Consider the following 72,089-nt stretch of genomic DNA (forward strand, 5'->3'; position numbering starts at 1 on the left):
ACTATTCTCAAGTCTTTAATCTTTTTTGTCATATGCTACATATGCTGTTGCAAGGTATGGCTATTAATTTTGACCTTATCACGTCGACAAGTTTATATTAATCCAAAATATTAAAAAGAAATTGGGTTACAACTTCAAATAACTCTTCTCTTTTCATACATTAAAAAAAATATTTCAAACGTGGCAAAGCTGCTTTTTCAGCAGTCATTACTCCAGTCTTCAGTTTCACATGATCCTTCAGAAATCATTCTAATATGCTGATCTGGTGTTGAAGAAACATTTCTTATTATAAATGTTGAAAACGCTAGTTACGAATGTAACTGTGGTTCTATGACTAAGTGGAAGACCGCCAGAGGCAGTGCTAAAGCACTAGTGGAATACTCCTCGCGCTCGCGCTTGACCGAGAACCGAATAATAAAGTTGTCACCTCGTGACCAGTGACGTGCCTTGAACTATAATAACCCCTTAGCACGTCACCTCGGTCTCTTAGATCATTCTCGCAATACCGAGTGACCAGAGACTCTGGCGGTCTTCCACTTAGTCATAGAACCACAGTTACATTCGTAACTAGCGTTCTATTTCCTTTCGCTCCAGACCGCCAGAGGCAGTGCTAAAGCACTAGTGGAAGACGAATACCTACGCAGTCACGAGGGATCCCCCTGCGAAGCATCTGGGCAGGCAGAAAGCACTGCAGCACACACTGCCGGCAAGGGAGTCACATTCAATCTGTAAAAACGTGAAAATGTACATGATGAAGCCCAGGTTGCTGCTGCACAAATTTCAGAGAGCGACACCCCTTTAAACGCTGCCCAAGATGTTGCCAAGGCACGTGTAGAGTGACAATGAATAGATGAGGGAGCAGACTTTCCTGCAGACTCGTACGCATGAAAAATAACCTGAGTCACCCAGTGTGCCAGTCTCTGTTTAGAAAGTGCAGCGCCTTTGCGCATATCACTAAAGCAAACAAACAATTGGTCTGTCTTACGCCAGGCTGCTGTCCTATCAATATAAGCCCTCAAGGACCTAACTGGACATAGTTCCAACCGTACGTCATCTTGGTCTGATGGTAGTGCAGCCAACACGATAGGTGTGTTCCTAAAATGTGGAGACAAAACCTTGGGCAAAAACGCCGGATTAGGCCACAATGAGACACTACTAAATTCAGCATTCCAGCGCAAACAATGAACACTCACAGACAATGCATGGAGTTCACTTACACGCTTTGCAGTTGTAATTGCCAAAAGAAATGCAGTCTTGAACGACAGCCACTTAATATCAGATTCCAAAATCGGCTCAAATGGGGGCTGGCACAAGGAACCAAGCACCATACTTAAATCCCATGTCGGACTACGGACTGCCCGTGGAGGACAAAGACGGTTAGCTCCTTTCAAGAAAGCAACAATCAGCTGATCAGATTCAAGTGAAGAAGCACCGTACTCAGAGCGATGAGCTGATAAGGCCGCCACATACACCTTAAGTGTAGATGCAGAACGTCCAAGCTCCAAAAGATGTTGCAAGAAATCCAAAATGCATCCCACTGAACACTGTAATGGATCAATATTACGGTTAGAACACCAATCACCGAATACCTTCCATTTACATGAATACAGCTTGCGTGTAGATGCAGCACGCGCATTCAAAACAGTGTCCCTGGCCCTCTGTGAACACTCCAAGAAAGGCCTGGTGGGCCCAGAGGCCACACCCACAGTTTCAGCCGATCCGGATGTGGGTGCCAAACTCTCCCTTCCAACTGACTCAATAGATCCGGTCTGTTCGGCAGACGACAAGGAGGCCCTATTAACACTGAAAGAAGGGTCTGAAACCACGGCCTCGCAGGCCAATGAGGAGCCACTAACAGCAGATGGTGCCTGCCTTCGCGCACCCGACACAGAGTCTTCCAAATCAGTGGTAATGGGGGAAAAGCATATAGAATCACGTCCGGCCAGTCGTGGGCCAATGCATCCAGGCCCAGAGAGCCTGGTTCGTCCCTCAGGGAAAACCAACGGGGACAGTGGGACGTGCGACTGTCTGCAAACACATCCACCGCAGCGGTCCCATATGTTCTCCATATCATCTGCACAACGTCTGAATGTAGACTCCAATCTCCCTGTGACACCCTGCCACGAGAGAGAGCATCTGCAGCATGATTGAGTCGTCCTGGTAGATATGCTGCCCGGATGGAAAGCAGATTGATCTGCGCCCAAACAAGTAGATTGTGAGCTACACGAAGCACACTCCGTGACCTCGTTCCTCCCTGATGATTGATATAAAAAATGGCCACTCTGTTGTCCGTGCGGACCAAGACATGTTTTCCCCTGAGAAAAGTCTGAAAATGCAAAAGGGTAAGGAATACCGCTGTCAGTTCCAAAACATTTATGTGCGCTGTGCGCAGAGCCCCTGTCCAGGTGCCGTTCACTCCCCTCTTGCGCCAGACACCTCCCCAGCCGAGAAGACTGGCATCTGTCCTTACAACTTCCCAGCGTGCAGGTGGAGGTCCCAATGGAACCCCTTTGAGGAGAAACTGCTACTGTGACCAAGGTGTTAGGGCTTGCATGCAGCGACGTGTGACTCTGATCTTTGTGTGTTTGTCTCGTATCGGACACAAGCGTTTTTGGATGAGCCAGCACTGGAATGGCCCGAGCCACAACAACCCGAGTGGCACTACTGTTGTTGCTGCTGTGAGCTTCCCCAAGAGTCTCAAGAGAGTCACATAGCGCTGAGTGTGACCCACCCGAAGCCTTCTTATAGCTCTTAGAATTGACCCTATTCTCTCTGAAGTCGGGCAAGCCAACATTGTGACAGAGTTTAGGGCAAGGCCTATGTAACCGGTTGACTGCGTCGGAACAAGCTTGCATTTGTCCCAGTTCACAGTGATCCCCAAAGCTGTGATGTGTTCCAGCAGGTGACGAGCTTGATCCATTACTTGCTGGGGTGATGCCGCACAAACAAGCCAGTCATCCAGGTACGGTAACACCCTCATGCCAGTCCTCTGGAGTGGCTCCAATGCTGCCTGGACGAACTTCGAAAAAACTCTTGGCGCCAAAGCCAGGCCAAACGGAAGAACCCTGAACTGAAATATTTGACCCCCTATGGCAAATCGAAGGAACCGCCTGTGCTCTGGTGCAATCGGAATATGAAAATAGGCGTCCTTTAAGTCTATTGTCACGAACCAATCTTGTGGCATGATGGCCTGTAGCACATCTGTTGTGCGTAACATTCTGAATGGTAGAAACTTGAGAAAACGATTTAAGTTTCTTAAATCCAAGATAGGGCGAAACCCGCCGTCTTTCTTTGTGACCAGAAAGTAAATGGAAAAAAATCCCCCGGGATGAACTTGGGGATTGACTTGTTCTATGGCACCTTTGCGCAACAACACCTGAACTTCGTGTGCAAGTGCCCGTGCCTGACGTGGATCGTGAACTATTGTCGGTCTCACGCCGGTATGAACAGGGGTCGACAGCGAAACTGTATACGGTACCCTCTTGAAAGGGTAGCCAAGAGCCACTGATTTGCTGTTATTGATCTCCAATGATTCAATTGACTTTCCGTGAAACAGCCCGCTGTCGACCTGTGTGCGTCAACGCTCACGCAAATGCTTTTCTGTAGAGGTGGGGGGACGACGTTGGGGACCTGGGGGTCGAACGTGAGACTGACGTCCACGTGGTTGAAACCCACCACGTCTGGGAGGTGGAGGAGGTGGTGGAGTATTCTGAGAGTTCCGATGATGGAAATGTTGAGAAGATCTATAACTCTGTCTTACACCAGCACTGTGAAAACGGGCACCAGAGGCAGCTAGAGGAGGCCTGGGGCCTGAGGCTGTCCCCACATGACGGGAGCGAGTTTCAGACACTGACACACGCCGGTCCAAGGCTTCCTGTGCAGCTGGTCCAAAAATACGACCAGGTACCAATGGTAATCTCCGTAAATTGTTCTTACACACCTCTGGCAAAGAGGACTGGGCCAACCAAACTTGTCGTCGAGCTTGTACAAGAGTACCCAAGGCTGTTCCACAGTGATTGGCAATAACACCCATAGTCTGCAATGTGAGCTCAGTTAAGTCTGTCACCAATGGGTCAGATGAAGTTTCTCTCAGAGAGGAGTGTAGAGCCACAAGCATGTGTGCCAAAGAATTAGAAACACGGCCAAGGCTCGCTGTGGCATTGTATGCACGAGACAGTAATTCATCAGTGCGCCTACACTCTACATTGGGGCAACGGACATTCTCACGAAGTGCCTCATCAGGAGATACAATAAGCGCTGCCACACTAGATTCTATAGGTGGCATGCTACTAAGCCCTACTGTCTCTGGGTCTTGCATTACAGCCAGTATGCGGGCTAACTGATCGGGACGTGTAGCCTTCGTTGAATTTTGTAATGCAGACACCAATACAGATGTAAAATCATTGCACTGAGGCATCGTAAATGACGTTCTCTGTGCACGACGCAGAAACATATTATCAGAACCCACTGCTGGTTGAGGGGGGTCTAGATTGATGCGGGCAAGCATAGCTTTTAATGTTCCTTCCAGGGATGCAACAACTGAAGATGACCCACCTGACTTCTCAGATATGGTCTCACTGTCAGAATGCTGCAATGGATCTGCAGGCAGATTCTCCTCAGCACCTGCAGTAACATCTGGAATGTTTTCAAAAAGTGAGTCAGTGGCAGCCACGGACATCACCTCCAAATCCTGTCCTGTATGCATTGTTGGTGGCGATGTCATACATAACTCAGTCTGAACCTCCTCTCGTGCGTCCGTTTTAGGCTGAGTTTTAGCCAGAAGCGGCAATAACAACTCAACTGCAGAAGACAGCTGATCAACTTTGCGTGCTAAATCAGAAGATCTGGTTTTCTTAGCCTTCTTTTCAATTTGAGATGTTTGCTTACGCTTACGATCAGCGGTGGTGATATTGGATAAAAGAAACAAATTATCCGATGCCGATTCCAGACCCGCCAGACGAGCGTGACGCACAGCGAGCGGCATAATGGAGCATTCCGGGCACGGGTCAGTCAGTGCCTCTCTAAGATGATCCATACCGAGACAAACAGGACATTGGCGATGTCCATCCATAATATCCATTACATTTGGGCACGTAGAACATTGAAGTGTATCCATGTTAAATCAATACTCACCCTAAAGTCGATAAATACGGTACACGTTAGTGATTAACGTCGCGATCAGGTGCGTATACGCTCTCAGCCAAGGCAGCCAGGGCTTCCGAGTGTATATCGTCACAGAGGCATTCAAACTTGCCGGCAACCAGCAGATTGAAGCCTCTTGCGTGATGTAACCCGTCTCTCACGATCGCTGTGCGCCGTGAGATGCGTGTAAGTCCAACAATTGTATACTGAAGTGATGTAATCAAGACGAAACAGCTCGCGATATATCCTGAAGATCTCTTCAGCAGCAAGCTGCACAAATTATCGTCACGTTCGATTCAAACAAGCGAGAATGAGAAAGAGACCGAGGTGACGTGCTAAGGGGTTATTATAGTTCAAGGCACGTCACTCGTCACGAGGTGACAACTTTATTATTCGGTTCTCGGTCAAGCGCGAGCGCGAGGAGTATTCCACTAGTGCTTTAGCACTGCCTCTGGCGGTCTGGAGCGAAAGGAAATAGAACAGTTGTGCTGCTTAATATTTTTTGAGGAAACCATGATACTTTTTCAGGATTATTTGATGAATATAAAATTAAATTGAACAGTTGTGTAAAAAAAAGAAAAAAAAAAAAAAACATGCAAGGAGACACATAACAACACTGTATTAAAATACAACCTTTAATATAAACAAGAGTTTCTAAAATGAGCAAACTTTGGGGATAAAGGCAACACAACTTAAAATTATATTTCTAATGTATAGTTGAGATGGAAAGGAACCCACACAGAGATTGAACAAATGATATAAGGCACATTTAGCTCTTTATGTCATAATGTGGGTTCCCACTTTGCATTTTTCCTGGTCCTTATTTTAAGGTGTGTATTTAGCATTTTTCACAGAACATAAACAGTACTGACTGCAGCATGTAAAGACTTGTAAAGACTACTATGGCCCAACCTAACCAAACTAATTCACTTAAAAAATGATGCTGCATATATTTAGGAACAATTACTTTATGCAAAAAGGCAGATTTCAATGGTCTATCTACCTATCTATATGTAAATCAGAGACTGATACTGTAAAACATTATAGTGCACTGGCTCACAATGGCTTTGGTCGGGGACGAATGTAGAATATGTAAAAAATGTATTAATTCAATATAAAGGTACAGTTATATATCAGTGTAAACATGATTAGGTTGGGCCCCAACCTCAATGCAAGATACCATCATGGCTCTTCTTCCAGAGTTCATATTTAAAAAACTTTGGTTACTGAACAAAACATTTTGTCCCATCATGGAGGGTGTTTTCAAAGAGAGGTGGTTCAAATTTGTGCGTGTAAAATCATGCAAGACATCTATCATTTCGAGATGCCTAATCCAGACCTCATGTACTCATACACCACATAGCTGATGCTCACAGCTGGGATCACTTTCATGAAGTTGGGCAGGATCCCACGGTAAAGGCCGAAAAAGCCCTCATTCTTCATGATCTTCTTCACTAACTTGGACATGGACACCTGCTCTGATCCCTCCATTGATGCTGGGGAGAATTAAAAAGGGAAATGTTAGGGAAATCACAGTGTGACATGGAAATATCCTGTGCGTATTCTGGCCTGAATATTTACCCTGGGCCTGCATGCGTGTGCGGACCAGGGCGAGAGGGTAACTGGCCAGCTGGCCACATGTGCTGGAAATAGTCCCACAGCCAAGGAGAACCAGCACTCCTGGGTTAGCAGTGTCTTTAGCATAGCGAGACAACCAGGCGTTCTTTAGGGTCTGTAGAGAGAGGAAGAGTAAAAGTTATTTATTCATGTTTTACATTAAAATGCATGTGACTCAATAGGAAGTCAGCACACGGCACGTTGACCCCATACTGCATAATAAGTTTTTAAGAAGGGCTTGCAAGGTAATAGAATGGTAGTTTTAACATTTTAAAACCGAATTTAACTAGTTTCTTGTTAAAGTGTTATTTCAGTATTGTTTACAGTTGAGGTCAAAAGTTTCAGAATCTGCGAAATGTTACCAAAATAAGAGATATCCTGAGTTTGTCCTGAGCAGTTTAACTTCCTGCTGTTCTTCAGAAAAAAAACATCAGGTCCCACAATTTCTTTGGTTTTCCAGCATTTCTGTGTAATTGAACTCTTTCCAACAATAACTGTATGATTTGGAGATCGATCTTTTCACACTGAGTACAACCGAGGAACTCATATGCAACTATTACAGAAGGGGGGTGAAAACTTTTTGAATTTGAACATCAGGGTAAATGTAACTTATTTTGTCTTCTGGGAAACATGTAAGTGTCTTCTGAAGGGCGGTACTAAATGAAAAAATATGATATTTAGGCAAAATAAGAAAAATGTACACATCTTCATTCTGTTCAAATGTCTACACCCCTGGCTCTTAATGCATTGTGTTTCCTTCTGAAGCATCAGTGAGTGTTTTAACCTTCTGTAATAGTTGCATATGAGTCCCTCAGTTGTCCTCAGTGGGAAAAGATGGATCTCAAAATCAGACAGTCATTGTTGGAAAGGGTTCAAATACACAAAAATGCTGGAAAACCAAAGAATTTGTGGGACCTAAAGGATTTTTCTGAAGAACAGCAGGCAGTTGAACTGTTCAGGACAAACAAGGGACACATGAACAACTACAAATTTAAAGTCATTTATCACCAACTCTACTCATGATATTTAAGTGCACAAACATGCAAACATCTTTTGCATTAAGTAGGTCACAAACCTGAAAGTAGGTGAAACACCTAGTCTGAAAATATGAAGCTGATATGATATCCAGAAATTGGGTATGTAGTCTAACAATATAATCTTGAGTTTGTACTCACCTCATACACTGCTAAATCTATTCCAGCATATGGAATAATTCCCAGGATATTGGGCACATAGCCTTTATAAAAGGCTTTCACTCCCTCCTTCTTCAAAATCTTCTTGGCACAGTCAAACATCCCAGAATACTGGCCAGTTTTCCTCAGAGTAAGTCTGGTCTTCATTACCTACAATTATATATATATATATGTTACTATCATAATCATTTACCTTAATTTGTGCACCATGTGTCACTATTGCCACTGAGGGCTACAGTTCCTTTTAAATCTGCAATGTTGGAGCCATAATATATCAACTGATGTAGACATCGGACAGCAGATATCATTTCTGATATTTTTTTACTTGTGGGTGCAGGACACAGTAGTTCATTGATGTAGGTGAGGATAGCAAAATAAAGTAAACTGCGACATATTATAACCAAAGATTCTTTATACAGTGGACTACCAGTACATTTTTTTTAAATTTGGGACCAAAAATGTGATTTTACACTTTGAACTGACCATGTTTTGTTGTTACATACCTTTCTATCAAAGTTATCTGACATTATCAAGACAAATTTGTTCTGACACAGTTTACTATTGAGTTCCTGTCATATTGTATTATCATTTTCTAAACTACAGCAAATGTGATAATGTGAGACATTTTGAAGGTGTCTAAATAAATTTTAGTTTGACTAATTAATTTGTGATTATCAAGATAAATGTGTTCTGACACAGTTTAACTTGAGTTTGTGTCATATTTTAGTACCATTTTCTAAACTATAGCGAATAAACGGTGGTAATGTGAGAAATGTTGAAGGTGTCTAAATACATTTTGGTTTGGCTGTATATATTATCCATTTTCATTTCTCACCTCCATAGGGTAAATGGCTGTTTGAGCGGTCGCACCGGCTAGAGAGCCAGCCATGAACCTCTCATGTGACTGGATTTTCCCACCGTCTTTGGCCAGCAGCTTCTTATACTGTTAACACACAACACAAAACACATTATGCAAGACTGATTTAACATGTAAAAGCTTAGCCAAACAAAACTGTAATGGGTTAACCACAATCTGTTTTCTTTTCATTAGGTAAAGGAAATGCGATCTTCTCCACTGCAATTATCCTCTGTCCTCCACGCCGGATTACCAGTCCAAGGTTTTGTGAATGACTGCTGTTAAAATAGCTCTTACTGACACGCTGCTTGTGTAAGATACTTAAGCAATGTCACATGAGCATTTGGCCATCTTAATCACAGCTGTGTTGATAGTAAAATAATTCTATAATCTACAAGTTAATATTGAGTAACAGACATTTCACCCAATGTGATCAGCTATTCTGCTTATATTTGCTTCACCAGGAAAAAAATAGCTCAAACTAAAATAGAAGGAAAGACATTGGCAAAGAAAAATACAAAAGCGGAAGTGGTTTTCAGTGTTTGTGGGTTTCTTGGTAACGTGGGTTTTGCCCATAGACAGTAAAAAAAGATGGACGACATGTCTTTACTTCCTTCCACTATACTATAGGAAAGTGAAGCCAAAACATCTCAGTATGGCCGCTGTCATCTTGCGTTTTTTGAAGCCAGAGTCTGCGCAGTGGAGATTCGTTTGGAGCCCAAGTCTGCGGAGTAGTCACCGTGAGGTGGAGCCGTAGTATCAAAGCCCCGCCCAAACTCCCGCAGACCCAATCGCAAGCACACAATCATGACACCACGCCCCGTTTTTATAGCATCAACTAAAAGCAAACTAATTAGAAAAACAAACACTTGAACATACATTAACATGATAAGAGCTGCCTAAAATGACGGAAACCATCTTTGGAAAAAAATATTTTGAAGTGCAATTTAATTGTTTAGGTTGTTGGGGGCAATTGATACATTTTGACTTGACTTTTCAGGCCATATTGGACTGGATATATAAGATCAAAGGTAGAAATATTCTCTATTTTCTCACCTGCTCATATGCCATGAACTTGATTGCAGTTTCTGGGGCGATTTTTATGACGTTGACTCCATTACCCCGCCACAGAGAGGCCACACCCCCTTCTTTAATCATCTGCTTGAACCCGTCCAGCAGACTGATTTTGTTGGTTTTTGAGGAATGAACCTATGAAAAGTACAGATTGACAGACTCATTATGCCATTAAATATATCATAAAATTCATCAACACATCAAATAATTTTGTCGTTTTCATTAAATATACATAAAAAAAATCCTAAGACAAGACACTTTTAAGTAAACAAAAAAAAAAGGGCTTTACTGTACCTGCATGAAGACTTTCATTCTGTCCAGGGGGGCGGTGCCTGTTCGAGAGACTGCCCCTGCCATGGCCCCAGCAACCAGCTGCCTCCACCAGATGCCAGTGGTCTTTTCCTCCTCGGTGAACTCATCTGGAATAGTCAGACTGTCACCTATATCCAACACCTATCACACAATAGAGGTAAAGTTAGTTACTAACCAACTATACTGCAGAGTAACTTACTAAACCTCACTAATCCATACCTAATGTCAAATATATTACATAATTGTATGGTTCAAACCAATATTTGAATTCCGAGAAAAAAAAGGTTCTTTCAGGGTTCGTACAGATACTGTAAAATAAAATTACAGGACTTTCAAGAACTTTTCAAGCACTACTTTTTGATTTTCAAGGACTTCAATCAGAGATCTTACTTATGGTTTGATGTTTTCTATTGTTTAAGAAAAAAAGGAAAAAAAGAAAAAAGGTTTTGTGAAACTGCTCCAAAGTCACGATTCACGCATCTAGGTTTCAAACCCGCTTCGAAGTTCCAATCTAAATCAATTGATTCACAATATGCAAAGTTCTGATCTAAGTCAAATGATTTACAAAATGATTTTTTCTAGGACTTTTCAAGCACTACTTTTTGGATTTACAAGACTTCAATCAGAGATCTCACTTATGGTTTGATGTTTTCTACTGTTTAAGAAAAAAAATCGGAAAAAAAGATTTGCGAAACCGTTCCGAAGTCCTGATCTGAATCAATACACGACTTAAGGTTCTAAACTAAATCAATTGATTTGCAGTATGCAAAGTTCTGATCTAAGTCAATAGATTTGCATCTTTGAAGGATATTTCAAACAGTACTTTTTGGATTTTCAAGAGTTTAATCAGAGATCGCATTTATGGATTGATTGTTTTCTACTGTCTTAAAAAGAACCCTCTCTGAATCAAATCATTTGTGAGACGCAAACATCCGATCTAAAGCAAATAATTTGTGATACACAACTTGAGGTTCTAATCTAAATTAATTGATTTGCAATATGCAAAGTTCCACTCTAAGTCAAAAGATTTGCAAATTTCAAAGACTTTTCAAGCACTACTTTTTGGATTTTTAAGACTTCAATCAGAGATCTCACTTTTAGTTTGATGTTTTCTACCATTTAAACAACAACAAAAAAAAAGATCTGCAAACCGCTCCGAAGTCCTGATCTAAATCAAATGATTCGCAATCTGCGCTCCTAGGTTTTGATCTAAAGCAAAAGATTTGCGAACCCACTCCGAAATGCCAATCCAAATCAAATGATTTGCGACCTACGCTCTGAAGTCCTGGTTTGAATAATGATTCGCAAACCATCAATTCAGATCAGGACTTGGAGTGTGGATCACGAATCATTCAATTTGCGGAATGATTCAAGAACCCGCTCTGAAGTTCCGTTCTAAATAAAATGATTTGCGATATATGCCCGAAGAGCAGATCTGAATCAAATGATTTGTGATACGTGAAGTTCTGATCTAAATTAAATGACTCGAGATACACGACTTGAGGTTCCAATTTAAATCAGTTGATTCACAATACACAAATTCTGATCAAAGTCAATTGATACGTGAAACCTCTCAGAAGTCCTGATCTAAATCAAATGATTTGTGATACTTGATTTGAAGGCGCAATCTGAATCCAATCATTAGCGATACGCGATCCGATTGGAGCGCTTTGAAACGGGTTTTTGCTAGTGAATTGCTTAAATTTCAAGTCAAGTCAAATTCAAGTACTTCAGCCCTTTAGGCACCTTTACAAACCTTGTTCTTTGTCTTGGATTGAGATATGAAAATTATACCCTGTTACTGTTTTGTGACTATCCATATATTATGCAAAGAATATGATAATAGGCAAATAAAACAGTTTCTGTGTAAAAGCTACAGTGGTAAGTAGAATGGACATTGGTCTTATTGCTGGTTCAACTGTGAACTTTTCACACTGCACAGCTACCGACTCCCCTAAGATTTAACATTCGCAACTAACAATTAATCACAACCTTGCTCCTAATCCAATTTGGTGTAATCTAATGTCATCATCGCCATCATCTTATGTAACATCAGTACTGCATCACAGACTTACAAAGGTGACATTAATTTTATTAAAGGGACAGTCACAGTCCACCCCTCATTTTGTTTCAAACCTGTATGACTTTCTTTTTTTCACAAAAGATGATATTTTGAGGAATGCTGGTAACCATACAGTTGTGGTTCCCATTGACTCCACATAATGGAACTCAATGGGAACTAAAACTGTTTAGTTATCAACAATCTTCAAAACATATTCTTCTATGTTCCACAGAAGAAATGAAGTCATACAGTTTTGGAACAACAACACAATGAACTATTACTTCACGTACACTCTGTACAAACTTTTTATTAACTATGCCATTTTAAATAGAAAATATAGCTGTTTGGATATAAAATATACTTCAGTTTCTACCACCAAACTATTTCATATTTTCACTTCATATCATAAAACGGCGGCTATAGCTCAGTGGGCCAAAATTGCTTTGGCCTCTGTGAAATCATTCGGATCAAAGGACCTACCATATCTATATCCATCACATATACGGCCTCTTCGTCCTCAAAATCAATGATCAGCCATTCTCCCCTGTGCTCCTGCAGCAAAGCCATGCTGACACTCTGCTGCCAGCTCGTCTGACACCAGCCGTGGACACTAAAAACTTTAACGAAGACCTATTGCTTCACCTGCTCCCCTCACAATGTTACAGTCTGATTCACTTCTTCATCTCTGCCCGGCCTCGCTGCGCTTCCATCAGCGCAGCAGTCAGATGACGAGCGCATCCAGGGCTAATCCCAGTACAGGACAGTCTTAAATTAGCTTCGCTGCAATTGGCTGAGATGACTCGAGCTGAACCTGCACTACTCAAAAATCTATGATTTTTGGCCTAGGCTTATTTTAAGAAACTTTAAATCAACCCATAACCAGAATCACTGTATTATTTTTAATCTAAATATGAAAACAGGTGGTTTATGCTGTAGATAATCCGTAGTATATATTTAATGAGCTTTATTTAAAACAATGTAAGTCTAAAGTGTTTTCTTATTCATATATCTATGTAAACATGTACGTACTAAGCTGTCTTGCACACTGAACAAATATTTGTGTCACTTTCGTTAACTTTTGACACTTAATCAGTTATGAGACTTATTATCCTTCCTGGTCTCATCAGTTTTCCCATGATTCCCCAATCCTCCCCACTGACAGAGGGATATAAATGGCTGGCCAAGCTGATTACAGGGCCACTGAACTGTGTGCCTGACTAGAGTCACTAGACAACTGAATGGGCGTCTGACCGGGCCAATGACATGTGACCGTTTGACTACACTGAGCAAGACCGTCATCATAGCATCTAGTAATCATCGTAACTGATACCTGATTCAAATCAGATGGTAATGTATGTAAAATGTGAAATAATGCTTTTGTGGAACTTACAGTGGAGTGCTTCCAAAAGCGTATGATTTCCTGAAGGTTATCTGCTGGGTTGAAGAGGAAATGCTCCCTCCATTCATTCCAATCCACAGTCATAGTTCCATCTGCATCAATACTGGAGGACAAAGGGTCAAATTAGAGAACACATGTCCCAAAAGAGCAATAAGCCCAAGAGTCCTAGGTGATAAAGTCACCTATGCTTAATGTGCGAATCTGAATATATATATATAATTGAATTGATGTTATGATAACCATAGAATTCCTGAAAAAAACCCTGCCCTCTGCAATACTTTATCAGCAAACTAATTAGATAAAGCATGAGTATTTCACAAGCAAAGACTTCACACAAGCATATTGTGTACTTCACTAATCACTGACAACACAAACATGCTCCAGAGATATATACAAATGTTCAAAGGCCTTAACACTAGGGCTGGGTAAAAAATATTGATTTCTTGATTTTAATTGATTCTCATTTTTAGGAAACAACACCAATTCTTAAATCCCAAGAATCAATTAGACTAGCCTGTTTTCAGTTAATGAACAGAACATTGTAGCACACCTCCCATCTAAAAAATCGCAACAAGCTTTGTGCTTTGTTACTTTTGATATGCAATAAAGTCTCAAATTTCAAATTCTGTCTATTTTATTACAATATTCAAACAATAAATGCCGTTTGGGCGCTGTTTAATGTGGAGATTGCGAAACACACATACACTGATAGTCTCCTCAGGTTTAATGCTAGTAACAGCACAAAATAAACATGAATGAAAGTCCAAAGGTATGTTAAAAGAAAGAGCACAACTTAATGAAATTGTATCCTGTTTCATGTAATCACTCAATTATTGTTTCAACCCACAAAGATCTCAGTATTACAGCTTGTAAAGTAAACAATGTCACGTAACGTCATATTTATTACCTCAGAAAAAAACATATTCGGTGAGCATAAACTCATTAAGCAGCTAGAAAAATGACCTCTAAAGAGTGTACCATATATTAATTATAATTTTTACTCTTTATCAGCATCATGTAATTATGACAGCCACCATTTAATGTTTATATTTTTTTTTTAAATGGAGAATTGGTTAAAATATAATTATGTAATTGTAACTTTATTATTATAAAAACTTCATTGAGTGTAATTTAAGTGTTTGTATACAAATCAGTTAAATTTAACCTTAAATATTATAGTATATTAACTGACTCTCACGTATATTTTAGAACATTAGTTGAGAGATTCTTTTTTCCCTAAGAAAATTTGGTGTGTACTCTACCTGATATATATCCAAAATATTCTAATAGAATCAGAAATCAAATCGAATCGCCAGCTTGTGAATCAGAATCTGTAAGTAATATACACTATTACTTTATTATTACATTAAAGCAAGTGAAACTTGTATCAGATGTATGATATTTTCCAAAGTGAGTGTAATCTTTATTATCGTGAGTATATAGTGAGTTATGTCCTACCTGTGGAGGATCTTCTCTGCATCTTTATCTGTCAAGCTTATGCCTATTTCTTTAAGTGACTGCTGGATCTCTTTGGCATCAATGCGACCTGCAATATGCAATTAATGTTGTTAATAAATGTTAAAAGCATAAGATGCGATGACAAGTTTTTCAGTTTGACTCTAAATTAGCGTGATTAGTGGATGTAAGAATTTGGGTGAAAATTATTTATATAGCACCTTTTACAATATATATGTGACCCTGGACCACAAAACCAGCACGGGTATATTTTTAACAATAGCCAAAAATACATTGTATTGTTTAAAATTATTTAAAAAAAAAAAATATGCCAAAAATCATTAGGATATTAAGTAAAGATCATGTTACATTAAGGTATTTTGTAAATTTTCTACCGTAAATATCAAAACATATATCAAAACTTTTTTTTTAAATTTTTATTTAGTGATATGCATTGCTAAGAACTTAATTCGGACAACTTTAAAGGTGATTTTCCCAATATTTTGATTTTTTTGCACCCTCAGATTTCTGATTTTCAAATAGTTGTATCTCGGCCAAATATTGCCCTATCCTAACAAACCATACATCAAAGGAAAGGTTAAATTAAAAAAATATATACTCTAATGGTTTTGTGGTCCAGGGTCACATATCATTTCACACCAGCTTTACAGAAAGTCATTGCTGTTAGCGATTAGTGGATTAGTCCTAAATGAAGGAGAGCAAAAAACCATACAGTATACTTTAATCTTACCATCCTGATTTTTGTCCAGACTCTTAAAGGTCAGTCTGAGTTTTTTCTCATGTTCTTTCAGATACTTTGAAAACTCCTCAAAGTCCAGCCCTTCATCCTTATCAGTGTCTCCAGAGGAGAAAATTTTCTGTCAGAGAAAAACATAACAGTCCATGAGGTTCCTGGAAAATGGGCATCACTGAGTACTAGAACCTAAGTATACTACTTTTCTACATCGTACTGATTCTCTGGAAAAAATGACTTCTCAACCTTATACTATATTTTTTTAAAAGCCCTTGGGCCCTCATTTTAATATTCAAACAGACAAACCCAGCTCTGTTTTGTTTGACATCAATGCACTCTTTAAAAACACTGCCAACCAGTGTTGTCATTTAAATGCAATTATAGACTACTTCACACGTCAGTATAAAGCAGAAATGCAGGTAATAGAAACCAAATGAACAATCCGATAAGCAAACTTCTCTCTTAAACCAGTATAATGTATCTGTGTGACCTCGTGAGTTTGCTGGCACACTCTTTGTCTTTGAACTTTGATACAATGGGACTCATTTGCTTAGGCGAGGTGGGGTTATATTCATCTGTGTCAGGAGTAAGGAATGGCAACAGATAATGGAATGTAGGTTTTATACGAGCATGAGCAGAAGTGTCTTTAACCACCCTTTTGCTTTAAGTGCACTTCCTTGCAAAAGACAGGAAATGGCCTACCTATGTAATTGGAAAACCCTGAAAGGACAGCTAAGCGCAAATAAGCTATTATCTGTTATTTCCTGTAGTCAAAGTTCGGTGACTATTTCTATGTGCATTAAACGTAAAAAGCATAGGCCTAAACGTAAATAGCATTAATTATTATTAGAGAAGGAAGAGGAGGAGGTTGTGAGTTGGCACTAAATGCATCATTTCCCATCATATCTTTGAACTAATACTACTACTATAGTATTTACTGTTAATGTTTTAGAATAAAAATATGTATGATTATCTGCAATATTACATCAAACAAAATGGTGGATTTTTCTTAGCAGTGAATTTTTCTTGCATGCGAATTATCTAGGAGCCGAACAGCCTGTCGTGGTTTATTGGTTTATGCGGTTTATACTGCATCCAATACCCAACTCTATAACAAAAGTGAGTCAACAACAGAAACGCAGAGAGTGTCAGTGAACTGACTGGAATTACCTGCGCTTCTCCTTTCCCCATAGAGAAGCCCATAGCAGCCAGGCCCGTCTTGAGCTCAGAAACATCCACTTTCCCATCTTTATTAACATCCAACTTCTCAAACAAGTCCGCGAAAGTTTTCGAGCTGTCCTCCTCCAAACAATGCGATTCGGTGAACACGAATTTCCTTATAAGCTGATACATGATGAAGTACGACGTACAGTGTATTTATATATATATATAGATTTTTTTTTACCGCACGGGATCCAAAGACTGCAGAGAAACTGCGGAAGAACGGAAGATGTTGCCTGGCACTGGAGAAGAAAACAAACCCTCCCTTAACGTCTTGCCCCGCTGTATTAGACTATTGTAGTCATACTTTTATTGCCACTATCGCTTGAAACGCAACACTGTATTAGGTTTAATGTGCAGACTTTCGTCCGAGTTGAGCTGAGAAGGAGGGACTAACAATACTAGGGTTTTTGCATGCGGTCCCTCCTCGTTAGACGGACACACCCAAAAGTATACAAGCTGAAGAGATGTTTTCTATTTGAGTCACTGGCAAGAATTACTTAACAGAGGCTGCATTCAGTAATTCATGCTCAGCTTCCTATTTTTTCATGGCACAGTGGACTATATTGCGACCTATATACTTTCAATAGCCTAGATTAATTACTCACAACCCTTGAATAGATAGATAGATAGATAGATAGATAGATAGATAGATACATAGATACATAGATACATAGATACATAGATAGATACATAGTCATATATAATAGCATCTTTTAATGTTTTAGTATTATTATTATTGCTTCCACGCTAAAATGTGCAATGCATAATACAACTGTGGTCTTGAAACAATTATAATTTTCAGTTTAGTGTTGGACAGCTGTAGAAACAAATCCCTAACATCCTAAATATAGCGAGTTACTACTGTAGTCAGACATGAATGCTATAAATATAGCTTCAAAAGACTCCATAGCAATTATTATAATTGCAGTAGGGTACATGTTAGAGAATCAGTTATCAGTCTAAACACACAATAGCCTGATGGCCGGAGGCTACTTTAAGACATTAACGATATTTTATTTTGTGGTTACTCTATTACAATAACCCTTTATCGTGCTCGTAACAGTCTCTAATGCTATTTTTCTTGCACTATAATTTTATAACACTTAGTATGTGAACTTTATATTATACACTAGCCCTGAGACAAAATGTATCTGCTTGAGATTGTTTGAACACTAGAGGTCCTCCAGTGTGTACTTCAGATCTGCTGTAGCAAAGTGCGTGACAACTTTACGACTGCTGTACTAACATGTGTTACTTTACGACACACGGAATCGCTTTACGGAAGAGTAGCATGTTCACTGATGTTGACATTTTTATCCGTTGCTTGATGATATAACTAAATATAAGTTTGAGTGTTTGTCGTATACGAGTTGTGGATTATTTGTAGCTTGTTTCCAAGATGGGAAAGCCGAAAAAGAAAAGTAAGTATTCTGCTAATTTAAAGCCGAACGTTTATGTTAGCCGTTGAAAGCATGTTGTAATGTCTACTCTACTAAGGTATTGTATGTTTAGCATTATATATATGGCAATTTTGTATTTTATTTTTATTTAACCGAAGCAGTTTCGTAAATGTTCGTCACTTGTTTAAATGACAATGTAACAGAAAGTTAACAAAGTCATGTAAATGAATACTTGGTAACACTTTACAATAAGATGTCATTTGTGAACACCATTTAATGTATTAACTAACATTGAACAGTACATTTATCAAACTATTTATTAATCTTTGATAATGTTAGTTAATAACACAGTCGTTCTTTGTTCATGTTAGCTCACAGTGCATTAACTAATATTAAAAAACACAACTTGTGATTTTAACAATGCGTTAGTAAATGCTGAAATTCACATTCATTAATCTTAATAAATGCTGTAGAAGTATAGTACATTCTTAGTTCATGTTAAATAATTTAGCCAACTAATAAACCTTATTGAAAAAGTGTTACCAAATACTTTTTTCAAAATGTTTTGTTAAGAAAGCGTTCTTTTGGAAGGTAGCTACTAATTTTTCTGATTGCTTCAAAAGTTCAACACAAGTATCTGTCAGGATATAACAATATTTTTGGAAAACATTTTGGGTTAGACAAAGTTTATGGTAAAAGTTCTAGTTCAAGGTAGTTCTGTCTTTTAACTAGTCCTTGGCAGTAGTGACAGATGTCTGGAACCTGCATAGATTGGAGTTTTTCTAACATCTGTCTGCTTAACTTTCTGTGTCCACATCAGGTGACTTAAGCCGTGCCGAACTGATGATGATGACAATTGCAGATGTCATCAAGCAGTTGGTTGAGGCCCACGAACAGGGAAAAGATATTAACCTTAACAAGTCAGTGCATTTTTAAGAACTTTAAGAACTTGGAAAATGGTAAACTAAGATGGCTAACTGATGTTTTTTTTATAGAGTCAAGACGAAGACATCAGCCAAGTACGGTCTCTCTGCACAGCCACGGTTGGTGGACATTATTGCTGCAGTGCCGCCTCACTACAGAAGAGCCTTGGTGCCCAAACTGAAAGCTAAACCCATTCGTACTGCCAGTGGGGTAAGGATGGATTGCTGGCTCTTTGCTGTTTGTAAATGGGTGTTGTGAAGATATCATAATGTAGAAATGAAACCGCTGGACAGACTTTGATTTAATATTTCTTTGTAGATTGCAGTTGTCGCAGTGATGTGCAAGCCTCATCGCTGCCCACACATCAGTTTCACAGGAAACATCTGTGTGTGAGTATTACTATTTCTTTTTTTAAAAATATTTTATTTATTTACACTGCTGTTCAAAAATTTGGGTAAGTTTCTGTAAGATTTTTAATGCTTTTAAAGAATTCTCTTATGTTAATCAAGGCTGCATTTACTTGATCAAAAATACAGAAGAACTGTAATATTGTGAAATGTTGTTACAGTTTAAAATAAGGGTTTTCTTTTTTTTAAATATATTTTTATATATAATTTATTCCTGTGATGAAAAGCTTAATTTTAACCAGTCAGTACTCCAGTCTTCAGTGTCACATGATCCTTCAGAAATCATTCTAATATGCTAAATTATTACTTTTATTATCAATGCTGGAAATAGTTGTGCTACTTAATTTTTTGGGGGGGACCTGTGATTTGTTTTATTTTTTTTAAGATTCTTTGATGAATAAAGAGTAAAAAAAATAAAAAATAATACAAATTATTTCTTACAATGTAAGTCTTTGCTATCACTGTTTATCATTTTAACACATCCTTGGTGAATAAAAGTATTGATTTGTTTAAAAAAAGAGAGTATAAAAATTTATTGACCACAAACTTTTAAATGATAGTTTATATTGTTACAAAAGATTTCTATTTTAAATAAATGCTGTTCTATTTAACTTTTTATTTATTAAATAATCCTGAAAAAAAAAAGTATCACAGGTTCCAACATAATATTAAGCAGCGCAACTGTTTTCAACATAATAAATCAGCACATTAGAATGATTTCTGAAGGATCGGGTGACACTAAAGACTGGAGTAATTATGCTGAAAATTCAGCTTTGCATTGCCGGAATATATTACATTTTAAAATATATTCAGATATTTTACAATGTAAAATAATATTTCAATATTACAGTTTTTTTTTCTAGATTTTGGATCAAATAAATGCAGCCTTGATGACCATAAGAAACTTATTAAAAAAAAACAAACATACAAAACCTTACTGATCCCAAACTTTTAAAAGGCAGTGTATTAACTTAATTTTATTTTTTGAAAAGAAATTAATACTTTTATTAAGCAAGAATAGATTTAATGGATCAAACGTGACAGTAAGGCATACTTTCATTTCTTTGTAAATAAATGATTTTCTTTGTAACTTATTTTTTAACTTCTTAACTTTTAACTATTCATTAAAAAAGTTTTTTTTTTTCTTCAAATCAAAGTTTCCATTAATCAGCACAACTGTTTTCAACACTGATAATATTAAATATTTCTTAAGCACCAAATCAGCAGATTAGAATGATTTCTCAAGGAGCTTTGCTATCGTAAATAAATTACATTTTTGTTGAAATGTACTGTGAATGGAAATGTTAAAACATTTTAAATTGTAATAATATTTCACAATATTACTGTTTTACTGTATGTTTAATCAAACAAAAGCTTTTTTTAATGAAAATAACAGGCATTAAATATTCTGACCGACCCAAAGCGTTTAAAAAGTAGTGTACGTTTAGTTATTCAGCTCATGCTTTTATATAAATTATCAATTCTGCAAACCCAGCTATTCATCCTATAGAACTGCACCATGAACCTTTTACTGTACACATTCCATGTGGACCTGCATCTGTTTCAGGCTGTTTGCATTATGTATCAGTTGGTGGGAAAACTTTAATGAGCAAAATATAGTGATAAAACGGGTCTCAGTTTTTGATGGAGTGTGTTTTTATTTTTCAAACAGCTACTGCCCAGGGGGTCCGGACTCAGATTTTGAATATTCCACACAGTCTTACACAGGATATGAGGTAATTATCCGTCTGTGTCCCATACCAATGCTATCACACATTTTTATGAGTTTTGCACTGATGTTATGCTATATGCGTCATTTTAATTGTCTATTCACACCTCTTACCCAGCCCACGTCAATGCGAGCCATCCGTGCACGATATGATCCTTACCTCCAGACTAGGCACCGAGTAGAACAGGTGAGTCATCTTCACTGTTCATACACATAAGCAGCATTTTCTGCTTTGTACAGTTAAAATCCTAAGGGATCATAAGCTACTTAATGGTTTTGATTTTACGGTGTACATCTGCAAGGTTGATGAGCCTCTAAGCTTTTCCAGTCATTAGATGGTGTTAATGCCATTACGCTGCTGTGTTTGCACATCTAGCTCAAGCAGCTGGGTCACAGTGTGGATAAAGTGGAGTTCATTGTTATGGGAGGCACATTCATGGCTCTGCCGGAGGAGTACAGGGACTATTTCATCCGTAACCTCCACGACGCGCTGTCAGGACACACGTCCAACAATGTCACTGAAGCTGTCAGGTACCAGCACCCCATGATAAACTTGTCTATGACTGATAGAATCAGGCCACCCTTAATTAAGAGTTTCGGGGCACAAACTTCTGAGCACCAGGAGAAAGCAAGGAACAGTCCATCACCAGTCGGTGACAACATTCTCTGTGGCATAATGTGGTTGCCTATGTAGGAATTAGTTAGGCTACTTCTGTTATCCATCATCAAATGTTGCTTTAAATTAAGTTTAACATGAAAATTGTATATACATGGTTATAAATGACTGATATTGACATTCTGTGTTATTGTGTTTAAAACATTCATTCATTCATTCATTTAGGCATGACTCAGTTTTTACTGGTCACACACAACCATATGTAGTACAACATGCAGTGAAATTCTTTATATAACTCTGTCAACATAATAAAAATTAAGTGAAAAACATAAAAAATACAAAACATACACTGCCGTTCAAATGTTTTTTGATCATTAAGACTGCTAATGTTTTTAAAGAAGTTTTTTGTGCTCATCAAGGCTGCATTCATTTGATAAAAAATACAGAAACAAATAGTAATATTTCAAAAAGTTATTACAATATAAAATAATGGTTTCTATTTTAATATACTTTAAAATATAATTAATTCCTGTGATGCAAAATTTTTTATCACCCATTACTCCAGTCTTAAGTGTCACATGACCCTTCAGAAATCATTCTAATATGCTCATTAATTATTAGAATGATCAGTGTTGGAAACAGTTGTGCTGCCAAATATTTATTTGGAACCTGTGTTTTTCCGGATTCTGGAATTAATAAAAAGTTAAAACAAACAGCCTTTATTCAAAATATAAATCTTTTCTATTGATATAAGTCTTTGCTATCACTTTTGATCAATTTAACACATCCTTGCTGAATAAAAGTATTAATTTCTTTCAAAAAAAGAAAGAATAAAAATGTACTGACCCCAAATATTTGAACAGTATAGTGTATATTGTTAGGAAAGATTTCCATTTTTTAAAACATGCTGTTCTGTTTAACTTTTATTCTTCAAAGAATTGTGAAAAAAATATTAACACTGATAATAAATCAGCATATTAGAATTATTTCTGAAGGATCATGTGACACTGAATACTGGAGTAACGATGCTGAAAATTCAGCTTTGATCACAGGAATAAGTTTGATTTTATATTTATATTAAAATAGAAAAATATTATTTTACATCATAATAATATTTTACAAAATTATCTTAATTTCTTTCTGTATTTTTGATGAAATAAATGCAGATGAGCATAAGAAACTTCTTTAAAAAATTTAAATCTTACTGATCCCAAGCACAAAAAAATTGAAAATCAGAAAAAACAACAAATAAGAAATAGAATATTTGGGTGCTCTGGGACATAAAAATGGCAAAGTGGCATAATGTTGCTTGTCTTTGTAATTAATTGGACTAATTTCTGTCTTCTATCTTCAAATGTTGCTTAGAATTATTTATCAGTACAAAATGCAGTGAAATTCTTTTTATAACTGTGTACATAAAAGAAAAAAAAACATAAAAATCAGAAATAAAATATTTCTTGTTTACAGATGGGTGCATTTGACAGTGTTAAAAAATTAATAGTGAGCATTTAATGATGACAAGAGTAGACTCTTAATGTAAAAATAAGGTAATAAATATCCAATTTCAGCTGATAAATATACAATATCAACCAATATAGATAAATTGAAATAGATTTACCAAAATATTGACCACTGACCAGTATTTCATGAACGCCTAATCACGTTTTCTTCAGAAGTAATTATACAGTCAGGTCCATATATATTTGGACACTGACACACTTTCCATAATTTCAGCTCTGTATGCCACTAGAATAGTTTTAAAATGATACAATCAAGATGAAATTGAAGTGCAGACTTTAAGCTTTAATTCAAGGGGTTGAACAAAAATATAACATAAAATGGAACATAAAAGGAATTACATCCATTTATATACACAGACCTCCCCATTTTCAGGGGCTCAAAAGTAATTGGACAAATAAATATAATCATAAATAAAATGTTCATTTTTAATATTTTGTTGAGAATCCTTTGTAGGCGATGTCTGCCTTAAGTCTGGAACTCATGGACATCACCATAGACTGGGTTTCCTAATTTATGGTGCTTTTCTTTACTGCAGCTGACTTCAGTTGTCGTTGGTTTGTGGGTCTTTCTGCCTTTAGTTTTGTCCTCAGCAAGTGAAATGCATGCTCAATCAATTTAAAATCAGAAGATTGACTTGGCAATTGCAGAATATTCCACTTTTTTACCTTTAAAAACTCGTGTCCATTTGTACTATGAAGAGCCGCCCAAACAACTTTGCTCCATTTAACTGAATCTGGGCAGACAGTATATCCCTATACACTTCAGAATTCTTCCGGCTGCTTCTGTCTTCTGTCACATCATCACTAAACACTGGTAACCCAATGCCACTGGAAGCCATGCATACTCGTGCCATTACACTGCTCCACCATGTTCAAAGATGATGATGTTGTAGGCTTAGGATCATGAGCTGTTCCAAGCCTTCTCCATACTTTTTTCTTCCTGTCATTCTGGTACACATTGATTTTAATTTCAGCAGTCCAAAAAATGCTTTTCCAGAAGTGGTCTGGCTTTTTTAAATGTTTTTTGACAAAGTCTAATCTGGCCTTGTTTGCACCTTGTGGTAAACCCTCTCTATTTTGCTCTTGTGAAGTCTTCTCTTTATTGTAGACTTTGACAGTGACACGCCTACCTCCTGGAGAGTATTCTTCACTTGGCTGGATGTTGTAAAATGTTTTATTACCATGGAGAGGATCATCCCATCATCCACCATACTGTCATGTTTTGTGAACATCCAGGCCTTTTTATGTTTCTGAGCTCACCAGTGTGTTCTTTTTCTTCTCAGAATTCACCAAACTGTTGATTTGGCCACTGCTAATGTTCCTGCTATCTCTCTGATGCATTTCTTTTGTTTTTGAAGCCTAACAATTGTCTGTTTTACTTGCATGCAGAGCTCCTTTGACTGCATGATGGGTTCAGAGCAACAGCTTCCAAATACAAATGGCACACTTAGAATCAACTCCAACCTTTTACCTGGTTAATTGATGTAGAAAAAATGAAGGAATAGCCCACAACTGTCCATGAAACAGCTTTGAGTCAACTGTCCAATTACTTATGGTCCCTTGAAGAAGGGGGGAGGTACATATTAAAGAGCTGCAATTCCTTAACCTTTCTACCAATTTGATGAGACTGCCCTAAAATTAAAGCTCAGAGTGTGTACTTTAAGCCCATATTCATTATATAACTGTAACTTGAATATGTTTTGGTCAACAGCTAAAATAATAAAAATTATGTCAGTGTCCAAATATATATGGACCTGACTGTATATAAATGTACTTGTCTTCAACCTGTTACACAACTGGTCCAAGATCAGTCGATAAGTGCAAGAATTAAAGTTCAAGGGTTAAATAAATGCAGAGGGGATGGAGCAGCTGTGTTGTCTTATGTGTGTCTGGGGAAAATCACTAGGTAATAAGCTCTGACCTGGGACCAGTGTTTCTGTTGTTGGATAATATAAGTCAGTATACGCAAAATGAACAAATGCAGGCCTTGAATCAGTTAAAACACAGTGCCAAAAACCTCCCGGTGAGCAAATTTGGTAGGATGGCAGTATTGGGAGGCTTTTGGACCAATCTTGCATCAGAGCAGCTGCATTGGCTCTGCTTTCTGCCTAGACAAGGACAATAAGACAGAATGTGGCATTCGGGCTCTTTGCTTAAATGATGATGACAAGATAAAGTGTGTTATTAGTCACATCTGCTGATATGTAATTTAACAGTTTATCCAGCATTAACTTGCACATTTATATCTAACCAAGCAAATAAAAGCCGCCTTTTCACTTCAACCTTTAGTCAAAGTCTGTTTAAATATATAAAGGGTGACTTATGTGATTTATTTGCGACTAACCTCACCAAACAAAACTTTTATATATATTTTTTTTAAATCTGATAAGATTTGATATCTTTTCAAAAAGGCTCTTTGCGTCAGTTTTGAACAAATGGTGACTCAGATGCTGCTGGCCACTCTGGTGGCATCAGCTCTTTGAGGAAAGCAAACGTTTTGAAGTTTGAATGAAAGGCAAAGAGGATGATTGCAAGATGTGGATAGACTGCCACTGCAGGGCGCTGTTAGTTTGTTACTGTGTTTTTTGTGTTATTTATTTTCCTGATAGAGAGAGAGAGAGTGTGCATGTGTTTGTGTTTGTGTGCGCGCACACGTAGGCAGAGGTCCACAGGATTGTCAGCACACCACAGCTTATCAGTGGGTTTGTTAAGATGACACGATTGCCATAATTGTTCCGGCGGCTAATCAGCCAGAGATGGGCGAGACAACAGTTCGATTTCAGGCACATTGCTTATCTCAGTAGAGGATGTGTGTGTGTGTGTGAGGGAGAGAAATAAAGAGAATAAGTACAAATGAGAAACGCTCTGTTGGTTTCATAACTACATTGTCTGAAATCCGCAGAATGAAACAAGAGCTAAATGGACAGGAAGAGTTTTTGGGCTATTAAATGTCCATTAAAACTTTAGAACAATGTCAGGCGTGACAGCAAGCCAAAAACCGTGCATTTCAGAATTATTATTAAATTGATGCAAGCCAATACAGTTGGCCAATTGAAACCAGGTCAGTCGTAAAATAGCTTTCATATTATCATCAGAAACTAGGGATATAGGTAGGTTTTTTCACCTTATTCAGACGTTTTTTGTTTGTTTTGTAGTTAAATTGAACATTATAGACATATACATACACACACATACAGTTGAAGTCAAACATTTACATACAACTTGCAGAATCTGCTAAATGTTAGGTATTTTACCAAATTAAGAGGGATCATACAAAATGAATGTTATTTTTTTAGTATGTATTAGTACCTGAATAACATATTTTTACAGAAAATATATTTACATATAGTTCACATATGAAAGTAATAGTTGAATTTATAAAAATGACCCTGTTCAAAATGTACCTACACTTGAGTCTTAATACTGTGTTGTTACCTGAATGATCCACAGCTGTCCCTTGTTTGTCCTGAACAGTTGTTCTTCAGAAAAGTCCTTCAGGTCCCACAGGTTTTTTCAGCATCTTTGTGTATTTGAACCCTTTCCAACAATGAATATAAGATGTTGAAATCCATCTTTTCATACTGAGGACAACTGAGGGACTCATATGCAACTATTACAGAAGGTTCAAGTGCTCACTCATGCTTCAGAAGGAAAAACGATGCATTAAGCGCCAGGGGTGTAAACTTGTAAACAAAATGAGGATGTGTAAATTTTTCTTATTTTGCCTATATCATATTTTTTAATTTAGTACTGCCTTTCAAAAGATACTTTCATGTTCCCCAGAAGACAAAATAAGTCAAATTTACCCTGATCTTTAAATTCAAACTATTTTCACCTCTGGCTCTTAATGGATCATGTTTCCTTCTGAAGCATCAGTGAACGTTTTACAGTCTGTCACGTTTGATCAATTTAATGTGTCCCTGTTAATTTCTTAAAAAATATATATATATATATATATATATATATATATATATATATTTAAATAGATAGATGTCTATATAAAATACTATCAGAATTTCTAAATTGTTATTTTTCCCCAGATACTCTGAACGCAGTAACACCAAATGTGTCGGCATCACGATTGAGACCAGACCGGACTACTGCCTGAAGAGACACCTGAGTGACATGCTGGCTTATGGTTGCACCAGACTAGAGATCGGCGTACAGAGTGTTTATGAGGATGTGGCTCGTGATACCAACAGGTCAGAGTTTGTTGCTTTTTTTAATACAAGTTAAGAGCCACAGAGTAAAAGATGAGTGTTTGGTATTTGGATAAACTTGATCCTAGGATGTTAATTAGAATAACATCAGTGTTAAGACTGTTTTGGCTCATGTTGGTAATTGCAGTTACTCGGATGATTATGTGTCATTTAGGAATTACTTCAAGGGAAGGGATTAGCAGACAACTATGCTAATTACTCTGTACTTATAGTCAGTAGTTGTAAGTGCTGTGCTAAAGGACATTTAAGTGGCCATAAATAATTAGAAAATTTATATTTTACCCAGCCATATGACCATTAAAAGTTTGTTTTTGGTGATTTATGTTTTGGTATTTCGCTTAAAAGATGTTTACATATAGTCAACAAGAGAAAATAACAGTTTAATTCATAAAAATGACCCTGTTCAAAAGTTTACATACACTTCTTTTCTTTTCAATTCTTAATATTGTGTTGTTACCTCAATGATCCACAACTGTGTTTTTGTTTTTTAGTGATAGTTGTTCATTAGTCCCTTGTTTGTCCTGAACAGTTAAACTGCCCGCTGTTCTTCAGAAAAATTCTTCAGGTCATACAAATTCTTTGGTTTTTCAGCGTTTTTGTATATTTGAACCCTTTCCAACAATGACTGTAAGATTTTGAGATCCATCTTTTCACATTGCGGACAACTGAGGGATTTGGACGCAACTATTACAGAAGGTTCAAATGCTCACTAATGCTTAAGAAGAAAACAATGCATTAAGAGCAGGGGTAAAAACTAAATGTAACTTATTTTGTCTTTTGGGAAACGTAAGTATTTTGTATAGCTTCTGAAGGGCAGGACTAAATGAAAAAAAAATGATAGACTGCATCTTCATTCTGGTCAAAAGTTTAAAAAGGCTCTTAATGCCCTGTTTCTTATGCTCTTGTGCATGTTTATATGTTGACTTTACGTTCTTTTTCTAGGGGACATACCGTTCGGGCTGTGTGTGAATCTTTTCACCTTGCTAAGGATGCTGGTTTTAAAGTCGTAGCCCACATGATGCCAGACTTACCCAATGTTGGTATGGAAAGAGATGTGGAGCAGTTTATAGTGAGTACTTAATGAATCGGTATAATGCTGTTTCACTCATCTCTAAAATCTGCCACCAAACACAGTGTGAAAATGACAACACGATAAAGCATGAATGCAATTATGGAATCATTTTATATAAATATATATATACTTACCTTTTCACTGGACAAAATTGCTTGGTGTAGATGAATAATGGTGCAAAGATGAGATTTTCAATTAGTAACTTTTTTTTTGTCTGTTCCTCACACAAAGCTATTTAAGAAGCCATTAGAAGATTTGTAATATAGTGAAAAAGTAGTATGGAATACCTTTATGACACATTTTTGGTGATTTTTGAAGAGGCAGTGTTTAATATTCTGCCAAATGTTTCCTTTGGTGTTTGCTTGAATAAAGTAAGTCATGCAGGTATGGAAATAATGACACAATTTTCATTCTGAAACATTTTCAAAAGTGCTACTTCAATAATCATGTTAGGATTACTTAAGGCTCAAATGTAAGCTTCAAGAGGATTATAGGAAGTAGTGCTTTGTAATTTAAGGTCCTCATACTTACAACTGTTTATTCTGTAAGCTGTTTTAATGTAAATGAACTGAGAAGCGGAGGGAGAGGCAACTGCAAAGGGTTATTTAAATGCACAGGTTTATCACTGTATACCTCACAGGTTACGCAGGTGGTTTACAAAATGTCATTTTCATCAACTAAAGGACTTCAGCTAATCAACTTTTTTCTGAAATGGCTGTTGGGATATCCAAAAATTTCCATATCACTTTCAGGTGCTCTAATAACTGGCACTCAAAGTATCAAGAACTACTAAGCCGTACTCGTCATCAATCAGGCTTCTCAGAGGTATCAGGACAAGAAATGAGAAATTAAATGTCTCACCTTTAGAAAAGTTTGAATAAAAAAATAAATAGCAAAATGAAATAGTTTTTATATCACACAGCCCTAGAAGAGGCAAACAGAGGTTATACACAAAATGTACAGTACAGGAACACCGTAACATGACTACCCCGAGGAGCAATCCACTTTTATCGGATGCAGTAGCTAATTGTTACATAGCAGGAATGATGGGTGAATGTAAATGAAGTGGGGAGTGATGTGCCATGGCAGGCTGCTCTTTTATGTCCTCTGTCAGTGTCCAGCTGTGACGCATTGGTTCGCATTATCAGGGGCTTCATTATGTGAAGTGAATAGAGCATTCATTATGGTGGGTTTCATTACTGAAGCATGGAGATCCAATCAGTGACTGCTCTCTGGAACCCATTCAAAGTGCTTCTCTCTGAAAGACTGTATTAAACACCAACCGGGAGCAATCCAGGTGCCAACAGGTTTCTATGATGTCTTAAGCGAACGCTGTCAGTGCACGATCTCGGGAGTTTAGCGATTTTAAAGCGGGTGATTATTTCCCATTAGGAGAACAGAAGAGCCTAGAATGAAGTGAATGACGTTAATGTTGCATAAGAAACATCATGATTAACTGAGTGCAATTATATAAATACTATTTTGCATTAACAGTCACATAAATGCCACTTAACTGGAGAAGAGAACCATTAACTTTTTACGGCAATCATCTAGTCTCTAGAGTCTCGGAAGGCATGTGTCTCTAAAGCTAAAAAGTCTTCGCTTAGATTTTTACATTGTTGTACCAAGCCCACATTACACCTACCTCATTTCCCCCTGGGAGGCTCTTACTCGCCTCCACACTGCTGCAATCATCTGACAGCTCCAAAATATTTGGACAGCAATAGCTTTTTGCTCTTTTTTTTTTTTTTTTTTTTTTTTTTTTTACAATTTGTAATTGTAATATTGCAATTAGAGGCTAAAGGTGCAAACAGTCTATTTTTAAATATTCCCTTTTTGACTTTTTTTGTCTCCTTTTAATGTTAGTCAATGTTTCTTGTACCAAAAAACAGCATTTGGAGCCATGAATTCTGATTAAATAAAATGTAACCAGTGTGATTCTTTTACAAGAACCCACGATAGTGAAATGAACTTATCACAGGTCAGGAGAGTTGCCAATAAAGGGTTCATAATTGTGCTCAACAATTATTTGTGCACAATTTTTGCCATGACATTATTTATACTGTGGCTACAGGTTAGGGATATATTGATAATAAAGTTCTTGCTGATACCAATAAGACAATTAATTTAATACATTATTAATTATTAGCTGATTATTATTGGCCATTACCAATAAAATGGTTAATTACCGATATTGAAATTCTGGCTGATACTGTTAAGACGTTTAATTATTTTTATGTTATGGCCAATAACCAATTAGTTGTTGATAATTAAATTCTGGCTGATGCTAATAAGACGGTTAGTTATTTTTATGTTATGGCCAATAACCAACAAGTTACCTACATTAAATTCTGTCTGATACGGATAACACAGTTATTTTTGTGGTATGGCCAATAACTGATAAGTTACCAATATTAAATTCTGGCTAATACTGATAAGACAGTTATTTTTGTGTCATTGCCACTAACCGATAAGGTAACAATATTAAATTCTGTCTGATACGGATAAGACTGTTATTTCTGTGATATGGCCAATAACCGATAAGTTACCGATATTAAATTCCGGCTGATGCTGATAAGCGGTTATTTTTTGTTATGACCAATAACTGATAAGTTACCAATATTAAATTCTAGCTGATATTAATAAGACAGTTATTTTTGTGTTATGGCCAATAACCGATAAGTTGCCGATATTAAACTTCTGGCTGATCCTGATAAGGCAGTTAAGTATTTTCATGTTATGGCCAATAACCGATACGTTACCGTTATTAAAATTCTGGCTGATGCTGACAGTTAGTTTTGTGTTATGGCTGATAACCGATAAGTTACAGATATTTAAATTCTGGCTGATACTACTAAAGACAGTTATTTTCGTGTTATGGATATTGATAAGATGGTTAATAATTTTTTGCTATGCCAGATAACTGAAAAATAGGTGATATTAAAAGTCTGGCTAACACTAATAAGATGATAAACTGTCATGTTGTGGACATTAAGCATTAAATTACCCAAATTATTAAAATTCTGGCTAACACTGATAAGATGATTAATTATTATCAATGTTATGGCGGTTAAACAAGAAATGACCTATATTTTTAAATTTTACAGTCATTAGCCAATAAATCAGCAATATTAAAGTACTATACTAGTTTGTCTAAATAAATTAAAAATAAAACACTAAAAACCAATCATTTAGGCATCACATTTTAATGTTAAGTAAAAAAAAATATTTTCATGATGATATTTGCAAAAGGTTATATTTAACGATGCTATTAGTGTTATTTACATTTTGTACCATCTGCCGTTAAGCACAAGGCAGCTCTTCTTTTCTATCTGTTGATTTGAGTGGGCATGACCACATCCAACAAACTCACTTGTAAATGTATGTTCAGTGTGTTTGTCAGCACAGAGTGCCTGCCATTTTGTTTTCCACTTCATATTCCTGACTGTGTTGTTGTTCATTACACTGAAAAGCACCCACTCAAAGCACGGCACTTTGTGCACTTCTGCTGATAATCGGCTCATTGTTTTACCATTCGGCCTATTAATTCCCTCAGCGTTTTATTGACATCCGTTTCACGCAGAAGTTTGAGTGTATATTAAATCGTCTCACACACCTGTTGTGATATCTCTGTGATAGAGAGCCATTAGGAGGCAGTGTGTCAGAGCGGGAGAGAGGGAGATTAATGGCTGTGGAAGGTGGTCTCTGACCCCACCGCTATCAGCTCTCCTCCTCCGCCACTGTGTGCCCACACAGCCTCACCTGTGTCACCCACCGGCAGCGCTCGGCCGGTTTATCTCACCTAACCTGCTTTCTCCGATGCTCGTGCTCTCCTCCTCCCCTCCCACTTCCGTATTTGCTCGCACGCTCTCCGTCACGCCTCCCCCCACCTTTCGAGACGGGGACCTGTCGGCGCTATCTCAGGACGAGTGTGCGGTGGAAAGGAGCGTGGCTTAGTGATAATGGAATCCCATTACTGACTCGTCCGACTCTCACTTCTCACTTATCAGGCTGTTTGCAGGCTTCCCTCCCTACGTAACAAATAACACTCAGCGTAAATATATCACACAAAGACTCATTTCATTTGACTCTTAGAGTAAGGAGAACCTCAAAGCGCATGGCTAGTCGTGACTCAAATAAACTGTCATTTCAATTTGTCTGTTAAAGGCAACTATTTTTGTTTGTTTGTGCTATTTAGAGCCCCTGTTTAGTTTGGACTTGTGCAGTCTTTCTTTAAATGCACCAGTGTCCAGTTGGATGATTCGCTAGTGTGTCAGGAAGCTGGACAGTACTAATTATATGACCACTGGCATTGTCTTTTTGATTGTAATGGTTCCATTTCTGAGTGCGCTGCGTGACCTCTGAGTTTTTCAAAGTGACAAGGGTAAAACAGATTCCCTCACGATTATGCGTAAGCAAGATCAGTGATGAGGTCGTGAGACTTTATTTAGCAGTTTACCAATTCTTTAACTTGTGAATGTTACTTTCCAGTTAAAAAGTAAATTGAAAGGATTTTAATGTATTTATCTGTCAATCACATCGTAGTGGACTCATGTTCGCACTACTCTGCTAAAACATCTCTATCTGTCACCAGGAGTTTTTTGAGAATCCTGCGTTCAGACCAGACGGGCTCAAACTTTACCCTACTCTGGTGATTCGAGGCACTGGACTGTATGAGCTGTGGAAAACGGGCCGCTATAAGAGCTACTCTCCCAGTGCCTTAGTGGATCTGGTTGCACGAATTCTAGCCCTGGTCCCACCATGGACTCGTGTGTATCGCGTACAAAGGTAAGGGTGCTAAACATCACAAACACAAACATGGACATGGAGAAAAAGCTCATTCTGAATGATTTTCATGCATTATAAATGTACAATATATTGTCAATGTCAAACCAAAATTTATTCAGACACCTTCAACATTTCTCACATTATTACAGTTTATTCGCTATAGTTTAGAAAATGGTAATAAAATATTACATGAACTCAAGTTAGATAACTTTGATAGAAAGCTATGTAACAAAACATGGTCAGGTCAAAGTGTCAAATCAAATTTTTGGTCCCAATTTTAACTACCATTTTACTGGTAGTCCACTGTATGAAGAATTTTTGGTTTTAACATGTCACAGTTTACTTTATTTTGCTGTCCTCACTTACAGAAGCATTACCTATTGCCTATATTCATTCTAGTGTGACCAACGTTTCATTTTTAAGCAAGCTAATGATCTCTGGCCTCTTTCAGGGATATCCCAATGCCATTGGTGAGCTCTGGGGTGGAACATGGGAATCTGAGAGAGCTGGCATTGGCCAGAATGAAAGACATGGGCACTGAGGTAACCTTACATTGACAATCATTTATTTTGTTTGCTTTATGAATGTAAAAACAAGTACAAACTGCTGTTGATTTCTGCAGTGTAGAGATGTACGAACCAGGGAAGTGGGCATACAAGAGATTCATCACAAAGTTCGACCATATCAGGTAATTCATTCTGTTAGTTCTCTATTAACAATTGGCAGAAACTTGGAGCCAGATTTACTATCAGCTTGCGCCAGTCTTTTGCCATTAAAATAGTACTATCCTGATTTACTAAAGACGCACATTGAAGAATTAGCGCTGCAAAGGCGTGGACAGTTGTTTTTGTGTCTGACCTTATCGAATATGCATTTGTAAGAGTTTCCCTTTCCGACGCAAAATTTATGGGAGGAGAGTATTAAAATGAATCACGCAACACAATTTGTGCTCATAACATTACTGGTATTTGCCCCATTAGTTAATGTCCTGAAGCAGTCGGTAATTTGCGCTGTTCTTTGTAGATTGCGCTGGTCATTATGAAAATGATCTGGCTGCATCTGTGCACATTGTTAGTAAATCACACACAGAATTTTTCCCTCGCATCTGCGCTTTTATGGAATTGTGCTCTTACGCTAATTTGGCCCTTGTTGTTAAAGCTTGTATAGTTAGAAACAGAAAATAATTTTTGTGCTTCTCGTAGGTCGAGTTGATCCGCAGAGACTATGTGGCTAATGGGGGCTGGGAGACCTTCCTGTCTTATGAGGACCCCGAGCAGGACATTTTAATTGGTCTCCTGCGTCTTCGCCGCTGCTCACCACAGTCCTTCCGGCCTGAGTTGAAGGGTGGCGTTTCCATTGTTCGGGAGCTGCATGTCTACGGAAGCGTGGTCCCTGTCAGCAGCCGAGACCCCAGCAAGTTTCAGCATCAAGTAAGGACACCCTATTTTTGCTAGTAAAACATGGAAAAGTAACTTTACTGTTACTATCACCTAGAAAAGTTACGAACACATGATTTGTCATTAATTTACTCATCCCCACGTCATCCAAGATGTTCATGCCTTTCTTCAGTCGAAAAGAAATTAAGGTTTTTGAGGAAAACATTCCAGGATTTTTCTCCATATTGAAGGATCTGAGGATCCTCAAATGCAAACTGTGTGTGTGTTGCTTCAAGAGAGCAACCATACATTTGTGTTGTGTTTTACTTTCTATTTCTATATTCTTCATTCATTTATAATCATTTATAATAATCATTATAGTCATTTATATATCCATTGATTGATTGGTCATTTATATTATGTTATATTTCCATTGTTGTTTAGTCTTATGACTGTGTGGTTTCATGGCCTGTTTGTCCTATTCAATAAACTCTGCTCCTTTTTACCATCATAACTTCGTCTCCTGCTTCTACTCTTCACTTTTTCCTCAGTCAACATTTTGGTGTAATCGTCAGGATGGAATAACATTTTGGCGTACTTCTTGGCTGACAGAAGACTGTTAATAGTATTTTGGGTACCAGACAAGACCTCCTGTTAACAGGGTTTGGGTATTAGACTACTCTGCTGACGAGTGGTTCTGTTACTGGACAAACTGATATTTTCTGATGGGATCTGGCGTCCGGGGCTGGATCTTAATTGTCTAGGCATTGGGACAGCGATCTAACAATATGGTGGACTTCAATGGGGATCAGTGGGTTGAAGGCCCAAATTACTGTTTCAATGCAGCTTCAAAGGGCTACACAATCCCAACATGACCACATGATGCATGAAGTCGTGGATGCAGAGCTAGTTCAAGATGAGCATTTGTGGTTAAAAAGTATATACATTTTTTTTTTTTTTTTTTTTTTAGAAAACGACCAATCGTTTCGCTAAATAAGAACCTTATTTCTCTTTTGGGATCCTCTAGAGCCCTTTGAAGCTACACTGAAACTGCAGTTTGGACCTTGAACCAGCTGATCCCCATTGAAGTCCACTATAAGTATAAAAAAACTGGAATGTTTTCCTTAAAAACCTTCATTTCTTTTCACCTGAAAAGAGAAAGACATGAACAACTTGGATGACATGGGGGAGAGTAAATTATCGGGAAATTTCAATTCTGGAGTGAACTAATTCTTTAATAATGGTTAAACGTGTATATTGAAAAACCATTTCTCTGGTCTCTGATGTAAATTTATGTAAATTGCCTAGATGATAACTAACTACACTAATTTTTATTTAAGTCTTTTGTCTTTCCATGTATTTTGCATAGTCTCACTGACTGCACATTCTATTATGTTCTTTTTTTCCCTGTGTGCTATTGTAGGGTTTTGGGATGATGTTGATGGAGGAGGCCGAGAGGATAGCCAGGGATGAGCACGGCTCGAGCAAATTGGCTGTTATCTCAGGTATCAAAAATATTCTCTGCGTTAACGGAATGGCGCATTCATTTTGTTGGGTTCTTCTCTTGCCCTCGCTCGAAAAGTATGAATACGAAATTTTGACATGCACCTCCCCAAATCAGCTGCAGGATGGAGATAACAGCAATTGGAAAATAAATGAAAATCTGTATTCATATTATTCCGGCTCTGACGCTTTAATGCGAGTGCGTGATAACTTTTGTACTCGCGTGTCTGACAAAGAAAGCAAAACAACAGTAGAATACATTGGAAATACAGTGGAGTTTTCTTGCTTTAAAGTATTTTGAATCTGCATGGGAACATTGGCTGAAATTAGATTTCCTCTCAAATCACCATCGGTTCCAGCGTTCAGTCAAATTCATTACACTTTAAAATAGCTGTTTTCTATTTTAATATTTTTAACATTTATTCCTGTGATGGCAAAGCTAAATTTTCAGCAGCAAATACTCCAGGTCTTCAGTGTCACATGATTCAGAAATCATTCTAATATGCTGATATGCTGCTCAAGAAACATTATCAATATTGAATACAGTTTTGTGTTGCTTAATACAGGGTTCGTGCAAGGTGCTTGAAGTACTTGAATTGGACCTTTTGAAATGTAAGGCCTGGAAAACCCTTAAAAACAGCAATATTCCTGAAGAAGTACTTAAGATAATATATCTATAAAATAAGTGTTTAATTTTGTCAATAAGCACATATCTTTTTAAGCAAAATTCACACAATTCAGAAATCATCTTACTTTTTTGCTTATTTCAGTAAATGTCAGAAAACAGTCAAGCTAAGCAAGTAGTAGTACTGACAATGTAAACAGTCATTTACACTGGAAGCACTCCAATTTATTCAAACTCATGACTTCGATCATTCATTTTAAGCAATTCACTAGCAAAAACCACATCAAATTCGTAAAATTGCTTTTAAATAGCGCAATTTTAAATAGCAAGTAGGTGAAACTGAGCTTTGCGAAACTCTGAATCAGTTAAACCATTGCGTTGCAAAATGATTCACTGTTTCGAAGCATTCTAATCGGGTTGCATATCACAAGTCATTTGTTTCAGATTGGGACTTCAAATCGTGTATTGTGAATGATTTGATTTAGATCAGAACTTTAGGTATCGCAAATCATTTGATTCAGATCAGAATGGGTTTGTAAATCATTTTGCGAATTGAATGAATCAAGTGATTCACGATAAAGCAATAAGCCTCAAGAAGCCATGGTTTACAGTGAATTTATAACAGCTAAGGGGCTGCTTCGCGTCGTGCATAACAACGCCCTTAGCTGTTATAAATTCACTGTAAATCACGGCTTCACTGGGCTTATTGTTTTTATAAAATGGGTATTCCATATACGTAGTAAGGTTTCACAAAGCAAAGCGACCCCTTAGCTGTTAAAAATTCACTGTAAACCACAGCTTCACTGGGCTTATTGCTTTTATAAAACGGTTAGTCTATACATGTAGTAAGGTTTCACAAAATAAAACCGAGCAAATAAAGTGTAATGATATTACTAAAACATTATTCTTCCGCCAAATAATGTAGTTCCTCAGCTATGTGATAGGCAAAATTTTACTGTTTAAGAAAAAAAGATTCACAAAATCACTCCGAAATCCTGGTCTGAAACAAATGATTCGCAAACTTGCACCGAAGTCCTGATCTGAATCAAATGATTTGTGATCTGTGCTCCAAAGTTCAGATCTAAAACACAAGATTCACGAACCCACTCTGAAGTAGCGATCTAAATCAAATTACTCCCAATCCATGCTCTGAAGTTCCAATCTAAAGCAAAAGATTTGTGAACCCGTTCCGAAGTTCAGAATTTCAGATCAGGACTCGGAACACAAATAATTTGATTCAGATTAGGACTTCGGTATGGGTTCGCAAATCATTTGTTTCAGATCCAGATTTGGGAGCGATTTCACAAGTCACCAGTTTTTTCCTGATTTTTATTTTCGTAAACAGAAGAAAACTTTATTTTTTGCCTTTTTTTTGTATATTTTTCTTTTTTTAGAATTTGAAATCGAAGACGTTGTTTGATAAGTGAGACCGCTGTTTGAAGTCCTTGAAAATCAAAAAAGTAGTGCTTGAAAAATCCTTGAATGTCTTGGAATTTCATTTTACAGTGTCTGTACGAACTCAAAATTAACAGCGTTTTTTGTTAATTGTTCTTGTTTTGTGTTGGATTCAGGTGTTGGAACAAGGAATTACTACCGAAAAATGGGTTATGAACTGGAGGGGCCGTATATGGTGAAAAGCCTTTACTGAAGCAGAGAGGAATCCAAACCAAGATTGTCATATTCCCTGGAGAATATCGTCTGAAATGCAGGACATTGACTTCAAGGGGATCTTTACACCTCACCTATAATTGGACTGGGTATGAGGAGGACTACAGAGAGTGTGTGTGGTCAGCCAATTCTGTTACATCCTAGCCAAAGAGAGTATTCTGTACTTCTCTTTTAAAGACCATGATGCAAGTATCAATGCTTGTCAGAAAGGTACAACATTCTCCCTCCGCCTTAGCTCCCATTTTACAAAGTTTTCTCTCCAATATACTTGCCGGTGCATTTACTTCTTTGGAATAACACTCATTATATTTTTGTCAGATTATTTTTGGTTTCTACTGACAACATTGAACATAATGGAGGAAAAAATTTGCAGAGGCTCTCCGTTATCCTGTTATAAAAGCGCACATTTTTCATGTTGATTATTTATGCTTCCCGCTGGGCACATTTGATTTAATCCACCATTTTTCCAGTTCTGTTAATTTTGAAGATGGGTTAATTGCATTTTCATGGTGTTTTTGGCTTTGCATAACAAGTGTTCATCTGGTCTTTTTTTTTATTGTTAATAAAAGATATTTATCCGGGATTTCAGTTATCACCACATGATTGTACATTGTCATAAATCGCATGTTGGCACAAAGGCAGGCGATTTGGAGAAAGTTGAATAGACTTAATACAGCCATCACTGAACATTCAAAGGAATTAATGGGTAAGAAATCATCCGCGGCGCTCTCCTGTCCGGCTCAGATATGAAAAACTGTCGCCAGAATGATTGAAATTCAATTGCTTCTATTTTTGACAGAAAGAAAAGTTCACTGGAACTACTCTTCTGCGTTTTAGTGTCTGTCACCACCAGCAATTTCTGAGAAATGTCGTCCAGCGTGGCGAGAGCTCTCCTCCGCGGGAGACCTCATGATATGTCTGCTGATGGGTTTTTACTGCTTCATTTGACATCGCAATACCAGATTATATCGCTATCTCTGTCTGTGAGCCAAGGTGTCAGGCGAATGATGACCGACCACCCTTTAAAGCTAAGCTCAGTTAGTTCACACTTGTAAGAGGTTTGTCATCAGAGAAATGGCTTCCAATAAACGGCAAGATGTTGTTTTGCCACCTCCCCACAATAAAGTGATGGCCGATATCGTAATTTCCCGGCACAGACCCTTTGTTATGACTTTAATGGCTTTAAATGATGAACAGTGGCATTGTGTCATCCTACACACCATGCAGCAGCTTTCACTAAATCTCAGTAAGTTTTAACTAGACAATCCGATAACAGATTCCGCTAATTACACTGGCTCATAACGGTCATTATTCCTCTTAAGTAAAGTCTTACCAGTGCAGAATAAAAACTGATGTAGCCGATGACCTCAGAGAATGAACGAGTGCTGTGTTTAGATAATGTGCATATTTCGCCACCGAGGTCAAGATGAGCCATAGCGGCGTTTCATTTGCAAACCAGCGAAGCGTGAGGAAAAGGGCAAAGTGTCTCTAGAGATGGAAATGTCACAGATGAGATCCACTTAGAAGGATTCTCAGACGCTTTATGTTATTGCCAGTGAGGCTGTAAGGTTTCAAAACCCTTTAGCGCTCATGAAAGTCATTAATATTCAACTTTGGCATTATTATTGGCCTTCATCAACTCAGCACTGCAGTTAACTGCTCTTTGTCTTGATCAGAGAGATCTTTGTTTTAAAAAAATAAGCTGATTTTCTCTTACAGAAGGTTTTTCATTTTATAGACCTGAACACAAATTGAGCCAAATATCATTTATATCCATCACAAATGTGCACTTTAATTTCCCGTGGAAGATGGAGCACTTTCCCCAACCAGAAATCCATCTAAAGCATCCTTTAAAAACAAAGCCATCCAAGACTGGCCACTAAAGCCGTAGAAACCGTGACAGTCCTGTCGGTGGAACACAGGCGATCTGAATGATTGATACGTGTGCCATTTTTCACAGATACACATTAGAGGAGACAAAATTATTTCTCCTCCGATCTAGATGTTGAACATGTGCCACCAGCTGGGAAACTTCAAAGGTTTCAGTCGTTTTGACTTTCTATAATTACACTGTCGCTTCAAGGTGGTGATTTGTGGTGTGACCATTTTGAATGCTCAGTTTCTTGGGTCTGACAACACAACTATAACCGATTATGACTGGCTATCCTTATAAGCATGAAGGCTGCGTTACAAATTCTACAGATAAAGAGTTTAGACTGGGAAAATGTTTTTCCTGTTTTTTTTTTCCACACAATACTGTATTCTTTCACTTGTTTTATATTGTTCTTTAGTTGACTTCTCAAATACATGAAATTACATTTAAATCATTGAAAACAAAATATTAATATACAGTGCCTTTTTTCACGGTTTATGTTGCAGTCTTATGTTAAACTGCTTTAAATTACTTTTTTTTACGTAAATCTACATCTTAATGACAAAGCACAAAACAGGTTTGTAACAACTTTGCAGATTTATTAGAAATAAAAAAACTGAAATGATTACATTGCATAAGTCAAGTCAAGTCACCTTTATTTATATAGCGCTTGTAACAATACAGATTGTGTCAAAGCAACTGCACAGTATTTAAACAGAACAATAGTGTGTATTGTAGTTAAGTATAAGTATTCGTACCCTTTTCTGAGACACGTGAAATTTAGTTCAGGAGCATTCATATTGCTTGTAGATGTTACATTTGAATGAGTATAATTTGAAAAAGGCACAAACCACAAATCTGGGGGAAAGTTCAGAAAAAAATTCTGCTGTATTGAGGGTTCACAGAAGCTTCCATTATCCATAATACTAGAAGCTTGGAACAACTAGGACTCTTCCTAGAGCCTCCCGGCCAATTGATGGAGAAGGACCTTGGTTAGACTGGTGACCAAAAAGCTAATGGTCACTCTAGTTGAGCTCCATGATCATATATGCAGATGGGAGAAACTTACAGAAGGACAAACATCACCAGGCACTGCTCATCACCTATAGAGTACCATCCCAACAGTAAAGTGTGCTGGTAGCAGCCTCATGCTGTAAGGCTGTTTTTCAGTGGCAGGAACTGAGGGACTCGTCAGAGTGGAAGGAAAGCTCAATGAAAACCCAGTCCAGAGCATTCAGAGCCTCAGTCTGGGCAGAGAGTTCATCTTCCAACAGGAGAATGACCCTAAGCACACAGCAAGAATGGCTTATAGACTCTGTGAATGTCCTTGAGTGGCCCAGCCAGAGCCAGGGATTATACCACAGATTATACCTAATCAAACATTTCTGAAGAAGCCTGAAAATGTGCGTCTGCCCCCATCCAACCTGACAGAGCTTGAGAGGTGCAGAGGTGAGGCGAGGAATGGCAGATAATTGGTAATTGCAGATATCCAAAGCTTGTCACATCATGCCCAAAAAATTTGAGGCAGTAAAGATTCTTCAACTAAGTACAGAGTATGAATACTTATGCAGTGTACTTATTTCAGTATTTTTTAAAAATAAATTTTCAAAGTTGTCACAAATCTGTTTTGTGCTTTGTCATTATGGTGTATGGAGTATAGTTTTATGTGGGGGGAAAAGTAATTTAAAGCAGTTTAACATAAGGCTACAACATAAAAAGTGAAAATACTTTTGCAAGGCACTGTACTAATAGGGCTACATGACATTGAAGAATGTAATATTATAATGTGTCAACTGTGCGAAATCAATGAAAAATTACATTTATAAACTAAAATTATATAACAACATACATGTTTCAAGCTCTTTCAGGGGAAAACCTCTACAAATTCTGTAAGTGAACTGCAGTGTTAGCTGTAACATTACCTAAAAAAAATATTTTTAACATCAATTAAAAAACAACAATTTAAATATCACTGACTCTTTGCTAAGCTTGGTATTATATAGTTAATATCAACAACGTTTAGAAGTATTTAAATCATTGTATTATCGCAAATCATGAAATGCATATATAGATTTATTAATTTGCGATATTTGGACATAGATCACACAGCCCTATATACTAATTGCACTGAAATTATAGTACAATTCATAAAGCATCATATAGTAACAGACGCTGCGCTCAATGAAAATTCAAGACAAATAAAACATTTTTTTTTAACTGAAAGGGATAGTTCACCCAAAAATGAAAATTGTGTCATTAATTACTCACCCTCATGTCTTCATTTGTGTTCCAAAGATGAATGAAGGTCTTACGGGTTTGAAACGACATGAAGGTGAGTAATTAATGACACAATTGTCATTTTTGGCTGAACAATCCCATTAATTTCCAACTGGACAAACATTACCACAGCAGTTCGGTAACTTTTTATTGGCTTCATTTTCAAGTTTTCCATTGTAAATTCTTAGCATGCTGCCCTGAGATTAGTGCACCTCTATGGCACGGCGGACCCTCTTCTCCAGCTGATGTGCCATGGGCCGGACGTCAGGGTCAGAATCTAGCATGTCCATCAGCAGCTCGCACATGCCAGGGTTTGGAGGTGGCGGCAATGGCGGAGCACGTCGTGCCCTCATAGGGATAATCAACTGCAGGTCGGGATTCTCACACAGCGCCTCACCTAATGGGATGAGCCAGCGGCCTCGCATTGCATATGCACCTAGAACAACACCGAATAAACAAGAAACAGATGTTATGCTTAATCAATTTTCAAGCATTTTGTTGAGCAGGTCCTTCATTCATTTCGGTCTGAGGAGTTCCTTTGATCTCCCAAATGGTGTATTTGAATTTGCACCACTCATTATAGTTCAACACTAGGAAGCGGCAATAAAAAAAACAAAACAATCCAATGTATCTGCATGGCACAAACTCATTATTATTCACAAAACTTCAAGGCAAACCTACCACACAGAGAGGTTAATGGGTGGAAGGATGTTAATTGCCCTTATATAAATAAGCTGCAACATTTGACCTTTTTGTACGCCTGCTGGCAGTGCAGTCTCTGGGTTCGAGTAATTACTGAGGACTGCTTGAACAGCTTATGCACTCCATCCAAAACGTGCGTCCTCAGAACACTTTAGTTTATCTCAGCTATTACGCATTAAGATAATGGGCTACTATGTCAAGCGCTCAACAACAAAGCTTTCACAACGATCTAAAGTGGTCTGGATGAGCTAACTAGTCAGAGGAGTAACCGAAATAGCCACCTGCCTGCCAATGCCAGTGAAGAGAAGCTCTGGAAATTGTGAGAATTTCTATTCCGGTTTCTAATTTTATTCCCATTTCTGTGAAGTAGCTGTGACAATCTGAAGATAGTGGGTTTTATATTAATCATCATACCCATTATAAGACCTCATTTACTGCATATACCAGTTCCTGTTTCATTTTAATCATAACAATACATGCATCATGGATTTAGATTGATTAAATAAAGACAAAAACATTAAAAACATGAAATGGGTAGTGCTAAATGGGCCAAAGTATTCCCCCCTTCCCCTTCTCTCGACTAACCCAGTTGTTCTTGATTGGTGCCATCCTCTAGGAAAGTGATTCTCTCCAGCACAGCCCAGAAAAGCACACCCAGAGAGAAGATGTCAGCCTGGGCTGTATAACTGCGACCTGCCCAAACTTCTGGAGCCATGTAGAAGTCTGAGCCGCAGGTAGAGGAAAGAGCCAGTCTACTCTGGACACCATCTGTAGGATTGTCCAGCATCTTACTAAGGCCAAAATCTGCCAGCTGTAAGACATGAGGAAGAAGTTAATGTGACGTTTTTACATTTATTTTTTATTTAGTAACACAGGTATATTTGTAGCAATAGCCAAAAAATACATTCTATGGGTTAAAATGATCGATTTTTCTTTTATGCCAAAAATCATTAGGGTATTAAGTAAAGATAATTTTTAATGAATACATTTTGTAAGTTTTCTATTGTAAACATATAAAAAATTAATTTTTGATTAGTAATATGCATTGCTAAGAACTTCATTTGGACAAATTTAAAGGCAATTTTCTCAATATTTAGATTTTTTTGCACCCTCAGATTTCAGATTTTCAAACAGTTGTATCTCAGACAAATATTGTCCTATCTTGACATCCTTTCAATTCAGATTCCCAGTGATTTAGAAATCTCAATTTCGAAACATTTACACTTATGACTGGTTTTGTGGTCCAGTCTCACAAATATATTTACTTAAATAAACATTCATTAAGAAATATTAATATAATATAACATTTAAAATTAAATGAACATATTTTAATATTAAAATGTTTTAAAATATTAACAATTGTGAATAGGGCTGCACGATATTGGGAAAATATGCGATATGCAATATTGTTGCTGAATATTGCGATAACGATATTTCTTGCGATATAACATTTCCCTAAAAAAATGCTTTTGTATTATTATTATTATTATGATTAGCTATTTTTTAAATCATTTATATATGTAATGATCATACTAAAATAAACAGGTAATAGATATTCATCTGATCTAATTAAATCTAATTCAGTATAAAAAAAAAAAAACTATGTCAAAGAAGTTGCAAACATTTAGACTTTAAAACACTACGAATGACTTAACCTCTGCAGATATTCTGATTTCTGGTTTGCTGTTATAATAGACCTGCAAACAAAAAATGAATTGCTTTCAAACATTACTTTTTATGTATGTAACCATACACTCAAGAGCATCTTTTAAACAAAATATTTCCTTGCCTGTTTTTTTTAATTAAAAAATACTATTTTTAAGTGTACAGGCCTTAAATAAATTGGTGTAGTGGAAATACTACAATATGAGTACATGAACAAGATGTTTATTTTCTCTATTATAGATACAGCCATTTAAATTACAAGCAACCACTGCATTTTTAAACAATCTACAATATAGATAACAAAAATAAACAACACAGTTCTTTCTTAGTCGTGTAGACAATGAATGCAGCCATAATCAAAGTAGGCTACTCTTTCAATATTCAAAATGCAAATAAAAAGATACCGATTTTTGCAAACATTATACAGAGTTATAGACAATTACACAACTTATTATAGCCCACATACTAATAACAGCCTAGATATTTTATGTAGCCTAATTTGCGCGCACTGGGGAGTCGCTCTGTAAATGTGGGGTATTAAAATTGCTTTTGAATGCGCGTGCGCGTTTTACTTTTGGTTTCGTTTTAATGATGGCACGAAATTCTTGGCGGCGCTGAGCGTGCATTCTACAATACAAGAGATTACTTTAACAAAACCATTTGAAAGTGGGAGGACACCAGCGGGATTTTGAAAAGCGTGTCCCCAGTGGAAAATATGACTCTGCATTAGTGGAACTCAGCCGCTGAGTTATCATCTGATGTGGATGTATGCCGTGTTGTATAGTATACTGACACTGAGGCGCCAGAATTGTGTCTGACAGAATGTGCGCTGTAACACGAAATATAGTAGATTTCTTCAAAAGCAGTTTGTGGAGACTGCATCAGCTCACAGCAGTCTGTGCTGTAGTTACGCTAACGAAGGTTTGGTAAATAAATTAAACCGAGTCGCACCACAACAATTTCTCGTGCTCGCACAAATGCTCCCAAATATAATTTGAGGTTAGCAGATTAAATTTTCGGCGCATATAGGACCAAAACGTCGCAATTTCGAGCCCTGCATATTTCAGACGTACAGTTCGTTTTAGACACAAGTTCATTGCTGCTGTCATTTTCCACGCTTGTCTCTACTCCTGCCATATTTATTTTTCATTCTCTGCTCTGAGCCACCAGGTTCACCTTTTGGCTTGGTCTAGCCAATAGCATTATAGCACCTACTTGGGAGGTGGGTATAAAGATAGTAAGCCCCCATCTGTTTGGTCAAATTTGGACAACCTGTAACGCACAAATGTTTGGCACATAAATTAAATGTCATTTATCGCAACGATATATCGTGCAGCCCTAATTGTGAAATATTTTTATTATTTAAAATAACTTTTCTATTTGAATATATTTTAAAATGTAATTTATTACTGTGATTTCAAAGCTGAATGTTTTGCATCATTACTCCACTCGCATGAGTCATGATCCTATTAGAAATCTTTCTAATTTTCAGATTTGCTGCTCAAAAAAAACATTTATTATTATTATTTTGAAAAACAACCAAGTAGGTTTTTTCAATGTTTCTTTGATAAATAGAAAGTTCAGAATAACAGCATTTTCTTCTGAAATTGAAATGTCTTTATCATCACTTTTGATCAATTTACAGCATCCTTGCTAAATAAAAGTATTCATTTTTATTTTAAAAAAAGACTCCAAACCATTGAATGGTATAGTGTATAATGTTACAATAGCTTTTTATTTCAGGTCTTTGAATCTTTTTCTATTCATCAGAGAATCCGGGAAAAAAAAAGTACTCAGCTGTTTTAAATATTGATAATAACAATAATAAATGTTTCTTGGACAGCAAATCAGCCATTTAGAATAATTTCTGAACGATCATGTGAAGCTTTGATCACAGGAATAAATTACATTTTAAAATATATTCAAATAGAAAAGTTATTTTAAATAGTAAATTATTTAAAAAGATTACTGTACTTTGGATCAAATAAATGCGGGCTTAGTGAGCAGAACGGACTTCTTTAAAGAACATTAAAAATCTTACTGTTCAAAAACTTTTTACTGGTAGTGTACCTACAAAACCATTCATATCTATTCAAATCATTTCTTCTCTGAATAGAACAATTTCAATAAATGAGACACACAGGCTATTCCAGTTCTTTAAAAAAATCTAGCCTAATATTATTGACAAAACTTTTTTTTACTGCAGTAAATCCTCAGATATACCTGCTTTAGAATCTTTTTGGAAATTACAAAAGCAATTATTTTAACAACTATAGATAACTCTAATTCTAGATGAGCCTAGGGCAACTTACTATCCATTTTGTGTGATGCCTAATATTTGACTGGTGCACATTTAGAGCACAATGGCTATGTCGCTTCAAAGCACACTACATTGATTGTCTCTACATGCAATGAAACGTAAAAACTCATTATTTGAAACTTTAGAAGAATGGATTTTAAGACAATCCATTTCAAACTTTATCTGTACGGTGGTTGTTTTGCTAGCCTTTGTATTGATTAACAGAATAGACTTAAAAGGTTCAGGCACATTTCGTGATTATACAAGTTTAAACGTTTTTTTGGGAGAAAAAAAAAAAGCATGATTAATGATCTGCAGGGGAAAAAACACCAGCAATAATTCAAATGCACTTTTTTTTATCATCCTTCCATCTTAGAAAATGTTCTCCAGGCACTATGAACCATGACTTGTGTTTTATGTTGTAGGGGAACACTATCATGCACATACAAGTTCAAAAGTACTTTTGTAATGCTTTGTTTTTTTTGTCACAGCCAAGTGGAACAATTTTCATGCCTCTGGACTAATAAAAAGTAGAAAAAAGTCAATGTGGCTCTATAAGTATAGACCCTTTCAAAAGCAACATGAAAGCTTGTAAAAATGCTAATCAGGCCCATGACAATTGCACTTAGTTTGACTCCAAATACTCCATATGCCATTAGCATTTTAACCAATATTATTGTTTCACAGAAGTACATGTTTGTAACATTGCAGAAAAAAACATATACATACAGTTGAAGTCAAAAGTTTTCATACACCTTGCAGAATATGCAAAATGTTAATTATTTTACCAAAATAAGAGGGATCATACAAAATGCATGTTATTTATTTTATATTTAATACTGACCTAAATAAAATATTTCTCATAAAAGACATTTACATATAGTCAACCAAAAAGAAAAGAAAAGTAGAATTTATAAAAATGACCCCGTTCAAAAGTTAAAATGTTTTGTTTAATGATAGTTGTTCATGAGTACCTTGTTTGTCCTGATCAGTTAAACTCGAGCCACTGTTCTTCAGAAAAATCCTTCAGGTCCCACAAGTTCTTTGGTTTTTCAGCAAATAATTTTTGTGTATTTGAACCCTCACCAATAATGACTGTATGACTTTAAGATTTATCTTTTTACACTGAGGACACCTGAGGGACTCATATGCAACCATTACAGAAGGTTCAAATGCTCATTTATGCTTAAGGAAACAATGCATTAACAGCCAGTGGGTAAAATTTTTTGAACAGAATGAAGATTTTTACATTTTTCTCATTTTGCCTAAATATCTTTTTTTTCTTTTTTTTTGAGTTAAATTTACCCTGATTTCCAAATTCCAATTATTCACATCTTCATTGTGTTCAAAAGTTTTTACCCCCCAGCTCTTAATGCATTGTGTTTCCTTCTGAAGCATCAGTAAGTGTTCGAACCTTCTGTAATAGTTGCATATGAGTCCCTCAGTTGTCCTCAATGTGAAAAGATGGATCTCAAAATAACAGCGTCTTTGTTGGTAAGGGTTCAAATACACAAAAATGCTGAAAAACAAAAGAATTTGTGGGACCTGAAGGATTTTTCTGAAGAACAGATGACTGTTTAACTGTTCAGGACAAACAAGGGACTCATGAACAACTATCGCTAAACATTAAAAAACACAGCTGTGGATCATTCGGTACCAACAAAGTATTAAGAATCAAGCATATGTAAACTTCTGAAAGGGGTCATTATTATAAATTCAACTATTATTTTCTCTTGTGGACTATATATGTCTTTTATGTGATATATCTTATTCATGTCAGTACTAAATAAAAAATAACATGTTATTTGGGTAAAATAATTAACATTTTGCAGATTCTGCAAGGTGTATATAAACTTTTGACCTCAACTGTATACATTTAGATTGCATCCTTTTTGTACCTTCATGACTGGTCCTGTTTTAGTAAGACAGACGAGAACATTATCCGGCTTTATATCACGGTGCATTATTCCATGCCCGTGCAGGAATGCAATGGCACTGGCAAGTTGCCAAACTACAGCATAGTTGCACTCAGCATCCGGCGGCCTGGATAGGATATACTGGCTCAAATCCCCTCCCTCGCAGTACTCCATCACCAACCAAAGGGCAAAGCAGCGCCTAGGAACCTCCTCCGTGGACATCAGCCTCCTCTTTGACCTAGAGGCATTCCTCGGTTGGGTTTTTGAGTCTTTGTCCACCACTCTCCCTTTGAGAGCACTCTCCACCAAATCCAAAGGCAGCTTCCCTGATCTCAGGGGCTGCAGTGTTCTAGGTCCAGTCTGTAAGAGGCAGTTGTATAGAGCAATGACATTGGGGTGGGTTCGTGCTGTGATTCTCATAGCCCAGAGTTCCTGCAGGTAGAGCTCTATACTCTCTGGGCTACAACATGGTAGACGTTTAATGGCCACCGTGTCGCCCCTCTCGCCCCACCAGCCAGTCTCAGTTACACGTCCCTTGAAGACTACTCCATAGCTGCCCCGTCCCACTTCCTGCTGTAAAGTGTAGATATCATCCATCCTACCAGCCTTTGTTGTTTACTGCCTCAAATGAGAAATTCTCTGGTGCTCTCAGGTGTTGAGGGTTTTATTTCATTGTTCTGATATTACAAGCAAAGAAAAATATAATTAGTTACAATAACTACATTTTATTGTACATTTTAACATACACTTCCAGTCAAACTTTTTTGAACAGTAAGATTTTTTTAATGTTTTTTAAAGATGTCTCTTTTGCTCACCAAGCCTCCATTTATTTGCTCCAAAGTAAAATTTTAAAATATTTTTACTATTTAAAATGACTGTTTCTATTTGAATATATTTAAAAATGTAATTTATTCCTGCGATTTCAAAGCTGAATTTTTAGCATCATTACTCCAGTCACATGATCCTTCAGAAATAATTCTAATACAGGATTTATCTGAAACAGAAATCTTTTGTGACATTATAAATAAGCTATTATCACCTTTTATCAATTTAAAGCATCCTTGCTAAATAAAAGTATTAATTTCTATAATTTCTTTCCAAAATTGATTTTTTTATTTGATCACAGAAATAAATTACATTTAAAAATATATTCAAATAGAAAGCAGTTATTTTAAATAGTAAAAATGTTTCACAATAATACTGCTTTTGCTGTATTTAGACCAAATTAATCAAAGGCTTGGTTAGCAAAAGAGACTTATTTATATACACATACATATATACAAACGTTAAAATGTAAACAAAGCCCTTTAAATGGACAACACAATTGTGGGTTTTTACAGTTCTTATTAACAATGCAGGATTAAATTACTTGTCTTACTATAAAAATATTCATCTTCCTTTACAATAACAGATAGACGCAGTTAAATTATTAAATACTTCAGCATTTAAGTTTCACTCCTGTTGCTTTTCGTCCTTTTGTCAATAATTCGAATAAACTTACCCTTGAAATTGCGGCAAACTGAAAGTGTCGTTGTTCAAAGTTTTTTCGACCCAAGTAACGTTATAATTAATACAATAATATAAAAACGTACTATCGCAACACACTTATATTCATTACAACTTGAACAGCAACATAACAACGTACAACGTAAACAGCATTTCCGTAATAACACTTCCGTATTTTTTAGATCTTCGCGCGTCTGCGGCTGTTCTGCGTTTCTATTGGTTAATACCGTTGCAGATGATCGCGTCCACCAATAAGAAACGCGAACGCCATAACACCGTTTCAAAAGTGACCAGTGAAATGCTATCAACTCTTCTCAGCAAGTCTCGTGTTGGTACATGTCTTTTTAAAGGGAGTTATCAGTTTTTAAAAAGTAAATATAAGCGTAATTAATAGTTACGTAACATTACGTGTATGAAATGTTTTGCGTGTAATTTGGCTTATTAGTTAATCGTTACAGCAGGACTGCGACTAAATCTCCATAGTATGAGTTAAAAAGCCATTACACAAATGTGCTCAAAACACAAATAAATAATATTTTTGTAATTTCCAAGTTTAAGATTCGGTATAATCAGATTTTTCCCATAGCTGTTGGGCAAACAAGTGAGAACAAAATAAACAAGCATACATTCAGACAAGACACAACTGTATAATAAAGGTAGGTAGATTTAACTAAATGTAGTTTACTTGAAAATCTTGTTGGGGCAAGTTGTCACACGTGTTTCAAATGTTACACATTTATAATTTGTTAACAGACTGTTATTTGACATTTCAATACATTACCTTTTACACTGTTGTTTTTTAGATTTAACCGAAAAACCTATATGTGACCCTGGACCACAAAACCAGTCATAAAGGTCAATTTTTTTAAATTGATGCTGAATAAATAAACTTTTAATTAATGTATGGTTTGTTAGGATAAAACAATATTTGGATGAGATATAGCTATTTGAACATCTGGAATCTGAGGGTGCAAAAATTCTAAATATTGAGAAAATCACCTTGTAAAGTTGTCCAAATGAAGTTTTGATATATTTACGGTAGGAAATGTACAAAATATCATCATGAAATATGATGTTTACTTATCCTAATGATTTTTGGCATAAAAGAAAAATCAATCATTTTTGACCCATACATTGTTTTGTTGGCTATTGCTACAAATATATCCATGCTACTATGCAGGTTCCATTTTGCCAACTTACCCCATACAGGGTATATTGTGACAAAAGGTAGAAGCTTTGAACCTGTTTTTAACAACTAGCCCTGGTCTCCCCTATGTACCCTGTTAGAATCAAGGATTATCCACCTTTAAAGTGGGATTAAACTTTTTTATAGCAATTTTGGGTTAAAAGCACTAAAATCCCCTATAAGAATCTAAGTCCTTCTAACTTTTAAAATGTGATAAAACCACTGACACAAGGTGGCTCTTTAATGCTTTCCTAAAGTTATCTAAATGTCAGACACAGATAAGGAAACCTCCATGATAACCCAAGAACATCCCCTGACTGTCTGACCAGGCTGTCACTCCCACGTCCGCACATTACATAAAATACTCAACCAATTATTTTCTTCTTATTTTACTTCTCTGCTAACTATAGCAGCACCTATGTCTTACCTAGAGACCAAGGAATTTCTCATTCAGTCAGAGTCCTGAGATATAGCTTGGTTTTCATATGACTAGTGTTTGCTAGTCCTTTCAGAAATAGATTATTTTGTCTTAATTTATTCAAATAAATGTATACTATGTGGATAAACTTTTGTTTTATAGCTTTGATATAAACTTCCTTCAACATTGAATCTCTCTCTCTCTTTGTATTTCACACATTTTCTTCTCCACAGTGAGTCATGTCTTTGGGTTATTCTGCTGAAATCAATTAAGTGTCTAGTATTAATAGTCATCATTGGAAATTATTGCCAAGGGCTTCCCATAAAACATAGCAGTGTCTCCCACAGGGATGTGGACATGCCTCGGTGCTCTTCATCGCCTCATATAACAATAAAACTTTGCCCTGGAATGATGGAGGGAATGAAACAACATTGACCAGAGAGGCCCCCAATCATTCTGCGTCACGGAGGTGAATAAGCCCACTTGTATATTTGCATATCTTGCGTAGAACTGACTTCAATTTTACTCTGAGGTGGTATCTCACCACAATGCATTCAGATGCTGGTTCTGTGATTCAGTCACTGCTGTAATATGATGTGGCACAGAATCTGATGAGTTCCTTTGTAGCGGCATGGCGTATTTCTGTTTGTGTATAATATCTAATTCCAGACTTACTGCATGGAACCGTATGCAAATGCATGGGACAGGGACTCAGGTGATGGGTTATTTTGGTTGTTTATGATTGGGAGCGTTATCAAAGACTGGATATTGGACGCATCGCATTAATAATTGTGATGCTTATTGGTTCATTTCCTCAGTGGCGCAAATGCATGACACATGCTTTTTATAATCACTATGTGCATTTAGAGATTAATTACAAATCAGGATTTTGTGTTTATTTTTGCATCTAATCCATGTTATTTAACAGCCTCCGAAATGACATGATTAGGGAGATCAAAGCAAGCCATTGTAACTTAATGGGCGCTCTTATTCAGACCTATATTAGGTGCTGGTCTTACCCAAATGAGTTTATTTTTCAACAGGGTATTCCTAATGCTGAACCACTTACAATTATAAATGCCCATTCAAAGCAATTATCAGTTAGAACACAATATTACAGTATTTCAATTTTCCCTCAATGCTTTGGCTGATGTTTTTTTAGTTTTTTTTTTTTTTTTTTATTGCTTGCATATGTTCATTGCATAAGACTCCACCATCCTTGTTGGAAAGAGAAGGTTCAATCTGGTTTATGCTGGCTTGGTGCTGGTCCACCTTGAACTTGAAATTAGCAAATAGGTTTAAATTCCAATTAGAATTTCAATGTAAAGAAGTACAATTCAGAATATAACAAGAACAGCAAGGTTTTTCAAGAACTAAATAATGGTTCGAATATCGAAAAATAACCGAAGGTTTTGAAAGATATGAATGTTTATAGACATTTACATTTATGCATCTGGCAGATACTTTTATTCAACTTACACTGCATTTAAGTTATACTTTTTATTAGTTCATGCATCCCCATACTACAGTTGACCTGCAAGAGATTTTGCTGCAGAGAACAAAATTTTATGAAAACAATTCAGAAAAGGCATCAGTAAACTATTAGAGAAAGTTTATTACTACACATTTGAGTGATTCTGAGAATGTAACATTGAAGAATCATCATAAAAATCTAACTGGTTCCAAACATTCATGTTCAAAATTATTCAACCCCCAACGGTCAAATTTTTTGCAGAATCTTTTATTCTTTAAAACCACCCACAAATGCTGCCTGTAAGTGCTTATAAGCTTCTGTCACCTCTCTACTGCAGTCTTGACCAATTCCTTGCCTGAAAAAACTTCCAGATCACTGATAATCTTTGGTTCTTACATTGCCATTCAAATTCAACCAAATATTTTTAATGAGAATTAAATCTGGAGACTAGGCCACTCAAGTACATTCTACTACCAATTCCTGAACCAAGCATAAGTAAATTTGGATACATATTTTGGAATTGCTGTACTGCAGGAAAGCCCATTGATCATCAGCTTCAGTTTTGGCACAAGGCATCATAATTCTTGCCAAAATGGCCTGATAATTAAAAGAATCCGTGATGTCCTTCATACAGTCATGATTTCCACATCCTGCTACAGTAAAACACCCCCATAACAGGACTGGTCCACCTCCAGGTTTGACCATGGAGATGGTGTTCTTCTGCTTTGCATCAGACATACCGCTGATCTATGGGTCCAAAAAGTTCCAGTTTGGTCACATCACTCCATAAAAACATTCTTCCAGAACTCCACAGGCCTATCCAAATTAATTTTAACATGTTCAAGTCGGCCTTTTATGTTCTTGTTGGTCAAAAGTGGCATTCAGCAAGATGGTAGTTTATTTACAAGAAGATTTATACAGACAGTACTTTCAGGAAATTTACCGGTCGCCGCCTTCTTGAATTTAGTCACGATAAGTCGAGTGACGAGCAGGAAGGAAACTACAACCTGATAAGTCACGTGAGTACTCGTGTTACTTTTGGACTAGAGGTTTGGGAAAAGTTTGGAAATTGCTAGGATGTCGGATGATGAAGCTACTGAGTTTTATGAAGTAGTAGTTTAGTTTCCTTCCTGCTCGTCACTCGACTTATCGTGACTCTGGTGTTGTTGAACTCAATAATCATCAGACTTTGATCAGGCTCTAACTTGTTTATTAACAACTCTCAACAACCTTCTTCCATGTTCGCTCTCTCACTCTGATTCCCCTAATCTCGTGCTGTCTCGCGATATCACTACACTACATCCCTCCCATCATTAGTATTAAAGAACTTTAAATACCACCAAATAACAAATTATCTTCAAACTTAAACATCTTTGTTACTGTTACTCAACCTCTTTTTAGACTAAACTGAGTAAATAATCAGAAAACTGCAAACATACTTAAACATCTACATAATCATGTCCTTGAAACGAGCAGGTTTCTTAACCACTCTACCACTACGAGTAGTCACAGGCTTGTTTATTGTCTCTGGTACTGTAACTGATGAACTTTGGGGCTCCTCCGAAACATCTGACTTCAACAGTGTCTCTTGAGCACCTTCATCATTCCATTTCTCTGTAGAATCTGGCATGCTGATCTCCAATGGAATAGGTACATGGCGCATGTGCTTCACATTTCTCACAATCCTGGAGCCATCTTCTACATTGACAATTTCAAATGAACTGTCTGACGTATGCTTCAGCAATACATAGCGAGTATCACTATACTTAGAGTCTAGTTTACCATCTTCCATACTCACCACATATACTATGTCTCCCAACTTAAAGTTGTGTTCTTTAGCTCAATTTGTCATGTCTGCATACAGTTTCATTTTTTCTTTGTAGATTTAATGATGACTTTCAATGTCTTTTGTATCTCTTTTGTCGGTGATGATGCTAGGTAACTTTGTGCGAACATCTCGTCCGAACATCAGATTGGCTGGTGTTTCACCTGATGCTCTGTGTGGTGTAGATCGATAAGCCAGAAGAATCTTTGACAGTTCCTCTTTCCATTTCTTTCCTTCACTTTTAGCCGCTTTGAAGGCTTTCTTCAGATAGCGATGAAATCTTTCGATTTTACCGTTACTTTTTGGATAGTACGGTGAAGCTTTGATGTGCTTAACTCCACTAGTTTTCATGAATGCTTCGAAGACTTTTCCTACAAATTGCTTGCCGTTATCCGTCACAACCTCCAAGGGATACCCATATCGGGCAAAGATTTTCATAATTTCCTTGGTAACAGTCTCCGAAGTTATGTCATGTATGACTACTGCTTCAGGATATGATGTGTAGTAGTCTATAACAGTGAGTAAATAAACATTCTCGATAGGACCCACCAAATCAGCACCTAGTTTTGTCCAGGGCCTAGGTGGAAGTTCTAATGGATGCAGTAGTTGATCTTCGTGCAAGGGTTGATTTAGTACACACGCATTACAATTTTTGATCATTTTTTCTACATCCATGTCCATGTTAAGCCAATAGAATTTGCTTCTCAAAAATTGCTTTGTGCGAACGACATCCTGATGTGTCTCGTGCTATTTTCAAAGCTTGTTGAATCTGTGCAGAGGGCAGGACTATCCTATTTCCCCTCAGCAAAAGACCATCATAGGTTGATAATTCGTCTGCGCATCGTTTGTTTGGCTGTAAGGTTTCAGGTAGACTAGCAGGCCACTGTCCTGTCTCCACTATGGAAATCAGTTGTGTCAACGTAGTATCTGTCACTGTAGCACTTTTGAGTTCTTCCAGAGTCAAGGCTTGAACATCCATCATATTTACAGCAAGCACTCTGTCCATATACACGTCCACATAACTGTTGTCTTCTGTTTCTGGTAATGGAAGTCTGGAAAGTGAGTCTGCAACATTGGCTTTACCTGCAATGTGTTCAATCTTGTAGTCGTATGGACACAGTCTCAGTCTGAGTCTTTGTATTCGTGGAGGCAAAAGCTTTGACTTTTCTGGATTAAGCATATAAATGAGAGGTCGGTGATCTGTCTGAAGAGTAAATCTGCCTCCCGACAAATATGCTCTGAAGTGTTCTACTGCCCATACACATCCTAGGGCTTCGCGTTCTATTTGAGAGTAATGCCGTTCTGTGGGTGTCAGAGAGCAGCTTGCATATGCCACAGGTTTCTTAGCTCCATCTTCTTGAGTCTGAAGCAAAACTGCTCCAAGTCCAACTGGACTTGCATCACTTATCACAAATATTTGTGCATTTATGTTGAAGTATGCTAGGCATGGCTCACTAACCAATTCCTTTTTCAGGCTTTTAAATGCATGTTCTGCTTCAGATGACCACTGCCACTCTTGTCCTTGTCTGGTGAGTTTTCTGAGCGGCTCAGACAAATTTGCATAATTAGGCACAAACTTCATCAAAAATCCACAAGTGCCTAAAAACGAACGTAACTGTGCCACATTTCTGGGTCTTGGAGCATTACAAATTGCTTCAACCTTCCGTGGATCTGGTTTTATTCCATCAGCTGAGACGACATGACCCAAAATCTCAATCTGCTTGAGTCCAAAGAAACACTTTTCCTTATTCAGTGTGAGTCCTTTTTCTTGAAATCTTTGAAAAACTTTTCTCAGTCTTTGTTCCAGCTCCTTTTCATTTTCTGAAAATACGACCACGTCATCCATGTAGCACACCACACCGGGCATCCCACATAACATAGAATCCATGGCTTTCTGGTAGGCTTCAGGAGCACTACACAATCCAAATGGTACCTTCTTAAAACGATAGCATCCTCTGTGTGTGATGAATGTGGTCATTTGTCTAGATTCAGGTGCTAGATCGACTTGCCAAAAGCCTTTATGAGCATCCAGTTTAGCAAACACCTTCGCTCCCTGCATCGCTTGGAGTATATTGTCTATTGTTGGTACTGGGTGTCTTTCTCTTACCACTGCTTTGTTCACTTCTCTTAGATCTACACAAAGTCTCACTTCTTTAGTGTCCTTTTTTGGAATAAGAAGAATGTTGGACACCCATTCAGATCCTTCATGCACTTCCTCTATTATTCCATCTTCCAGCATTTTATCTAGCTCTTGATTCACAGCTTCTACCATTAAATAAGGTACTCTCCGTAAAGCTTGAGCTACAGGTTTGAACTTTTCATTCACTGATATTTTATGGCTGTAACCTGTGATTTGCCCCAGTCCTTTAAACAAAGACTGATATTCAGTCTCCAGTTTCAAAAATCTTTCAGATGAATTTTCAAGCGGTCTGACCTGGTCTGCAGGATTCAGAATCTTCAGGTCAAAACAAGACTGTCTTCCCAACAGCGGCTCTACATTTCCTTTGATTACAAAAATGTCATCTTTCATGTCATTTCCATTCCATTCAAGCTGGGCTTCAAAAAATCCCACACAGTGAAGAGGGTGCATTTGTGCATATGCATAGAATTTTCTCTTTTTGTGCAAACAGTCTTTGATACAGTTCTTCCCCAATGAAATTTCTTCCACTTCCTGTATCTGTATGACCATCTTCAATTTCTGTCCATTAACTCTTATGGTCTCTTTTCCTTCTGGATCAATTGAATACACAAAGTCATCAGAATCAGAATTGTCGTTTACTGCTCTTACGGGTTTGTCTTTATGGTCCAACTTGTCTTTGGCCCTATATTTGTAACTTTTATCCTCCTTTGAGTTTTTTCTTTCTGAAAACTCGTGCATAATGACCCGTTTTTTTGCAGTACAAGCAAGTTGCAGATTTTGCACCACAGTCATCTGCTCTATGTGTTGTCAGTCCACATCCGTAACACTTGGTGTTGCTGTTACTCTTTTCAGGTCACCCTCTGTCGGCATTTTGTTGCTTCATTTTTGTGTCCGCTGTTCTTGCACCTTTCGTGAAATAAACGTGTCACTTTCTAAAGCGCCGAACTCGCGTGATTTTGCTAGTTCCCTTAACGCATTCACAAATGCGTCAATCATTTCATCATGTTGTTGAGATCTCTGTCTGAATTTGTGTCTTTCAAGCACCACATTTTTTCGTGGAGTAAAGTAAGCGTCCAGGGCAGCTACAGTCTCCGTAAATGACTCTTTAGGTCCCGGGAGGTTCGCAAAAATCCTCTGCACTGGTGCACCAATGCAATGCAAAAAGGTAGCGCGTCTTACAGCATCAGCAGCGTTGATAGTTCCGCTGACCAACTCCAAAAAACTATAAGAGTCTATCCATGTTTTGTATTCTGCATACAAATCCGAAGCTCCGAGGTTCAGTGGAATAGGCGGCGATAGCCTGAGCGACATGTCTTAGCGGTGTTTGTGCCCGCGGTGCAGCAGCTTCGTTTTCCATGTCAGGACCGTCAGTCTATCAAATCGCTTCCAAGGTTGAATGGTAATCCTGGTCGATCTATGAAGTGTTCATCCTCGTCGCCATTTATCTGGTGTTGTTGAACTCAATAATCATCAGACTTTGATCAGGCTCTAACTTGTTATTAACAACTCTCAACAACCTTCTTCCATGTTCGCTCTCTCACTCTGATTCCCCTAATCTCATGCTGTCTCGCGATATCATTACACTACAGTGACTAAATTCAAGATGGCGGCGACCGGTAAATTTCCTGAAAGTACTGTCTGTGTAAATCTTCTTGTAAATAAACTACCAGTGCTTTTTCAAAGTTGTCAGTGTCTCGTTTTAAATGTCAGGGCCCTTGGAAGTCTACCAATGAAGTGTGGAGCTACTTTGTGCCTCGTAAATGGTGTAAAACAGCGATTTATTTACATAGCTAGTCCGATGCCCACCCTCAGCAACAATCTGTTTTTAGCATCGGTAACTAGTGCCAGATTTCGAAGTGCAGGGAACAAGCCGAGATGAGCTATGAAAGGTAAGTTCACACTCGGTATCATGATTCATTACACTTTAGGTCAATATCACACCGGACTTCTCCTTTAAAAAAATTCAGTCAACTCAAATAGTTTTAGTCAACTTGAAATGTTAAGTTGTACTAAGTGACAACTTGGATATTTGAGTTCATTAAACAATAAAATTTGGTTTGTTAAACTTTTAAAATTGTAAGTTGAATCAACTCAAATATCTGAGTTGTCTCTTAGTACAACTTAACATTTCAAGTTGACTAAAACGATTTGAGTTGACTGAAATTTTTTAAGGCAACTGGGTAACAAATTATTTTAAGTTGACTGAACAAATAGTTTTTTACAATGTATTATGTCCATGTTCTTGGTGTGCTTGCTGTCTATGCAGGGTCAGCTCTCGAATTTCATCAAAAATATCTTAATTTGTGTTCTGAACATGAATGAAGGTCTTACGGGATGGTAACGACATGAGGGTGAGTAATTAATGAGTAAATAATTAGAGTTTTCATTTTTGGGTGAACTATCCCTAAATTTAAATGTCACCTATAGAAATTGATATTATAAATTTAATCATATATAATGAACTTTTGTGGACAAGAGTGAAAAAACACTCATATTTAAATTTCATTTCAACTTCATAAGGGGTAATGCAAATCTTATTGAATTCCACCTCAAATTGCTACTTATATACTGACAAGGAACCAACCAAAAGTGTGTTTTAAGGCTGAGTTATGACCTCAATGTGACCTAAAAACAAATAATAATAATAAAAAAAATGTTGCATACGTTATTTGTATAATTGTATGATTCATAACCCTTTTCAGCATTGCTTTCCTAAAAGACAAGTTAGTGTTCTCCTTATATTCTTGTTGGCAACAATCCTGTCTTTCCTTTACGGTGGATGTGAAGTGTCATCGTCCACCGAGACTTCTTTTTGCCTCTGGGAGATTTTGTTTTTCTCCTGTATGCACTGCTCATCTGTAAATTGCATTTCAGGCTTAATTTGCAATTTGCACTCCCAAGCCAGCGCTTCGCTTGTTAAAGGCACGTTGACAAAGTTTCTGATGATCAGTTAATTGATGGGAACTCTGTTTGGACATATACAATCAATATGCCATTGGATAAAAACCAACTAATTTTGAGTCCATTACAAATTGAATGATGTGTATTTTTATATCTTCTGGGGTAGGGAAAGAGGTGACGTTAGTAGTGTCTTGTACGTCAGCCTTGACTAAGGGTTGTATGGCTGTCCAGGTTGTGCGTAATACCCTGCCTTGGTGTAGCCCCATCCACAGACACTGGGGGGGCTGAACCAGAGGAAGGGGTGTGCCGTTATAAGAGGGGAGAGAAAGGGAGCAGGCAAGCAGTTGAACAAACCAAGAAGCTGAAGATTGGACATAACCGCCACACCTCAAGACTGAAAGTGAGAGAGAGACTGAGAACAACCCGCTACCGCAGACGGCAGGTAAAACAAGGTGTCATGTGATACCTCTTTTGTATTTTTGTATTGATTCTAATTCCACAGTAAAAGAATGCAGATGATATCTGTTTCGTTGCATCATTTGGTTGTTGTTGTTTTTTTTGCCTGATGTGACAAGTATTTTATGATTTCTCACTTATTTTACTTATCTATTAATATTTGTTTAAGCAAAAATGACTGCAGTTGTTATCACAGTCATGTTTTTCTTATGGCAGTGCGATTAGGCTAATATTAATGTGACAAGGTCCCTGGATGATGTTTTAATGATTAGTGCTGCTCTTTAATAATCTTTTTTTCCATTACTCATAGATTTTCCGCATTAATCATCTTCACAGCTACCAGTTAACTACATTATGTTGTTTTCTTTTTTGTTGCTTGTAAAGTTTTGTTAAGTTTTTTAGTTTGCGAACATCAGTCTTTCTTTATTATCATTATTATTATTTATTAAAAAATTTGGTTAATAAGCTACTTTTTCAAACTATGTATTTCTGTGTAAGAATAGAACAGAACATTTCTGGATTATGTTTGTTTTTCAGCTGTAGTCTAACAGACTCTCTCAAAATTATAAATCAATTTACAATTGCTTAAAATTGCATATAGCACTCTAGACAGCAGTAATAAATGTATTTCATTCAAAGCTTCGATCACAGAGACCTGAGTGCACTATTTGAAGTCAGCGACTCTCCATTTACTACTAATATTTTTTGCAGCTGTAATTAAACTAAACTTAACACAATGTGTCCACTGAGAGTCCCTTTAATCAACTAGCAGAGCATTTTGTGCATAATGTTAATTTCAATATTTCATGTAATTACAGCCTGCGCAGGATAGCAACAAGTGCGCTATGCATTTATGTTAATGTTTCCTGCTTCTGGGATGACAATTCATTTACATTAAATAAAATTAAATAACATACAATGGTCAATAATAATACAAAGACTGTATATCACATACTGTATATCTATATGTTGCATGGTGTAATCATTCACCCATAATCTAATTATTTTTGGGAAAGCAAGGAACAAATATTAACTGCTGTCGGCATGTTGATTTTATATGTTAATTACATGTTTTAGATTTTAAATGTTAATTAACTTTAATGTTAATTATGGTTTATTAAGTATATTTTGTTTTATAAACAATATACCATATATAACAATACAAAACAGAATGATCAAATTATATCATCATATCATATCAAGATCAAATCATATTTAAATTATGTAAATTAAGCTAGATATTTAAATTTTCCCCCAAGTTAAGGAGAATAATTACACGAATATATATATATATTTGTTGATTTTTTTAAACTATTGATTTCCATAATTTTCATATTCTGTGTGAAGCACTCTCTTTTTAAGCACACCAAATGTTTTCATGCATTTATATGGAAGTTTGCACACATATGTGACCCTGGACCACAATTTTTTTTAATTGAGTTTATACATCATCTGAATAAATAAGCTTTCCATTGATGTATGGTTTGTTAGGATAGGACAATATTTGGCTGAGATAAATTTGAAAATCTGGAATTTAAAGTTGACGTTCTTAGCAATGCATATTACTAATCAAAAATTGGGTTTTAATATATTTATGGTAGGAAATTCACTAAATATCCTCATGGAACATGATCTTTACTTAATATCCTAATGATTTTTGGCATAAACGTAAAATCGATCATTTTGACTATTGGCTATTGCTACAAATATACTTGTGCTATACTTAAGACTGGTTTTGTGCTTTAGGGTCACATATTTTAAATCAATTTATGAAAAGTTTAAATAGTACATTTATTTTGCTTGCATCTTTGGACTAAGGCAAACTCAAGGCGTACACACTGCATTTACATATTATGCACTCCAAATTCAAGCTGCTTGTCTAATTTAGTGTAATTATTTTAAAACTTTGCACTGCATTAGGGAGACTAGTTTTCCTCAGATTAATTACTTGAGCCATGTTAAATTGATTTTTACCCTAAAATCCATTAGAGCAGAAGTGTTGCATGCATAATTACGTACATCTATCAATTAGAGTTGTATTCTCTTACACGGGCGAGAGAAAATCTATTCAATCAAGTAATGCTCTTAATGGATTTCCAGAAGCTGTCAACATTTAAGCAACATATTCAATATTAATTGCAATGAAAAAAACAATTGTAAAGAATCAAGGAATCACTCTGATGGAACCAGTATAAGGTCAAAGCTGCCATGTCTAGTGTTCATTTTTCATATTGTACATAATTATGCATAATTGTGACACTTAATTGATTGTGGTTTATTCCATGATCTCAGCTGTTGGATTTTATATATACAGTGTCATAGTATCTCTATCATACAATAGCTGTCCTGAATACTGCTTAGTTCCTGCATTCTTATACAAATTTCATACTACACCTCTACAGCTCATTGTGAGCAATATTATTCAAAAACAGCTTTTTCTAAAGCTTGACTTGGAAATTGCAAACCCTGTGACGAAATTGTGACTTTCCATGAGTCAAATGGTCTAATATATGCATCTGGGTATTTACTTTCACCACTGCTTTTGATTGAAATGGTGGTGACAGTGGCTTTTATTGAATTTTCTCCTCACAAGTGAAATATCATGCCGATAGTCCTTCAGAAATAAATAAAGAAAGAAACTTTTCACTCCCTCCCCCTGTCTTTTTATGGTAAATTCCCTGCTCATTGTCATGGCCACGGGGAGGATAATGCAATGATTGCTGCTGTTCTGCCAGTGAAGAGGCAGTGTGTGTGGAGGGGAACTATGATCATCTGCAACGGGACTGCAGACTCTGAGCCCTCTGGCAATCATTGTGCTCTCAATTAAAGTAACCATGCGAATCCCCCATTCCTCAACGGAAATGGTTATGACAATGAGAAGAGCCTAGATTATTTTGATTCAATGCTATTACGAAGGACAAAAAAATTGCTAGATATAGCAAACAGGTGAGCTATCATTTACTGCGTAATAAATCCAAGATGAAATGCTTTCGCATTCAGCGGATGATATTAATGTGGATGAGAATTGAGAAAGAGGTCATGGTCCTCCTTCCATCTGCTGTGGAGCAAACAAAAGTAATTGTTATTTGCTCATTTTTGACATGTCATGACACAGTTGACCAACAAAAATGGTAATACGAAAAGCAGAATGAAAAGCAGCAGAGGTGATTTTCCAGAATCTGGTGGTGTCTCAGTTCAAGCATTTGTGTTTCAGCCACGGTGCGGGAACAGAATGAGAATAGGGTTTGGTGTTTGCCGTGGAGAAGATACGATCAGGTGGCTGTAGGAGAGGGCGAGCAGACCGGTCAAATCAGATTAGTCGCATTCCCTTAGATTAGTCAAAGGCTGCGGACAGAGCATCTCCTCTATGAGCATTACACTAGGACTCACAGGCGTTCACTGAAAAAAAATTCACACCCAAAATATTTTGTCAATACTGTCTTTAACTATCATACTGTGTACAAACCACCTAATTATACATCTGTAATTTATTCCTCATATTATTTGTCTATTTATATTTTATTGTATTTGTTTCTATACTCGATGGCTTAACCTCTAGTTGACTCAACTAGAAAATCACAGATTTGATTTAAAGTCCCCATGAAATCAAAATTGAAGTTTTTTTTGTTTTTAGTATGAATATGTTAGTCTTAAGGTTATCTATAAGCTGTTGTGATAGAAGATATAAGCATTCAAAACTTATAGTCTCTAACTTCCACCAATATGGATTAATGATTTTGATGACATCACCCTGCACTTCAGCTTCTCATCAAACTTTCTGTCCAATCAAATGCTCTCTAGAATGCAAAGCATCCCGCCCCCTACACTATAAATAGAAGCTGCGGTTGAAATCGATCACTTGTTCATAGAATTTGTATTTTCTGTATGGTGAACGGTGTGTAGTGCATTATTCAGGAGATAAGGAACAATTCAGACAGTGTAAATATCCTTTCCATGGGGCGAAAAAAAAGTCTGGTTTCGCGCTGTGTCACGTGAGCCACCGCAGTGCGAATACAGTCAGTCCAGAGACACAATAGCACAGAGTGAATCATATGTGCGAATTGGCACAGACCACAAAATGTATTGGACCTATTTGAATTAATAAACATTAGAAGATATCTTGTTTCAACCACGGAAAGACGTCAATAAACACAATTTCTCAAGTTCAAGTCCACCAACATAAATCTACTCTCCTGTCTGGTTTGTTTATCAGACAAAATGGCAGATTCTGCTTTATGATTGGTTAGCCTGTCAATCAAACTCTGTGTGTAGAGTAAATTAAAGCATCACATAAATAATTACATTAAAAAAATTTTAGTTTATAGTGTAAATAAGAGTAACTTGATATTTAAGAAAAAATGTATAGCTTATTTTGAGAACTAACGTTACAGGTAAAGAAAATTTTGTCATTATTTACTTAACTCAACAATGTGCAGTAAACGGTAAAACCGTTTGAACTAAAATCTAGTGTGCTCATAATTAATATAATACATTAAAATAACATGGTAAAACACATCAATTTGCACTATCAAGCAGCAAAACTAGCTGTTTTGTACAGCTAAAAATTAGGACGGAGATGAGACCAGAAGCCAGACCCATAAAATGTACAAATGGCCGCACCCACTCCTACAGGAAGAAAAAGGTGGATATTCACAGTCATCATTCACACAGTCACATTCAAGTCAGTCATAGGGTTTTGATAAGATGTGCATTATATATTGTTTATATTTTTAAGGGCATACAATGAGGGAAAAAATTATTTGATCCCCTGCTGATTTTGTATGTTTGCCCACCGACAAAGAAATTATTAGTCTATAATTTTAATGGTAGGTTTATTTGAACAGTGAAAGACAGAATAACAACAAAAATAAGTATTTTATCCCCTATCAATCAGCAAGATTTCTGTCTCCCAGGTGTCTTTTATACAGGTAACGAGCTGAGATTAGGAGCACTCTCTTAAAGGCTCCTAATCTCAATTTGTTACCTGTATAAAAGACACCTCTCCACAGAAGCAATCAATCAATCAGATTCCAAACTCTCCACCATGGCCAAGACCAAAGAGCTGTCCAAGGATGTCAGGGACAAGATTGTAGACCTACACAAGGCTAGAATGGGCTACAAAAGCATTGCCAAGCAGCTTGGTGAGAAGTTGACAACAGTTGGTGCGATTATGGAAGAAACAAAATAACTGTCAATCTCCCTCGGTCTGGGGCTCCATGCAAGATCTTACCTCGTGGAGTTTCAGTGATCATGAGAACAGTAAGGAATCACCCAAGAATTACACGAGAGGATCTTGTCAATGATCTCAAGGCAGCTGGGACCATAGTCACCAAGGAAAGAATTGGTAACACACTATGCAATGAAGGACTGAAATCCTGCAGCGCCCACAATGTCCCCCTGCTCAGGAAAGCACATGTACAGGCCCATCTGAAGTTTGCCGGTGAACATCTGATTGATTCAGAGGAGAAATTTTCTGCTAAGGGGACAGGACAACTGCACTGCATCAAAGGGACGATGGGCGGGGTCATGTTCCATCAGGGACAGGGCATTAAAGCCAGCCAGGGCATTCAAAATGGGTTGTGGATGGGTATTCCAGCATGACAATGACCCAAAACACACGGCCAAGGCAACAAAGAAGTGTCTTCAGCACATTAAGGTCCTGGAGTGACCTAGCCAGTCTCCAGACCCATAGAAAGTCTGTGGAGGGAGCTGAAGGTTCGAGTTGCCAAACGTCAGCCTCTAAACCTTAATGACTTGGAGAGGATCTGCAAAGAGGAGTGGGACAAAATCCCTTCTGAGATGTGCAAACCTGGTTGACAAGTACAAGAAATGTCTGACCTATGTGATTGCCAACAAGGGTTTTGCCACAAAGTATTAAGTCTGTTTGCGAAGGGGTCAAATACTTATTTCACTCATTAAAATGCAAATCAATTTATAACTTTTTTTAAATGAGTTTTTCTGAATTTTTTGTTATTCTGTCTCTCACTGTTCAAATAAACCTACCATTAAAATTACAGACTGATCATTTCTTTGTCAGTGGGTAAACGTACAAAATCAGCAGGGGATCAAATAATTTTTCCCTCACTGTATATCCTTATTCCTTCTATGAAATTGGGGTCAACAAGTACTTTATAGGTCAAACAGGACACATCTGTCTCTCTCTGGCTAAATAATACAGGCACAGTATTCATATTCCAGATGAATTGCTGAAGTTGATGCTTTTGCACTTTCCCTCCAGCTGTTTTCATGTTTTCCATTATCTCCGACAAATAAGAAATTGTAGCAGGGGATGATCGTAAAAAAGTTGAATCAAATTGCTCTTCAAATTGAACTGTATTAATGATGCAAGGGATTTAATTGGTTGGAAAACTTTTTTGGTGTCGAGTGTCTTGGTAGTCCTTCCCTCAGAGTGCTCTGGATACCCGTGTCCACATGAGGGGCTACAATTATATATACTCTCTGCTCACTGAGCAGAGACATCTCGGGATGCTTTTATTGTCAACTTTTCATCACTGCTCTGGAGTTCACCGAAAGATTTGAGTTGGCTTTCATCAAAGAAAGCTTTTAGAGTTGTGTGCGTTTCTCTCCTAATGCGGTCGTGACTAATGTGTGCTGGCGCAGTGCGTGAGTCAGAGTTTGATGGGAACTGCATTCCCGCTCTTTCTCTCCCGCACTCATTTCCTTCTCATTATGCCACACACGCTAATTCAGACATTAATTAGGGCCTATGATGAGTTTCCTTAATGAAGTTCAGTATGTGTGGGCAAAAAAAAAAATAAACAGATGGTGGCTTGCAAATTTTGACATGTTTGAGTGGTGACAGTAGTGGTGATGATCCACATCATTATGTTACACTTTCATGTGTGAATTTTTTAAATATGTTTGATTCACTGTTCTGTCGTTATTGTGATTGTCATAAGGTAATCTTATCTCTAGAGAGACATGTGTTTGGCTTTAGGGAAAACTGGACCCATTTCTGGGTTTATCTTTAAAATGTCTGATTATCAGTCCTAATATCAGGGATTTGCAGGAATTCGTTTAACTGACTGACAAGGGTGGAAAAGCTGTTTCCAGAGCTGATTAGCTACAGGTCAACATTTATAGATCCAGGAACACTCTTTAAAAAGGTTCCTGAATGGGTTTTTTGCAGAAAAAGAACCATTTTTGGCTCCCCAAGGAATTTAATACTTGCTGAATAAAAGTATTAATTTCCTTTTTTGGGGGGAAACAATTGAATGATTATCCAGATGTTATAAAAACTTTATTGTGGTTAAGAAAGTTATTTTCACAAAGTAACAGAGCAATTTTGAAGAGGTTCCAAGATATTCTGAAAAAAAAAAAAAACTCCTAAAACTCTAATGGATTATGCTAAGTAATTTAGCTACATCAGAGATTCTAATTTGATTCAAATTTGCCCCTTGGCTTCATCATGCCTAGTTCTTACACTCATTTTAACAGCTCCAGTTACAGGGTTTCCGGCCAGGGGAAAATACTTTAGGAAGATGATTTTACATTTTCTTAACATTTCTTACTATATGAAGTTCATGTTACACTCTTAAAAACAAAGGCTTCAAAGGGGTGTTTTTACAGTGATGCCTAACCACTATAAAGTTTTTAGAACATCTGAAGAATCATTCAGTTGTTTTCCCCCATAGATATACAGAAAAAAGTTTATGTTACACTCTTAAAAAATAAGGCGTCAAACTGGTGTTTTTACAATGATGCCATAGAAGAACCATTTTTGGTTCCCCAAAGAACCTTACAGTAAACAGTTCCATTTTGAAGAACATTTTAAAAATCCAAAGAACCTTTTTACACTATAAAGAACCCTTTTCTGCATTTTAAAGGTTCCATGGAAGTTCAAAGTTCTTCATGGAACCATCGGTGCCAATAAAAAAACTTTATTTTTAAGAGTGTACAAACTGAAAATCAAAGTATGATTACCAATGAAACATCTCTTCTCTTTCCTTCATCAGATATCCCATTGGCTACTCTGACTAAGTTCCCGCTTGATTTGTTTGTTCCGGTGTGTATTCCGTGAAGAAGTCATGAAGACCCCATTTTGGACCCTGCTGTTCTTATGCTTGTGTGCCTCAGGTCACAGCGACTGTCAAGGGGACTGTTTAACCTGTGGACTCATCCTACCTGAACATCAAGCGTTTAATACATTGGTAAGGACCAAGTCTAACTAGAGGGTTTGCATTTACGTCACAATTATGGAACTATTATGGCAGCAAACTTCCTTGACTGTTACGCCGGAATGGGAGTGTAGTTCCTAATCTTATTGGCCTAGAAAATCGCAGCTTTACATTTTCCGCCGGTCTTAGTACACGATATAACTACAGAAGAGTCAAGTTTTAAATAGGACAAATATTGAAACTCGTCATTTTTGAACACGATGCTATTTTGGTCTCATAGGATTCAATGATCTATGCTAAGCTATGCTAAAAGCGATATCACCAGAACAGGAAAACGGCTGAATGGATTTCAAAACGGTAAAACTCAACTTATTAACTCGGGGGGAGTTGGACAATGAGCCTATTTCCAAAAAAAGCGGAGTGTTCCTTTAAGATACAAACCTAAGATTTCACCTACCTGACCGGAAATAATAAAAATGTTGTCAAGATTCTTACCCTGCAAATCTTGGTTGTTGGCCAACCACAAACGCCTTTTGTTCCTCAGTTTTTTTGCACTCTTCTCCTTGATTTGTTCTAACTTTTGGCAGTCTATAGTACTCCAAATGTTTTTCCTGGTCTGACCGATTACTACAGCCAAAAACATGACAATAATTTATCATTTTCAGCAGCAATAATCAGCTAAATATGCAAGTTTTGTTCGGTTCAGTGACATTGTTTAGATTCAGTGCCGCCAATATGGCCGATTGATGACACGTCATGAAAACACTCTATATAAAAGTACAAACTCCCTATTAATGTTCATGGTCTGTTATCTTACAGCAGGAGTGGATGAGAAAACTGTGATTTAAATTAACTTTGTTGAAAGTTGGTCGCTGTCACGATAGTGCCTGTAATCAAGTTGCTAATGACTGTTCAGACCAAACAGCTGTGACTGGGGTGATTGGGGTAATGTCTTCGCATAATTGGCTGCTGTGGTGTCGTCAGCTGCTGATGTTGTGTGTAGGAGTGATTGACACTTGGTGGTGGCGCTTGTGCCATGACCAGATGGGTCCCTGTGGGCATGCTTTTGCACAGTGACACCACAATGGTGTCAGACTTAAAATTTTCATCCACTGATTCATACACAGCCTTATGAAAATAGTGTATTCACACTCACATTTAAGAAGGAGGTTTTTACAGAAGAACCATTTGTGACCCTGGGCCACAAAACCAGTCGTAAGTAACAACAGGTATATTTGTAGGAATAGCCAACAATACACTGTATGGGTCAAATATTTTTATTTATTTTTTATGCCAAAAATCATTAGGATATTAAGTAAAGATCATGTTTTATGAAGATATTTTGTCAGTTTCTTACCGTAAATATATCTTAAAACTAACTTTGATTAGTAATATGCATTGCTAAGAACTTCATTTAGACTATTTTAAAGACAATTTTCTCAATGTTTTGACTTTTTTGCACCCTCAGATTCCAAATGTTCAATTTTATTCTTGGCCAAATATTGTCCTGTCCTAACAAACCATACATCAATGGAAAGCTTATTTATTCAGTTTTGTTGTATCAGACTTAATTGTATAAATCTCAGTTTTAAAAAATTGACCCTTATGATAGTTTTATGGTCCAGGAGCACATTTTTGGTTTTCCAAAAAAACAGTTTAGTGTAAATTCTTAAAATTCTTATAAAATCTTAAGAATGTTTTTCCACTATACAGTACTTTTTGTGTAATGGAAATGTTCAATGGATTTTCATGGACCCATCAATGCCAATAAAGAACCTTTACACATTTTTAAGAGTATGCATGTGTTGAAACACATGTAAATCTGTATTTCATAACTATCCACATATATACTCTGCCTATTATCTTCTATCTGAATGTTTTTCATTTGCCATTGGCCTATTACTTTTCATGCATTCAACTTCTAGTTTCACTCTGTTATAATTTATGATTTTCTCCCTATAAATGAAAGATAATAAAAAAACGGCTCACCCGTCCTTAAAAAGGGCATCACATGAACATTTTGTGGAAAGAACATGCATTTATCTACAGCTGAGCACTGCTTATCACATACAAAATCCCATTCTACTCTCTCAATTATCATATCATTTCTTGCACCAATGCCACATATCATTTCACATCTCATTGCACTGGTATGACCGTTTGCATGCAGTATTGTGCCAATAAGAATTTTTTATACTTATAGCATTTCATTAGAAAGGGCAAATTCATTTTATTAATAGAAACATGCTAAATCTCCTGCGAAGGAAAAATGTATTTTCATTTTGAATAGGAGATTTTCTTCTATCCATTTTTATAAAGAAACAAACAAGATACAAGACAGGAATAAAGACATTTAGCCTATATAATTTGAGACCCT

At 37.0% G+C, this 72,089-nt stretch overlaps 4 protein-coding genes across 4 annotated transcripts in view; 2 read left to right on the plus strand and 2 right to left on the minus strand.

The window, feature by feature from the left end:
- Positions 1-5,759: 5,759 nt before the first annotated feature.
- On the minus strand, positions 5,760-17,458 carry slc25a24 (solute carrier family 25 member 24). Its single transcript, XM_073853081.1, has 10 exons — positions 17,035-17,458; positions 15,862-15,988; positions 15,114-15,201; positions 13,647-13,758; positions 10,177-10,335; positions 9,865-10,017; positions 8,788-8,895; positions 7,935-8,102; positions 6,724-6,874; positions 5,760-6,638 (listed from the first exon to the last, which is right to left on the minus strand). Exons 1-10 carry the CDS (start codon positions 17,215-17,217, stop codon positions 6,457-6,459), a joined length of 1,431 nt encoding a protein of 476 aa, XP_073709182.1. The 5' UTR covers positions 17,218-17,458; the 3' UTR covers positions 5,760-6,456.
- A 917-nt stretch (positions 17,459-18,375) lies between these two features.
- Positions 18,376-39,517, plus strand: elp3 (elongator acetyltransferase complex subunit 3). Its single transcript, XM_073816441.1, has 15 exons — positions 18,376-18,509; positions 19,309-19,408; positions 19,484-19,622; positions 19,731-19,801; positions 21,492-21,555; positions 21,667-21,735; positions 21,925-22,079; positions 27,725-27,886; positions 28,847-28,973; positions 33,571-33,764; positions 34,216-34,306; positions 34,387-34,452; positions 34,967-35,194; positions 36,564-36,645; positions 38,840-39,517. Exons 1-15 carry the CDS (start codon positions 18,488-18,490, stop codon positions 38,914-38,916), a joined length of 1,647 nt encoding a protein of 548 aa, XP_073672542.1. The 5' UTR covers positions 18,376-18,487; the 3' UTR covers positions 38,917-39,517.
- Positions 39,518-41,627: 2,110 nt separating this feature from the next.
- Positions 41,628-50,300, minus strand: LOC141283702 (serine/threonine-protein kinase pdik1l-B). The gene is made up of 3 exons (XM_073817016.1): positions 49,651-50,300; positions 44,374-44,599; positions 41,628-43,522 (listed from the first exon to the last, which is right to left on the minus strand). Exons 1-3 carry the CDS (start codon positions 50,263-50,265, stop codon positions 43,290-43,292), a joined length of 1,074 nt encoding a protein of 357 aa, XP_073673117.1. The 5' UTR covers positions 50,266-50,300; the 3' UTR covers positions 41,628-43,289.
- An 11,140-nt stretch (positions 50,301-61,440) lies between these two features.
- pnocb (prepronociceptin b) overlaps positions 61,441-72,089 on the plus strand; it is a 13,594-nt gene continuing 2,945 nt past the window's right edge. Inside the window, exons 1-2 of the mRNA XM_073853187.1 lie at positions 61,441-61,560; positions 69,551-69,745. Of these exons, the coding sequence (XP_073709288.1) occupies positions 69,623-69,745 (123 nt within the window). The 5' untranslated portion in view covers positions 61,441-61,560; positions 69,551-69,622. The remainder of the gene's footprint in view (positions 61,561-69,550; positions 69,746-72,089) is intronic.

Source organism: Garra rufa, chromosome 13 (genome assembly GCF_049309525.1).
Source record: "Garra rufa chromosome 13, GarRuf1.0, whole genome shotgun sequence".
NCBI lineage: Eukaryota > Metazoa > Chordata > Actinopteri > Cypriniformes > Cyprinidae > Garra > Garra rufa.

Bases quoted from the DNA above. Each gene is read 5' to 3' on its own strand.
- slc25a24 (XM_073853081.1), bottom strand. From the start codon at position 17,217: ATGTATCAGCTTATAAGGAAATTCGTGTTCACCGAATCGCATTGTTTG. The intron at 6,875-7,934 runs GTGAGTACAAAC...CTCTCTCTACAG, and splicing joins TAGATTTAGCAGTGTATGAG to ACCCTAAAGAACGCCTGGTT. The intron at 6,639-6,723 runs GTAAATATTCAG...AATTCTCCCCAG, and splicing joins CACACGCATGCAGGCCCAGG to CATCAATGGAGGGATCAGAG.
- LOC141283702 (XM_073817016.1), bottom strand. From the start codon at position 50,265: ATGGATGATATCTACACTTTACAGCAGGAAGTGGGACGGGGCAGCTAT. The intron at 44,600-49,650 runs GTACAAAAAGGA...CATGTCTTACAG, and splicing joins AAACAGGACCAGTCATGAAG to CTGGCAGATTTTGGCCTTAG. The intron at 43,523-44,373 runs GTTAGTCGAGAG...GTGTTGTTCTAG, and splicing joins CACCAATCAAGAACAACTGG to GTGCATATGCAATGCGAGGC.
- elp3 (XM_073816441.1), top strand. From the start codon at position 18,488: ATGGGAAAGCCGAAAAAGAAAA. The intron at 19,802-21,491 runs GTGAGTATTACT...TTTTTCAAACAG, and splicing joins TTCACAGGAAACATCTGTGT to CTACTGCCCAGGGGGTCCGG. The intron at 33,765-34,215 runs GTAAGGGTGCTA...GGCCTCTTTCAG, and splicing joins CGTGTGTATCGCGTACAAAG to GGATATCCCAATGCCATTGG.